This window comes from Anser cygnoides, chromosome 6 (genome assembly GCF_040182565.1).
Source record: "Anser cygnoides isolate HZ-2024a breed goose chromosome 6, Taihu_goose_T2T_genome, whole genome shotgun sequence".
Taxonomy (NCBI): Eukaryota; Metazoa; Chordata; class Aves; order Anseriformes; family Anatidae; genus Anser; species Anser cygnoides.
This window is the reverse complement of record NC_089878.1, coordinates 27,543-88,490: the sequence shown is the minus strand read 5'-3', so window position 1 is coordinate 88,490 and position 60,948 is coordinate 27,543. Positions and strand designations below refer to the sequence as shown.

Here is a 60,948-nt window from a genome sequence, read left to right as displayed (position 1 = left end):
GAAAAGCTATTTCCCTCTAACGTAGGAGCACATACTCTAAATGCAAGCTTCACTCAGCTGGTCATTTACTGCAGGACAAGATTTGAAAACTGTTGTGGAGATTCTGTTGGGTTTTCTGCTTACAGAAAAATTAAGTGCCAAATCGCCCTCTACTCTGCTTTGTAGTGCTGCATTTAATGGAGATTCAAAGAATTTCATTTGCTCCTCCGTTTATGGACAACGAGCTGAAGGAACAGGTACAGCACATTAGCCTGGAATGCCTTCCCTCCCAACCAAAGTAAACTGGAGCTGTAACTAACACAAGCAGAAACAAGGCTTCCACGTTTTCAGCTGAATAAAGTTCCAACAAAATCATCCTCTGGGATTTGAAGCTTACTTCAAATTACATGCCAACAGCTCTTTTCCCTGAAAGGTCTTGCCCAGTTCTTACGTCATAGTAAAGTGTATACCTATAAAATTTACAGTTAACGTCTTCTCTTAGTTTGTCCAATTTTTGCATTATCGCTCAGCTGTGTGCTCATTTATAAGCTGATGCATGTATACAAGCTGCTGCTCAAGTCCTACGTCTTGTTTGCAATTCTTCGTTTCCTTGTTGCCAGCATATTGTAAAGCGGATCCCTGCTGCTACTCGCTCTAGAAGAAAAGGAATCATCGGTTTGGTTACCAAATACCCGCTTCTGGAAACCAGAAGTGTTTTGGTCTCTCTTCCCTTCGAATGACTCCACACCTCTCATCAGATAATGGATTGCTGACCTAGAATCAGAGAACATCCCAAGGTGGAAAGGGCTCACAATAATGAGCGAGTCCAACTCCTGGCTCCACACAGGACCACCCCAAAAGCAGAGCCTATGTCTGAGAGCATTGTTCAAACACTTCTGGACCCCCGTCAGGCTCGGTGCCACGACCACTGCCCTGGGCAGCTGTCCCAGTGCCCGAGCGCCCTCTCAGGGCAGCACCTGAGGCGCACGGGGCTCGGCGGGGCGGCCCGGGAGGGGAGGAGGACGGCGGGGCGAAGCGGCCGCTCCCTCAGAGCCGTCTCCCCGCCGCCTCGCCCGCACGTCGGGGCTTTTTCGTGTCGGGGCTTTTTCGTGTCGCGCCCTCGGGCTCTCGCCGCGGGCGACATGCCGCTCCCCAGCGCGGACAGCTTGCGCGCGGGGCCTGCCCGCGGCGGCGGCGGGAGGGAAACCCCAACCGCAAAGCCCTCCCGGCAGGGAGAGCTCGGGGTGAGGGCCGGTCCGGCACCGACAGTAAAGACACGCCGGAGGAAACGCTCTGCTTTTAGCCGTGAGCACCGCGGCCAGGTTGAAAAGGCGTCACGCTGGAGCTCCGAGTTGGGCGGCGTTCCGAGGCCGTTGTGGCAGTTGTGGAGACGGCCTCGGCTGAGGTGGCGGCTGCTGTCGCTGCTGTCCCCTCTGTCTCCGCTGTTGCCGCTGTTCCCGGCGCCTGGAGACCCCCGGCAGCCCCCTGTGACAGGACCTGTGGCCCCGGGGAGCAGGACCTGTGGCCCCCTGTGCCCGCCGCCTCGTCGGCCATCCCGGCAGCAATCCTGCCAGCACAGAATAGCTCACCGGCTTTACGTGCGTTTCAGGGTAAAGTGACGATTAACTTCTATTTCCTGGCTTGGGTGCTGCTTTATTCTTTAACGGAGCTTCAGGTTTAAAGGTTAAACTCAGTTCTGTCAAGGTTAAACTCAGTTTCGTGAATGGCATCTTGGACAAAATCTTAAGCTGTGATTGACTCTCTGCTTAACAGAGGCCAAACGTGTACCTACTGAGAAGCAGGTCATAGGTGATAAGCCCTCACAAATTAACTTGCTATCACAAAGTGACGCCCAGAAAAAGTGTATTCAAAAGCTAGGCTCATTACAGAATCACAACCAAGCCATCATGACTGGTGCAGTAGACAGTGAGGTAGAGGGTGAGCCCTGGAAAGACAGAAGTAAAGTAGCAGCGAAATGCAGGTACCTTTGTGCACACGAAGCAGAAAAGCGCAGGCAGTAAAGTAATAGTGCTCCATTACTAGCGTGAGCAACAATTATATATAAATCGCAACCATTATCTATTAGATAATAGGTAATAATTAATAGATAATTGCAAAGCTCCAAAAATGCAATAAATAACTGATTCCCCTCAGAGAATGTCATTTGCATTTTTATATTAAAAAGACTCCAGAGTTGTAATGGATTAAAATCCTACGAAAGTGAAAGAAATGGCATCAGCCACTAGTTCTGCAGAAGCTAAAAGTAATACTGATAGAGTTTTGATGGAAATTTTTCCTTTGTGTGTTTAGTTTGGGGATTCCTTTTAAATCATTCATACCAGCAATTTAGTTCTTCAAGGCCGTTTCTTTGAGATTAAGTGACAGGACTTCTACTACTCTTTTCTTCTTGGAATGCTTCTTGGTATTCTTACGTCAGCCAGAACATTTGTCTCTGTCGCAGATGAGAACAATGACCATAGTTAACAAGCCCAAATCTTCAAAGTCTAAAAAGCCATCTTCAAGGCGGTCTGGCAAATCCAAGAAACCGAGTACTAAAAAACTGATGTCACGCACCGCAAACTGGGGCCGGATACCACCTGCAGAAGATTCAAGCCAAGTCTCTGTGGCCCAAGTGTTAGTAATAGAAGAAGAAATAATACAATATTGTTTAGTATGTTACATTTGCGATGTACTGTTCCGAGGCTGCGCTTGGAAGATACAAAATATATGTGCAAGGGTAACATGAGAATGCACCAATTCATGATGAGGAGTAAGGAGGATTAAAAGAATGCTCAATTTGCAAGACATCTAGATAACTGGGGCTTCTTGGACTCTGGGAACTGGGTCAAACCAACCTTGCGGTTTGGACTGAGACCAAGGGCTCAGAGAGCATGCGTGAAAAGGAAAGGTTAAAAAGTTCAACTCTGATGAAGACATCTTACTTCATCCCGACGACCACCCGGACGACCACCAGAGAGTGATACGCAAGCGCAGAAGGACTGATAAGATAATTAGCATACGAAGCGAGGCTAGGTGGAGCTAGGAAATGAATATGCATAGATGAGTTGTGAAACCTAATGCATATGTAGTATCTTAGGAGATAAAAGAGAACTAAGAGAACAAATCAGACGAAGTTAGATTTGGGCAGGCATGCCTCTAACTTCCGGCGCCTAATAAAGCACCTTCATATAATCACTTTGTGGATTATGTGTTTTCATGAACGCTAACATTTTGGCGACCCAGATGGGACCTCGTGGGCACTGCTGAGGCGGCTAGCGAACTGATCACGCTCCAGCCGGCACCGAGGAGTTTCTCGGGGAGCCATCGGCCGCGACCGACCCCCGCTGCTCACAACGTACCTCTGAAAGGGTAAGAAAAAGGTGCTTTCTGGTAATCGGTACCGATCTGGTCTGGGAGCCTGCCGGTCAGACGCGGCGAAAGCCACGCACGGTTGGGCTAGGGAATTCCCGTGGTAAGCCTAGGCGCCGTCCGTCAGACAGTCGCGAAAGCGCTGCAGGTTCGGCATCAGTGGTCTGGTTTTGCTGCAGGCTCAGCATCTGGTTCGGTTCGGTAAAAGCTATAGCTGATAATGGAAAAACTTAAAAGTATTCTGGGCGGTAATGCTTCGGTACCGCGATCCTCCCCTTTGGGCTGTTTATTAGCACACTGGAAGGAGGGGTGTTTCGGGCAGGAGTTACAAAAGGGTAAACTGGTTGATTACTGTAATGTTTGGTGGCCACAGTATGAACTAGAAGATCAAGAAAGTTGGCCAGAAAACGGAACCTTACAGTACAATACTATCTTACAATTAATGTTATTTTGTGAGCGAGAGTGCAAGGGGCCTCTCTGTGTGATTGCATGATTGTGTTGTGAGTGAGACGCAGCATCGCTACGAAGCGAGTGCGGAGTTCCGATCCGCGGTTCCGTATCCTCCGCGAGGGGAGCGGCCGGAGATGAACGAAGCGCATGACAGACCGAAAAGAAGTGCTGCTTTATCCAAATGTTGATTGGTGGTGCCCAATACACGGGCCCGGCGGTGCATCTTGCAATCCTATTTCGTTCTTAAATGTTTTGAGTGTGACAAGGAGGAAGGTGGGAACATTATCTAAGTAACAGTTTAAAAGATTCGGTATATTTGCGGTGGTGTTTGGTCGGTTTCCCAAGTATCGGGGGAGGGGGGCTGACTGATTATCAAAGCGGTAGAACGGAGAGCCACTTCTTTGGTGGTTCGGGCCTGAGCCCTGGGAATTTGGTAAGAAGGGGGAGAGTGAATTTATTTAGGCCTCAATACCTTTTAAACCCCCGTCTTGATGGATACACAGGAGTGATTCCTTGTTTTGTGTAGGCTTACTAACAAAGTGCATGAGAAAAATTAGCATTCGGCTTGAAATTCGGCCTTGTTGAAATGTAAATTTTGTGGAAAAGGTGGTATTGTTTGTCTAGAAGACGGAAGGCTGAGTGCTTCAGGTGTTTTTCCGAAGTCCTGTGGATTTACGATTGGAACGGGGCTCATTAATAATCTGAAATAGTGAAGTTTGTATGTGGAGTTTAATCCCAGAGAATTGGGACATTTGAGAAGACTAGGAAAACATAGTAAAAACCTGCAATAAAAAGGTTTGCGTGGAAATTGAAACAAGGGACAGTAATTAATATAAATAAATAAAAGGGAATGGGAAATCAAGGAAATGGGTAATATCCAAAACAAAGACGTTTTAAAGAAAGCCTCCTTGGGTGTATATTGGCACATTGCAAGGATATTGTCGGAAGGGGGAGTGGAGGGGGCGCGGAAAGCAAGAGGATTTCCACTAAGTATTGCAATCAATTGTGGCCACTATATAAACTAAATGGCCACTTTATGGATCAATCGACTATAACAGTGTCTTGCAATTAATGTTGTTTTTGAGGAGAGAAGGAAAATAGGATGAAATGTTGTATACTGATATGTTGTTTCAGCATCTTGGAGGGAAAAGGTATGGAATTAAGTTGGTCCCTGACTGAGCCTTTGGTGTTGGCATTAGAAAAGTACAGGCTGGAGGAAGATAAAGGAAGTGTTAAAAGGGTTGTTGAAGGTGTTAAAGGCTGTGTGGCATGTAGTATTTAACAGAGCTGTTTGAAGTTGAATGAGCAGGGAAAGAGGATGTAGGAATGTTAATAGTTCCGCCTCAACCCGAGGCTGAGATCTCAAAATCGCGGTGTGAGCCCTCTGGGGCAGAGGGACCATGATGGGTCCGGGAGAGAGTTGTCATGGAAACAGAAAAGCAGCTAACTCTTAAAACAACCTGAGTTCCTGTGTAAACTCAGATTGCCAATGGGACCGCTCAGGGAACTTTCAACCATTGCATTCCCCTGACCGACCCCTCCCCGCCCCCCCCCTCCGAGACCCTTACCACCCCGGAAGAAATTATGTAAATACCAAAATCTGGTTAAATTGGGAATTGAGAATCTGTTCCAACAAGGTCCAAAAGAAAACCCTATGGAATTTTTGAATTTTTGGACCAACTTTGAAATGCAATGGAAAAAAAAAAAAAAAAAAAAAAGACAGAAAATTTGGACCTGGCTTCAGAAAACAAACAGAGGCAATTGGCTAGCCTCTTCCTAGGGCAATCGGCCCCTGATATCAGAAAGAATTTGTCTTAGGCTGCAGGATAAACTTACAACAGTCAGAAATGACGGGGACCTGGGGCATCTACCCTAGCAGGTCCACTAGTTGAAATAAAGCTAGGAAACGAAGAGAGAGGCTTGAATTTTTTGTTGTTGGTGGTTACAGGAGCTTCTTTCTCTGTGTTAATTAGTCTGTAAATGTAATAGGAGCAACATATTCAGTGTTAAATAGTTTAAAAGGACGATTGGGAACTAAGACAACTACAATAATTGGAGCCACAGGGAAGGAGGAGGAACGGCCATTCTTACAACCCCTTGATTTGCGTTTTGGGGGTAAGGAACTAACCCATGAATTTTTGTATGTACCAGAATGCCCGATTCCACTCTTGGGACGGGATCTATTAGCTAAATTAGATGCAACAATAACCTTTGAGGATGGAGAATTAATAATGAAGGTACCTGAGTCCAAAGTAGGACAAATCCTAATGATCAAAGATAAACCCTTTGTTAATATTCCAAGAGAAGTAGAAAATGCAGTTATACCAACAGTATGGGAAACAGATATACCACGGAAGTCGAAACTGGCACAACCGGTAAAGGTGGAATTAAAGGAAGGAGCCAAACCTGTTCGAATCAAACAATATCCACTTAAGATAGAAGCTAGGCAGGGGACAGTGAAAATTATTGACAAATTTCTCAAACATCAGATTCTGGAAGAATGTAAATCGGAATACAATACTCCAATTTTTCCAGTAAGGAAGCCGAATGGTGAGTATAGATTGGTACAAGATCTTAGAGCAACAAATGAAATAACAAAGGACATTCACCCGGTAGTGGCTAATCCTTACACATTGTTAACATCTGTGAGAGAGATATATAAATGGTTTACTGTGATAGATTTAAAGGATGCCTTCTTTTGCATACCTCTTGATAAAGATAGTAGAAAATTATTTGCCTTCAAATGGGAAAACATATTGAAGTTTTTGTACCACATATGGTAACAACTGTTTTAGAACAAAAGGGGGGCCACTGGTTATCACCCAGCCGAATGATGAAATATCAGGCAATACTAACTGAACAAGATGACGTAACCATGAAAACAACTAACCTGTTAAATTCAGCAGTATTTCTAGGAACTGTTCCAGAAGAAGGACTGTTGGAACACAATTGTGTGGAAATAATCGAACATACCCATGCGAGCCGCGAGGATTTGAAGGATGTACCCCTTGAAAGGTATGACTGGGAACTTTTTACTGATGGTAGTAGTTTTGTGGAGAATGGAACACGATATGCAGGGTATGCAGTAACAACCCTGAAGACAGTAATCGAAGCAAAACCTTTACCACCTGAAACATCAGCACAGCGAGCAGAACTGATAGCCCTAACTCGAGCACTGGAACTGAGTAAAGGAAAGATGGTAAATATTTGGACAGATTCAAAGTATGCTTTTGGAGTAGTCCGTGTTCATGGAGCATTATGGAAAGAAAGAGGGCTGTTGTCCTCACAAGGAGCCAATATAAGCTATCAAGAGGAGGTGTTAAATTTGATAAATGCGGTACAAAAACCAAAACAAGTGGCTATTATGCACTGTAAAGCTCATCAAGGAGGAACCTTGAAAATATCAGAAGGGAGTCGGCTGGCAGATCGAGCAGCTCGACAAATTGCTCGGGAGGTGTGGAATGTAATGGCTTTGGTACCACTCAAGGTAGGCCCACTTGTCTTAATCTTCCCAAGGAACCAAGATATTCACCAGAGGATGAGAAATTAGTACATCTCCTAAAGGCCCGAAAGAACTCTGATGGACGGTATGTAACCGCTACGGGCCAGGTAGTAATACCCCCCTTGGTGATGCGAGAAATACTTCAGACAAGACATAATGAGTGTCACTGGGGTGCAGAGGCAATGGTAACATTTTAAAACGTAGCATCATCTCTACACATATATTAACAATGGCAAAATCAGTAATGTCAAAGTGTGAGATTTGTCTGAAAAATAATCCAGTAGCAAGAAAACATGCTGAAATGGGAAGAGTTAGAGTAGGAATAGAACCAGGAGATTACTGGCAAGTTGATTTTGTAGAGTTACCTAGGACTAGGGGATGTAGGTATTTGTTAGTAGGGGTTGACACCTTTTTCAGATGGCCAGAAGCCCTTCCCTGTCACACCAATCAAGCTAAAGAGACAGTAAAATGGTTACTGCGGGAAATCATTCCGAGGTTTGGGGTACCATTAGGAATATCCTCGGATAGGGGGCCGCACTTTGTTTCATCTGTGGTTAAAGACGTAAGTCGGCTATTAGGAATTTCTTGGAATTTACATACTGCATGGAGACCCCAATCTAGTGGACAGGTAGAAAGGATGAACCAAACTCTAAAGGGACAGATCAGTAAAATCTGCCAGGAAGCCAAAATACAATGGCCACAAGCTTTGCCTATAGCTTTACTGAGAATAAGGATAAAGCCAAGGAGTGGAATGTCAGTAAGCCCGTATGAGATTACGTATGGAAAGCCTTATGAATCCCCAGAACCAAATCCTAATATGCATATAACAGGGAGCCAGGATGTTTATAATTATATATTGTCTCTTGGTAAAACTTTAGCTCAACTTCAAAGTGTTCTGGTGTGGAACCGACCGTTGGCACTGGAAAATCCTGTCCACGACTTTCAGCCAGGTGATCGAGTGTACATTAAAAACTGGAATGAAGAACCCCTGAGAGAACGGTGGGCCGGACCTTATCAAGTATTATTGACTACTTTTACAGCTGTAAAGGTAGAAGGGGTGGATGCTTGGATTCATTATACTCGGGTGAAAAAGGTTCCCGAATTTTGGTCAGTGCGAGCAATCGGAGATACAAAACTACAGATGAGGCGCGTATAACCATACAATGTTGGGGTTCTTAACAACAGTAACGATAACAGTAATTGTTTTGTGTAAATACCTTGTAATTGGGTTCCTAGAAATACCAGGAAGATATAAGAAAGAGGAAATATTCAAAGGAGAAAATGTTACTTTGGAATGTGGAATGCACAACGATAAACCGATAACAATTAGCTCTCTACAGGTGGTCTGGGGAAAAATAAATGACTCCGGACAGAGCCAGGAAATATACGTAGACACCACCAGGGACAATACAGGATTGAAGGCTGGATGGAAGGGGAAGGCGTACGTAAGTATAACCATAGAATTGGGCCAACAACTGAGAGGAGCTACCACCTTAACCCTGTTTAGTGTTACTAAAGTCAACAAAGGAAATTGCCGGTGCGTGGTAACACATGAAAATAGCACAGATTACGGGATAAGAGAGATATTGGTATATCCAAAATTGGATAAAGGAATATTAGTAGCGCACTGAAAAGGATCTAGAAGAAAAAGAGAGGGCCAGGTACCATGGACACAAGTGGTACAGATCCCACACAGGCAACCATCAGAGAATTTACTGGTAGGATTGATTAAAGATTTTGCCATAATGAAAGGAACTGATAGAATTACTGCTTGTTTGCCCATTCCAAAAGCAACAGGGGACCCGCTTGAGTGGGGTATAACCACCTGCCACTGCCCCAAGTAAAAGGAAATGAAACAATTCAATGTAAAGAAGTGAAAGTTCTAGAGAGGATAAATGTTACACAATACTATAGGAAACTGAGCCCCCCAACATCAAGGTCTGAATGTGAAAAGAAGAAGAACTACCATTTCATAATGATAGGCAGATTTAAGAATGTGGGACAGTGTTATTACGACGAACTACGTGTAGTAGAAGGAGTTAGAGAAAAGATTGTTTGGGAATGTCAAGAGAAAAATGAGCCAAAAGGAATGAAAGGGTGGGATAGTGATTGGACAGTAAGTTTATTGCAGAAATTCCAGTATGGAGGGAATACATCATGGTGTATTAAATGGCAGGGAAAGCAGAATGGAACTGATCAGTTTTATACAGTAAGCCGGGTTGACAGTAGTGGTAGACAAGAGTCAACAAAGGTAGCTTGGTGGACTTGTGAGAAGAAATATACTTGCGACAATAATAATGAAGACATCGAGCACTTACTTCCGGTATTGATAGCTCTTAGGGCAGGATGTGCTTGCCGAGGAATTAAGTACAATTTGGAAAGAAATAGCCAGGCTAGTCAAGTCGCAGTGGATTGTAGCTATAGTACCATACAAAGTCCAGGACAATTTGTATGGGCAGCCAGTAATGGAACTTGGACTACACACCCACCGATAGATGGGGAAGTAAAAGAAATAACTCTAGGACTCCCTCCCCACACTGCGTCCAATATGGAAAAAGTCTCCTTTTAAGGGAAAGTTGGAAACCCTACAAATTAGTAGGGCAAAAAGAAGTTTAGAAGAAGGGGCAGATGAAGATACATGGCATGAACCCTCGGATGGAGTAAAATTCAGTTGGGCGTTAGAATCTCTATTTGCACAGGTAGCTACTTATCGAAATAGGGAAATGATTTATAAACTTACAGGACAAGTGAGTAGGCTTGCGAGAGCCACAAAAGAAGGCTTTAGAGACCTTAATATCCAACTACAATCTACAACTAAAATGGTGCTACAAAATCGATTGGCATTAGATACACTGTTATTAAAGGAACATAGAGTATGTGGATTTCTAAAAGATCGTATTGATCATTGCTGCATCCACATTCCAAATGTGACTATTGATGTAGAACATGACATAGAACAACTGGCTCGAGTGGAACAAGATGCAGAACAGGAAGAGAAAGATATGACAACAAGCTGGTTGGATAAAATTTTTAGTGGATGGAATATTAGTAATTGGGTTAAGTCCTTACTGGAGACAATAATTATATTGGTGATTGTAGGGGTACTAATTTGGTTAACATTTATAATGCTGAAAAGTCTGATTCTAAGGAAGACAACCTGGAACCGGACAGTGATGCAAACTATTGCTCGGTAAATGGAACCACATCCTCAATATCCTCCACCGGCATCTAACAACTTTGGATTTCAGAGAAAGAATCTGAGGAACCCAGGAGGTGAAATGGAATGAAAACCGAATAGACAAGATCAGTTTCAGATCAAGTGAACCCAACCAGAAGGGTGAACGTAACATAAAGCAGAAGTGGTGGACTTATGAAATGTTGTGACAATCCTAATCTTTGTAATTTCCTTGATTCTTAATGATGTAATTTTCCGTGGTTATATTATTGGTGAGCACTGAGTGTAAAATATTTTAGTTAGTTAGTGAAAGCATTTGCCCTCCTCGAAAGGAGTGAAATGCTTTCAAAGGGCGGAAATATTAGTAATAGAAGAAGAAATAATACAATATTGTTTAGTATGTTACATTTGCGATGTACTGTTCCGAGGCTGCGCTTGGAAGATACAAAATATATGTGCAAGGGTAACATGAGAATGCACCAATTCATGATGAGGAGTAAGGAGGATTAAAAGAATGCTCAATTTGCAAGACATCTAGATAACTGGGGCTTCTTGGACTCTGGGAACTGGGTCAAACCAACCTTGCGGTTTGGACTGAGACCAAGGGCTCAGAGAGCATGTGTGAAAAGGAAAGGTTAAAAAGTTCAACTCTGATGAAGACATCTTACTTCATCCCGACGACCACCCGGACGACCACCAGAGAGTGATACGCAAGCGCAGAAGGACTGATAAGATAATTAGCATACGAAGCGAGGCTAGGTGGAGCTAGGAAATGAATATGCATAGATGAGTTGTGAAACCTAATGCATATGTAGTATCTTAGGAGATAAAAGAGAACTAAGAGAACAAATCAGACGAAGTTAGATTTGGGCAGGCATGCCCCTAACTTCCGGCGCCTAATAAAGCACCTTCATATAATCACTTTGTGGATTATGTGTTTTCATGAACGCTAAGAACAGGAATGTGAACTCCACAGGTTGCAAAATGTATGAGGAAAGAATATTTCACGTTGATGATACAGCATTAAGAGAACGTGGGTTATTTTCAGCACAGTGCTGTCAGGTGAGCTTCATGATACAGAGCTACGAGTCCTTTGGGAGAAAGGAAAAATTACAGTAATGTATGTAATAGTACTTCTGCCCTCCTTTTTTCAACAGGATTCTTAACTGAAACGATTTCTATATACAGGAAGAAAACAGTTAAATTTCTAGGTATCGATACAAAGATACCAGCCTAAAAAGCATACAGGTTTAGTACAACATTTACTTTATAGTACAACATTTTATTTAGGACAAAATCAGTCTAGATTTTAATACAGTCCCACAAAAAAAATCTAGTCGTGTTCATAACAGCTCATATTGCTTTCTAGGTTTTTTTTTTTTTTTTTTTTTTAATTGGTTCAACAACGAACAGACCATTTATTGTAGTGCGTTATGGAACCTCGGCTGTGCAGACTAAAGACCTATGATGCCAACATCCTAAATTTTATTGCCTTTCTAGCAGCAGGAAGCCCAAATAGCCCAAATGCCAAATGTTCATTAAATGCATTACTGTCCAATGCACTTCATTATTCCCATGAAGCAAGAAAAGATCCTTTTAAAAAAACAAACAAACAAACAAACAAAAAAAACACATGGTGCATTAAACGCACTCCATATGCTATTCCGAGCCCACTGCTAATACAATGCTCAAAGCCAGCTTCTACAGGTAAAATCAGACAAGTAAGTTTGTCTCACAGAATCACTGCTGTTCTTTCACCTTCACAGCTATCCAACAGATTTAAAATACTGTTAGAAAGTACTCACATGACTGGCTGTGCTCAAGAGAAAGCATGTAATTGGCAAGTGGGGGGGTGTAGGTCAAACACTGTAGAGTAGCATTAAGAAAACACGTGTTGCCAAGATTGTACAGGCCAACTCCAACACTTTGTGTTTCTTGCCAATCCATACGTATCTTCTCAGGTGGAAAAAGAATCCTTTGTGGCGGAGCAATTCCATCATTAACAACTGCAAGAAAGTTATATTTAAAAAGAGATTTTGTTTGTTTGTTTCTAAGAAAGGTATTAAGTATATATAGGTATAGTGAATATATAAAGTATGTATAGGCATAGTAAAAATACTATTCTGCGGGAGCACCTAGAGGAACTAGCTACAATCCAAAACAGAAAAACTTATTGCAGACACCTTTAATACCGCCATCTTCAAATTGGCTGGTCAACACAACGTTTTGGGAAAAAAAAGTTTAGTCGACCATTTTAATTTTTCTAAGGCAAGGCTAACTGCCATCCTGTTTTTAGTATCTAACGCCAAGTTCCTCTCCAGCTATAATCTTTAACCTGATTACCTCAACTACTGCTTTTTTCCTTATTATAACTTCAACCACAAACTTAGACTTGAAATTATATGGTAATAAATGCAAGGACAATGTAAAAACAAATAACTAGGAATGACGGTACCCCTACAAATATCAGATCTTTTCCTGAGCAATCTTAGCATTCAAAAACCTGTGAATAATGGAACCTGTGAATAGCAACAATCGAACACTTTTCTTTGCAAAACAGAAAAGATATGGATGAATCAGTGCATTACAAAATGCTCCCCATATTTCTCTGTCGACTGTAAATATATCAAAATTAATTTCTGTAACGTCAGTCACTTCAGTTGCCTTAGGAGAATCGCTTTGGAAGTCTTTATTCACAGTAGTCCCGTTCTCTATCAGTGCAACAAGTAAGAACTGCACTTTCTACTTTTGTTTTGAAGAAAACGGAGGCAGGATAAAGCGCACACTTACTTAGATCTCTTTGGGCAAAAGGCTTAGATTTTTCAGAGGATCTACAATAAATAGCACCTCCACATCCCTGGGCCACAGAGACTTGGCTTGAATCTTCTGCAGGTGGTATCCGGCCCCAGTTTGCGGTGCGTGACATCGGTTTTTTAGTACTCGGTTTCTTGGATTTGCCAGACCGCCTTGAAGATGGCTTTTTAGACTTTGAAGATTTGGGCTTGTTAACTATGGTCATTGTTCTCATCTGCGACAGAGACAAATGTTCTGGCTGACGTAAGAATACCAAGAAGCATTCCAAGAAGAAAAGAGTAGTAGAAGTCCTGTCACTTAATCTCAAAGAAACGGCCTTGAAGAACTAAATTGCTGGTATGAATGATTTAAAAGGAATCCCCAAGCTAAACACACAAAGGAAAAATTTCCATCAAAACTCTATCAGTATTACTTTTAGCTTCTGCAGAACTAGTGGCTGATGCCATTTCTTTCACTTTCGTAGGATTTTAATCCATTACAACTCTGGAGTCTTTTTAATATAAAAATGCAAATGACATTCTCTGAGGGGAATCAGTTATTTATTGCATTTTTGGAGCTTTGCAATTATCTATTAATTATTACCTATTATCTAATAGATAATGGTTGCGATTTATATATAATTGTTGCTCACGCTAGTAATGGAGCACTATTACTTTACTGCCTGCGCTTTTCTGCTTCGTGTGCACAAAGGTACCTGCATTTCGCTGCTACTTTACTTCTGTCTTTCCAGGGCTCACCCTCTACCTCACTGTCTACTGCACCAGTCATGATGGCTTGGTTGTGATTCTGTAATGAGCCTAGCTTTTGAATACACTTTTTCTGGGCGTCACTTTGTGATAGCAAGTTAATTTGTGAGGGCTTATCACCTATGACCTGCTTCTCAGTAGGTACACGTTTGGCCTCTGTTAAGCAGAGAGTCAATCACAGCTTAAGATTTTGTCCAAGATGCCATTCACGAAACTGAGTTTAACCTTGACAGAACTGAGTTTAACCTTTAAACCTGAAGCTCCGTTAAAGAATAAAGCAGCACCCAAGCCAGGAAATAGAAGTTAATCGTCACTTTACCCTGAAACGCACGTAAAGCCGGTGAGCTATTCTGTGCTGGCAGGATTGCTGCCGGGATGGCCGACGAGGCGGCGGGCACAGGGGGCCACAGGTCCTGCTCCCCGGGGCCACAGGTCCTGTCACAGGGGGCTGCCGGGGGTCTCCAGGCGCCGGGAACAGCGGCAACAGCGGAGACAGAGGGGACAGCAGCGACAGCAGCCGCCACCTCAGCCGAGGCCGTCTCCACAACTGCCACAACGGCCTCGGAACGCCGCCCAACTCGGAGCTCCAGCGTGACGCCTTTTCAACCTGGCCGCGGTGCTCACGGCTAAAAGCAGAGCGTTTCCTCCGGCGTGTCTTTACTGTCGGTGCCGGACCGGCCCTCACCCCGAGCTCTCCCTGCCGGGAGGGCTTTGCGGTTGGGGTTTCCCTCCCGCCGCCGCCGCGGGCAGGCCCCGCGCGCAAGCTGTCCGCGCTGGGGAGCGGCATGTCGCCCGCGGCGAGAGCCCGAGGGCGCAACACGAAAAAGCCCCGACACGAAAAAGCCCCGACGTGCAGGCGAGGCGGCGGGGAGACGGCTCTGAGGGAGCGGCCGCTTCGCCCCGCCGTCCTCCTCCCCTCCCGGGCCGCCCCGCCGAGCCCCGTGCGCCTCAGGTGCTGCCCTGAGAGGGCGCTCGGGCACTGGGACAGCTGCCCAGGGCAGTGGTCGTGGCACCGAGCCTGACGGGGGTCCAGAAGTGTTTGAACAATGCTCTCAGACATAGGCTCTGCTTTTGGGGTGGTCCTGTGTGGAGCCAGGAGTTGGACTCGCTCATTATTGTGAGCCCTTTCCACCTTGGGATGTTCTCTGATTCTAGGTCAGCAATCCATTATCTGATGAGAGGTGTGGAGTCATTCGAAGGGAAGAGAGACCAAAACACTTCTGGTTTCCAGAAGCGGGTATTTGGTAACCAAACCGATGATTCCTTTTCTTCTAGAGCGAGTAGCAGCAGGGATCCGCTTTACAATATGCTGGCAACAAGGAAACGAAGAATTGCAAACAAGACGTAGGACTTGAGCAGCAGCTTGTATACATGCATCAGCTTATAAATGAGCACACAGCTGAGCGATAATGCAAAAATTGGACAAACTAAGAGAAGACGTTAACTGTAAATTTTATAGGTATACACTTTACTATGACGTAAGAACTGGGCAAGACCTTTCAGGGAAAAGAGCTGTTGGCATGTAATTTGAAGTAAGCTTCAAATCCCAGAGGATGATTTTGTTGGAACTTTATTCAGCTGAAAACGTGGAAGCCTTGTTTCTGCTTGTGTTAGTTACAGCTCCAGTTTACTTTGGTTGGGAGGGAAGGCATTCCAGGCTAATGTGCTGTACCTGTTCCTTCAGCTCGTTGTCCATAAACGGAGGAGCAAATGAAATTCTTTGAATCTCCATTAAATGCAGCACTACAAAGCGGAGTAGAGGGCGATTTGGCACTTAATTTTTCTGTAAGCAGAAAACCCAACAGAATCTCCACAACAGTTTTCAAATCTTGTCCTGCAGTAAATGACCAGCTGAGTGAAGCTTGCATTTAGAGTATGTGCTCCTACGTTAGAGGGAAATAGCTTTTCCTCTTCAGAAGTGCAACTGAGTGGTGAACTGGCAGCTACGTAGGGAACTAGTTGTACCAAAGGGTTTGTGTTGAAGGCACAGAAAAATATGCAGGTCCCAACAGTAAAGGATTGTCTGTAGGCATCACACTGAGTACAGATGTTGTCCGCGAGTTCGTGCCCAGTGCACCGCGCCAATAAGCACCCAGAGTCGGAATGCACACCAAGGTCTTTTAATTACATAATTAATTACAGAACTCTGCAGAGTCAGGTACTTGGCTATCTTTCGCAAAGCAAGCACACCTCTGACTCGAATCACCGTCATTCATACACAGGAAACTTGTGAAAACTCTCTCTTTGGCTCCTTTTGATTGGTTATTACAGCTCACCTAACTTTTCTCTACTGAGCTTGCGCATTACAGAGGAACACCGGGGGGGGGGGGGGGGGGGGGGTGGTGGTACAGGAGGAGGGGGACACACACCGAATCCCACATTAGCAAGGATTATCATTTTGACAGGTGTGATTTCTAATGTGTTAATGACCCTTAATGAGCAAAAGGTTACTACAGGCCAGTCTGGAGCTGGTTTTCTCCTTCTTGTTTTTTCCCTTTTATCCCTTCTCTTCCTTGCTTCTGCTAGCTCAAGGCTACCTGTCTCTCTCCTTCCTTATTTTCTCAGCTAAAAGACTACACAAGCTACAGGCCTCCCTATTTTCTTCAAGGTTTCCTTGCTTTTCTCCCAGCTTTGGGACTACACAGGTGTGCTGTGATATTTGCCAGTATAGCTAAAACTCATGCCAGTCTGCTCACGCACAATAAGCAGTAAGAGTTAAGGACTGGTTTCATCTGCTTTTTACATAGTAACATCCTCCTTATGTTTTAGATATGCTGTAGTTAAAGCTTAAAGTAGTTCAAGTAGTTAAGTTAAAGGAGTAAAGTTACTCCTTGTGGAGTAATTGCCTTAAGTGACTAGGCATTATAAGCACCCCTCCATCCCAAAAGCTACCCGCCTCCAAGGGGCAACCACCCCTCACTGAGCACATCCTCTGAATTTCTCGGAGCCTGTACCTTTAAACGCAAGCGAGGTAATTTCTACCAATCACAACCAAGATACGCATGACTGGAGTCACTCAAGCTCCACCTAAAAGATAGAAAATAATATAAATTGGCTTAAGAGAAAGGGAATGTTGGGGAAGATACTGTCACGAAGGATACCTTCTGACATCAGTCGACAGGCTGAGCCTCTCACCCCTCCCCCCCCCCGCCCACTGGGATGCTGCGAGGTAAGATCTGAACGCTTGGTTATACCAGGCGTCTCCACGGAAACTTAGAAATCTCTAGCGTCTTTATGCTTTTTAACATCTTAATACCTAGGCCGTGTACCTGTGCATTTCATGCATGCTAGCTTGCTTTTGCAGACAGTGAATTTATCACTGGCAATCCAAAGGACCTGTGTATCTGTTGCCGTAATAAACTGCACTTAATTGCATTGTTCCTGGCCGTGACAGTTCTCCTTGAACGCGACTAGAGCGAGGGCGTGCTGCGTTGGTGGTGGATCCGTGGCCGTGATAGTTCAGTACCCTGAAGCCGACCGCACCCGTAACGGTCAATCGGCTACACCCCTTAATGCGACACTACTAAAGGAAGAAGATGACAGGGCTTGCATTAGGCACGAGTTGCATTAGGCTTTGCATGTGAAAACATCCCCAAATAATTTCACATGGATTTAACGTTTTTAAAGGGAAAAAAACAGGAAGGTGTAGTCTTTCTGTAAGCTACAGCCCTAGATAGTTAAGGCATCAGCATTCATTCCTTTGCTTGACAACAAACTATGAACATACAGAAGAGTTAAATATTTTCATTGCATTCTTAAAGGCGATTTTTCAGACTTGTGCTTCAGTTGTTGGAGTTGAAGAAATTGGTAGACGCCCTTACTTTTACGTTAAGACCAAAATCTTTATCTAAGATTGTGTTATCTAACACAACTAAATTCCCACCCCCACATGTCTTTTTGGAACTTCTGAAAGATCTTTCTGCAGTCCCACTCTGATGGTCTTTCAGTTGTTGAACCTGAGCTGTGCCTACCGCACCAACGAATGCTTTCATGACACAGTATTTTGTCAAAGCAGTTTTGCTTCTTGGAGCTACAGAAGCAGCTCTGGCTACATGATAGGGAACTGTGCTGCACTGGCAAAAACAGACTTACTTACAGACTTAACACCACTTGCTAACTTGATCTATTTCAAATCTCATTTTAACTTTAAAGAGCAATCAGTTTTGCGGTTCCTGTCTTACTAAGTTGCCTTGTTTTGCATGGAAGGTCAGCCTGTGAATGTTTTGCTTTATTGCATGCTTCAAAAAAAGGCTGAGAGGAAGAGACTGGAGGAACCTTTTCTATTCTATAGACTTTCCCCCACGAATGTGGAATTGCAGGCTACTTGGATGAATGTTCGAATGTAAGGGAGCAAGCCTCAGCCAAAGGAGGTAGAATCCTTGCTTAAGAGGAAGTAGCAGTGTGGGGACATCTTTGCTTAATGGGAGCCGTTTAAACTCTTCATAGAAACTCAATAAGCTCTACATCTTATGTTTGGAAAGCAGTATGGTTACGCAGCTGCTAACCTAATGACTTGAGTCTTCTGCTCTGCAACCACGTTTTGTTTTCAAGCAGTGCATACATCAGTTTAGGCTTTGGACAAGGAGATTTGTAATGCAAATAGTGATAAACCAGAATCAGTGCTACTGACGAGTGTAATGGTGAAATGCAGCAAATCAAGTGTTCCTGGAGAACTGTGAGATTACAAAACCAATAAGCCATGAAGCACTTTTTTTTTTTTTTTTTTAATCAATTCTTATATGCTGAAATAACACCTTCAAGAAAATCTGTTTATCCAGCCAGGCGACGGTGTCTACCTGTAAGCACAAAGGAAACGCCTTGAGAGTTCGTTTGCTGTATTTGAAGTTCTTATACCCTGCAGAAATAATTATTTAGAGTAACATGTAACTGAGGAGATCGTAGCAGGAAGTATATTATTTCTAGCATTAAATTGCTGCCCCGTTGCCAGTGCAATCTAGGGAGAGAACTGTATATAATAGTTAAACTCCCCTGGACTGACTTAAATTTTAAAATATTCTGACAAAGTAAGCTCTAAATCACTTGACATTTTGAACAGTTTTAAACGGGTACAAAACCGAAGCTTTATAAACCAAGCAGCATTTATAATGCTTCATATATAAAAACAATGCCTACTTTTAAGATTTGTTACATATCTATGTAGATACGCTTGCTGGAAAAGCCAGGTCTGTTGTAGACCAAATGCTGCAGATTAAGACTTGTGGCTTACCAGTTTCATTTCTGTATTTTCTTGGAAAATGTTTCGAGTTAGAGTTTAAATATAAAATGTAAATACTGTACAGATATATATTGAAATAAGTATTCCTTGGTGTACACAGGTGATTTGCATGACAAATACTCTGTATCGATCATTGTTAAAAACGCAATGTTCTGTGTAAATCCACTGCGTATTAATCTTTTCATTTATCATCAAGAGCTGTTACTTAAGCCTGGACATTCTCAAAAACAAAGTGTGAAACTATATACCATTGTGTAGCTCCTCCTTTATCAAGAGTACATGCAAGATAATTGCTCCTTTTTTTTTCTTTCTAGAGGATGATCATAGAATCATAGAATCATAGAATATCCTGAGTTGGAAGGGACCCTTAAGGATCATCAAGTCCAACTCTTGATACCGCACAGGTCTACCCAAAAGTTCAGACCATGTGACTAAGTGCACAGTCCAATCTCTTCTTAAATTCAGACAGGCTCGGTGCAGTGACCACTTCCCTGGGGAGCCTGTTCCAGTGTGCAACCACCCTCTCTGTGAAGAACCCCCTCCTGATGTCGAGCCTAAATTTCCCCTGCCTCAGCTTAACCCCGTTCCCGCGGGTCCTGTCACTGGTGTTAATGGAGAAAAGGTCTCCTGCCTCTCGACACCCCCTTACGAGGAAGTTGTAGACTGTGATGAGGTCTCCCCTCAGCCTCCTCTTCTCCAGGCTGAACAGGCCCAGTGACCTCAGCCGTTCCTCGTACGTCTTCCCCTCCAGGCCTTTCACCATCTTCGTAGCCCTCCTCTGTACACTCTCCAACAAGTTTCATGTCCTTTTTATACTGTGGTGCCCAGAACTGCACACAGTACTCGAGGTGAGGCCGCACCAGCGCAGAGTAGAGCGGGACAATCACCTCCCTTGACCTACTAGCGATGCCGTGCCTGATGCACCCCAGGACACGGTTGGCCCTCCTGGCCGCCAGGGCACACTGCTGGCTCATATTCAACTTGCTGTCTACCACGACCCCCAGATCCCTCTCTTCTAGGCTGCTCCCCAGCGTCTCATCGCCCAGTCTGTACGTGCAGCCAGGATTTCCCCGTCCCAGGTGCAGGACCCGGCACCTGCTCTTATTGAACTTCATGCGGTTGGTGATCGCCCAGCTTCGATTTTATTTTGATTCGATTTTATTATTATTATTATTATTATTATTATTATTATTATTATTATTATTATTATTTTTTATTATATTTTTGATTGATTTTATTATGATTCGATTTTATAGCATGGATTATAACCGCTCTTGCAAGTGACCTTCTTTTAAGCACAACAGTTTAAATGATCAGGTTACAGAGAAAACCCTTTCACTGCAAAATAGATTCAATAAAGACTTGTGGCTTACCAGTTTCATTTCAAAACCCAAGGTGTTGGGTTTGATGGAAAAATGGTTGGTTTGGATGGTAAAAAGGTCGTCTGTTTTGATGGTAGGTTTAGTCTGAGTATTGAAGGCTTCCATCAGTAAGCTCTGCATCTGAAAGACAAAGGGAAGAAATGTCATTCCCTGTTGTGATACTCAACATGGAACTGTCTGGCTCAGTGGTTTTCTTTCTAAAGAGAGAAGTCACAACCCTGCACACGGCTTGATCTGCTCTCTAACTACAGGGCTGAACGGACTGTTGAAGGCAGCTTCCAAAGCCCTCCCATTAAACTGACTGCATTTCAGTTCCGTGCTAAAATTGGTCAACTGTACAGAATATTAGGACAAAGCTACCTGCTTTGATAGCAAACGGTAGATCTTAGGTAAGTTACATTCATTTGAAGGTTTGACTGGACGGCATCCTTGTTTTACTAGTGATCTTGTGGTCAAGCTGACCAAATCCTAGCCACAGAACAGAAGCGTTCAGAAACTGGCTAGAGAGAGCACTTATTAGAGAGAGCAGGAATTTAACTGCTTTAACGCTGCTCTTTCTCTCACGTATCTGGAATTTCCTTAAATCACAAATTATCACTAGCTATCCTTGTTAATTTATTCAAAGTAACATGAGTCCAGGTGAAAAGGCACACTCTAACAAGTCCTCAGTTGTTCCTAGTCTGCTCCTAGCTTACTTGAGAGGTTCAATACAGTAAAAAATAAATGAATAAATAAATAAATACCCTGCTGAAGTGGCCTTTTTTCAGATTAGATTCCACCATTCAGAAAATCCTGCTTAAGAGATGTTTTTTCTTTTCTTTGAAAGACTGACCTTCCCCCACATGAAACTAATTAGTATCTTTAGGCTTGATGAAATACATGAATTCCTCAATTTACCAAAATTGCTTTGCACAGCCCTCCCATCCTGCTTATGTTGCAAGCAGCGTATCTAAGTGGGGTACTGTTGGGGTACATCTCTTTCACTCATGTAGCCCAGTGATCCCAATGCCCTGGACTTGTGTAATGTGTGCAAGACATTTACTTTCTCCCTATACTTTTGACTGGTTTAGAATAAGCGAGTTCGCCATCTGCTGGCCAGAGAATTCACCGAAGCCCAAAGAGCATTAGAGCAGACGCATTTTCTTCTGTGCTATTCCTGATTTATCAGCTAGAAGAGACACAGTTTAGTACAATCAGGATTCTTTTGACATTAGTAGCATAAAAAGTCTATTTTTGCAACACTGGTATTTGAAAGACCTCCGTTCAGTCCCTAATTTTGTTCTTGATAATGGGACAGATTGTATTAATGTTTGCAAGAATGTGTGAACAACCAGCCTCCCCTCCATGTCGTATTTTAAGATTAAAACTTGTGGTCGTCCCTGTCTCAAAACACAGTCATGCTTTGCAACAATCGCACTCCCTCTTTAGCTTGAAGGAACTTGTCAGTGCCAGAATCTACTGACTATGGCAATTTACTTCATCATCCAAACCGGGGCAGAATTTTTGAAAACCTCTAGCAAGATTTCACTTCTCCAAACATTATGTAGAAGACATTCAGCTGTAAAGCAAGAAGATGAAGTCCTTTGTTTCCTATGCCAGAATGACATTTTCAACACTGAACAGGATTGTCACCGACCGTTAACTGGTTGTTAAGTTGTGGCTAGGTATAAAATGTAGAAAATGTTTAAAAATAAAACTTGCCTTTGGATAGTGAACTGTCTTCTTCGGGGATTACTTCAGTTACCTGTAAGAGGAAAACAGATGATTTGGGGGGGTTGTTTGTTTTTAAGAACGGGTGCAGTCTTGCCAGTAATTTAGCTGGTATTTTTCAAAGTGACCTCTTAGAAACTTTACAGCACTGTTGAATCAACATGTCTCTAACCCTACAATTAAATAATGCTAAAAGATGCAGCAATTTATCTTCCTGCAAGTGCTTATTAAGATATCTGAGTAACTGCGACCGTGGCTTCATCACAGATATATATATATATATATTTAATACTACACACTTCTGCTCAGAAAGAAAATCACGGAAAATGTAAAATTTCATTTGAGATGCTGAATTTGTTGCAGTGTGAGATCTTCTTCATCACATGATTCTATTCGTAATTAAACCATATTATCTACTGAGAGACCAAGATTACGACAAGAACAGCACAGAGTTCAGCATGAAGCCGATCAGGAGCTCAAGTTTGTACTTATTTTTTTGTAAGGAGATGTACCAAGCTGGCTTTTTTATTGTTTCATCAGCACATTTCTAAGCCTATACGAGCAGGGGAAAAAAAAAAAAACAAAAAAAACCCAAGTAGAACAATTGCAGGGCTCCTCAGTTTACAGCATGAGGTCGCTTTTTCCAGGTGAAAAGCGGAGCCATAAGTGGCAGTACACTAAAGCCCTGGCACGTGGAGATCCGAGAGGAGAGCTGTTTGGCCCTCCTTTTCACTCCTGGGAACCACATACCTCAAAACCCACAGACTATGGGATATATCTCAGAGAAATCTTGGGAAAGGAGAGCATGAAGAGCATGTTTGTAAATTTATTTCTCCCTGGGCTTCTTCTGCTTCTCCAAGAAATACTTGTTTGAATATAACTTTGGCAGCAGTACTTATGCTGTTTTGCACCTACCACATTTAAAACTCCTACAAAAAACTGAAAAGTTAGACTGAAAAGCATCTCTTTCCGTTCTACTTTGTAAAGCTGCATGTTTTCCTCATGCAAAACAACAGGGGAATGGAAGCTAGAAAAGGAAATGCTGAATGTAAAACAAAACAAAACAAACCTCAGCCCTCCAGGACAAAAGCCGATAACTAAGTGCTTTCTAACATGCTGATTAGGTTTCAAGAGGATACCGCTTTAAATAAGTGTAATTGTCTGTCCATAGGCAGAAGCTGAATAATGGCAGGATGAATATCTATACTTAATTTTTTGTTACTGTCTTCCTGTAGCACACAGGGACTTGTTACGTTTAGGGAAAATGCTAACCTAATGGAGGGTTTAAACCATAAGCTAGTTTGTTATACCAAAATGACTGAGAGAACAAAGCATAAAGTGTTTTCAGATTTCTAGTACACCTTGATTGCTATCCATTAAACTTAAGACAGGTTAAACAAAGCACAGGAAATAAGAGAACTCCTAGTCCCACAACTGGCAAATTGTGCGCACACTTTCCATTCCTGAGAAAATAATACACAAACCTGAAAAATGCATTTAACTGAGAAACGAAGACATCCTTGTCCTATTGGAAGACTAAGGTGACAGCTCTTGGGCTCAGTGATTTTCAGATAAGCTCCAGTCTTCAACTTGCAGACACCAGTGACAGCTCCTTTTTTTGCATTGAAAGGGAAAATGTTTCAACAACACATTGAAAACATACTTAAGGGACAAGAAACAAAATCAAGACTGCAGTGAGAAGGAAAACAGAAAAACAATACTGGGAAAAAAAAAAAAAAAGAGAAAAGAGAAAAGACCTTGGTCTTTGTATCGACCAACGAGATAAGCCTTACACATTTTTAAGTTTATTTTTGACGACTGATTGATGCGTTACCAGATATTAAGTACTAATCAAGAGCAAATATTAACACTAGTAAGAATAAATCCGATCCACCAGCCCTTATTCAAAATACATCAATTTCTAATTTGGAGACAACGTCTCTCTGACAAGGAAGTAGAAAAGCTGTAAATACCGATATAGTTTCCTCTCCCGATGTTCCATATACATACCGACGCTGTTCCTACACCTACACTCTGAGCATAAATTTATGTTGACATGAGTATCGGGTGTTATTTCTCTCTCTGTTTGCCTTGAGAGACTCTCCTCCTGTCCACTGAAAAGTAAACTCAAGATTCCAGATCAGTTAAGACAGTTGCTAGCCCCCCATTCAGAGTTCTGCAGCAGCACTGTTCAGATTTTTCAGCAGTCTCTTTACAAAATGACCACTTATAAGTGTACAAAAACACTTATCACCTAGCTTCTCAGTAGGTACACGTTTGGCCTCTCTTAAGCAGAGAGTCAATCACAGCTTAAGATTTTATACAAGATCCCATTTTCAAGTTTGGGGTTATTTCAGAAAATCTTTTTGCCTAGAAACAGTACTACTAGTAACACTTGAACTGGTTTGCCAGCACAACCTTTTACCCTGTTAGAAATGATGTTGACTTCTACCTTCATGTAGCATACATAGTGTCCTGTGCGACAGTTGATTCCATGATGCACCAGCACCGCATATAAGGCGTAGAGGAGTGGTTCTCCACTTGACTGAGACATGTAGGCTCGGAGGTCCAAATACTCAGGATATTTTACCTCCTAAAGAGAGACCAAGAAGATAGAAAAATTATATCAGAGTACTTCGCGGACTAGCCAGAGAAAAACACTTCCAAAAAACAGAGACTGGAATTATATGAATATATTTCTTGATTCACTAAAAATAAGTCTTCCCATAAGCAATGTTTAATACTAGAAGTTGCAGACAACTGTTTCCTGATGAATTAGCCTTCTCAGAGGAAAGTATATGCTTCTTGTCAAGCAGGAACTTTACTGATATTAAGAGAAAAATGAAAAAAAGAGAAAATGAAAATAAAAGCAGACCATTTCTCTATATTCTTAAGGTATATTCTTAATATACCTTGTTGATCTTTCCACCTGTGAAATCTGCAAATCTTTTCAGTGATATTGTGAGAACGTTGGAAGAACGGTGTATGGTAAATCTCTTGGATGCAGGAACCATCTTTTTACACCTTAAAAACAAGCAGAGACAAGTGTTTGAAAGCATCTTCTTTTTCGCCCCCAAAACAAACTCCTTTTAATGTCTCACGCATGCTTATGCTATTTGAATGATATTTACTTGCATCATGTGTTTGGTTTTTTCTTTTCATAAACCCATGCACTGCATGTCACGTTTGTTAATACAGAGAAGAAGGTAAGTTTTACCAACAACTCAGAGCACAGCGGGAACAGGAATCTCTCACGAAAGCATATTACCAGGGAGTTATAAAATATAAACAAAAAATAGTAAAAATGAGTTATATATAAGACTAATAACAGTTATCAGCAATGGAAAAAGTACCGTACATGTGCAAGGCCTTTCCTTTTAAGCTCACAAAAAGACAGAAAATTCTGGCTTTAAGTGTGACTGAACCGATCACACCTCAAAGAGCACGTTAAGGAAGGACCATGCAATTCAGATGTGAGGTGCTATTACAGTTCTTTCTCTTCCTCAGACATCACTTATGAGAATCCTGAATACGCTGCATGTTGCTTTCTAGGATCCGCAGGCCAAGACGAACCTGGGATTAAATTGCTTTAATAACCTATTGGACGCTCTTGATTCGACACCCTAATTTCCTTAGTATCCAACAACAAGAAGTGGATACTGCATTTTTCATTTAGAGGGGTCAGGCATGAATCCTACAGAACTGAGCCGGGCACTCTGTGCTTTTCTGAGGGGATGTTTGACTAACAGCTTGTTTTGCCAAACCATCTTATGCAAATGTTCAATTGTTTCTCACATACGTAGAAACATCTTACATATTGATCAGCACAGAGAGCGCCTGAACTCAATAGGCTTTCCCTGTGCACGGGTTAGGCTTAAGGGAGCTCATTTCAGACATTAGTCCACATCGACAGGTTTCATGGTTCAAGAGCTGTGCAAGACGCTGTTTAGAGAGCCAGCACAGGCTGCTAACATTCATTACCACAGAGCCAGCTCACATTCCCTGACACTCAATCTAACTTTGTTTCACAGTGAACGCTAGGACCTGCAGCAACCTGCTGCTGCCTTCCACGCCAAATCATTCTCCATAGCTCCTTCCTTCAGCTCACCACTACTTACTGGGCATGTCTTTTCACTTCTGCCAATATGAATATTTCAGCACGCAGCTACACGCCTAGGAAGCTTGACAAGCCATGGTGCAGACAATGCTACGAGAAAAGTCCAATATCAGCTAATAGCCACTCTTCTTAGATTTCCAAAACAGATGTAACGTTTTCAAGTTTGGGATTATTTCCGTGCACCAGTTGTTTAAACAAAATGAAGCAACAACAACAACAACGAAGCTGCGTCTCCTTATTTCTAAATGAAGTTAAAAGATAACTTATGCTCTAAGTCATGCAATACATAAAACTAATATCTAGCATTAAGGCATAATTAGTTAATAATCTCACTCGCTACATTTGTAGCAATTCTCTCCATCCAGCTCTTCAGGTTTCACAAATAGTTCTAGAGCTCTGGTAACAGATGAAACCGCCTAGAGGAGCGAGAAAGAAGAGCGTAAAGTCACTGTAAATTCAAAATTCCAGAGACGCACTAGGAGTTTATAAGAGAACCTGACTAATACATACTTAAGCGATCTACTATGAGCACTGTCAAGAAGGAGGCAGAAAGAGCATGCTCAGCGTTTACCTCACCTGGAAGTCATTCTACTTTGAAACAAATCATTTTCCAGTAACGCAGACAGCATCTATAGTGTGCTTTGTCATCAATACTGGCAACAAATCCAGCAGTCTAACAATTAGATGTATATTGAGGTAGAACAACAAAGAAGTATGACAGTATCATAATTTGTGCAGACATAAAATTCTTTCAGCTTAAACCCAATGCAAATTTGGAGACTCTTTACATGGCTTCCATCAGCGCATTCCTCTATATTCTTAAACCTATAATAGCAGGGAAAAAAAGAAAAAGAGAAAAAAAAAAAAAAAAAAAACAAAAAGGAGAAAAAAAGCAGGATTTTTACATATTACATATTTTTACATATTACATAGTTTACATATCCCTCCACATGCTGTTCTGAATAATAGCCAAAATATTCATAGCCACTGTATTTGTTCTCCCCACACCGCTGAAAAAACAACATTTGAAACATATTTTTCAAAACATATTTTGATATCCAGCAGACTGTTCAGTCATCAAGCATTTAAAGACTGTTTTAGATAATCTCTAGATTAATCTAAAAGGAATCCCATAAACATGCTGCAGCCGCTTACCTTTAATATACTCGCTGGATGCGATGTTTCTTCCTTTCACCTGCACTGGAAGGCTTCCCTTCCTTGTGAGGTTGTTTACTGCCCTCACTTCTGCATTGCTCTCATAAAGAGCCATCTGGAGGATGGGATTCTTCCTTCTTCTCCCGGGTTTTCTTCTGGAAACGAGGATCTAAGTGTTCCAAGAAGCCTTTCACTTTCCTGATGTTTCTCCTTTTTCTTCTTTTTGTTACGCTTGCGATTGGCATTGTCAAAGTGGAGCGCAGAGAAATACAAATCATAAAGTCTGAAAGAAACATGCAAGTTAAAAAGAGAAAAAAAGATGTGGCACTCGTTGCATACAGGAAACTTTATTTATTTTACCACAGGCGATGATTTGCTGCATGTCAGCTATTTTGTGGTACTTTGTGCACATGTAACTTCCTTTAGATGCAGCAAACTTAAGCCCTCAGATTGAAGGACCATGGGTCCTGGTTGGTACACAGATCATAAACAATGGTTAGCTCTGGAATATGTGCAAGTAAAAAAAAAAAAAATATTTTAACCTAATCCAGAATGGTGTGCAGATGTGATTCGAACTACGTGGTCCAAAGCTAGTGCTCTGACACAATTCAGCAATACCTTTCCTGTCTTCACTGATCAACCTAATGATCCCCAGTCATGATCCCCAGCCAGATTATGCTATCTAAATAACTCAGAAACTATGAAAAAAAAAACAAAACATGAGAAGCACCCAGAAAAGAATTAGGAAAAAAAATGCTGATTAGGCTGGAATCCCTGCTTACTTGGAATCCTTCTCTCCCTGTTTATCTTCAGACTTCTTTTTCTTCTAGAACTTCTTATATTTTTTCATGTTTTCACCACCTAAAAGCTCCTTTTCTACCTTTCTGCGTTGCCTTTCTATTTCACTTTCACTACCTTCTGCACGAGTATATTGTCTTTTTCTGTTTCCTTCTTTTGCCTTTTTCTGGCGACAGTTCTCCAAATGAGCTGACACAGGTGGAAGTGCATGTCTCTCACGCGAATGTTTTCCAGAATGTTGCTGAGCTACTGAGCAACGATGTGAGTCTGCTCCGGGTGTGCTAAAGTGATGTACATCTTCCTCTCTCAAGAGGGAACCGTGAGGCCATCTGCTTTTGTAATGATAACGCTTATGTGACCTGCTGGAGTAAGTCTGAGTCAATTTGTCAAAGTCTTTATCACCGTGAGAGAACTTTCTCTCTCTACTGTCTCCTGCTGCATGAGGTGAATAGTAATCCTTGTAATAGCTACATTTTTCCCATTTCCGTGGTTCATCTTGATAGTATCTTTCTCTGCTCCAACTTCTTTCCCCTTTGGAATGGTAATATCTAGCGCTATCTTGTTCTGATCTTCCTCTGCTTCGAGATCTGTACTTTGAATATTTTACTGGTCTTCTGCCATTATCAGGGCTGTTCCTTTCACTATGGGAAGATCTGTACCTGCTTCCCTCACAATACTCCTGCTTGCGACGCTTTTGCTTAACAACTTCCACACTCCCAGAGCACCTTCTCTTGCTGGAATGACCATCTTTTTGACTCTCCTTCTCTTCAGCAGGAGAATGTTCCCTCTTTCTCTGGTAACGCTCTTTGTCAGTATTTTTAGTCTCGTCCTTTGTATCTTGGCATCTATCTGTAATAGCTAAGGAGGAAAGGTTTTTAGAACTACATTCACTGTCAGACTTTAGAGGGGAAGTTTGCCGCAATTTCTCACCAGTCTCAGAAGACTCTTTGATGTAGAAAACATTTTCTTCTGAAATCAGTTCATGTTCTTTTGATCTTCTTGGTTTCTCCTTGTCTCCACGGTCATCACATTGGTACTGTTCAAGGTATTTCATCATTCTCAGTAGATTTCGGAGGTCCCGGGACACTGCACAAAATAAAAACACGTTTCCGTCTCCCTCCACCTGCTGCTCTGAGAAAAAAGGGGTGGGGGCGACGGGGGAACAGCCAATGTTTCTCCAGATAATGGAGAAAAATGGAAAAACATTCTATGAAGAAACACAAGTTCTCCGCGAGGCACCAGCCTGCATCAGAGTGCTATGCACAGTGTCGATCATTAGATCTGTTCGTAACACTGGCCATACAGTACGGAATTCTACTGATTTAAATCCTTCCATTAAATAGCATTAGTAGACAGATAAAACCGCAATGAACTTCCATAAAATCTTGTCTTAATCAGACTGTGCTCATTTTACCTTATTTCCTCTGACAAGCTGTTCAGCTGGCTGGCTGTGAGGGATTCCACGATGACTTCTCGAGGGACTGGAGGCATAGCTCCAGGCATCTGCAATTAAAACGCACAAGTCAGCAGACAGAAAAAATACCATTTGTGCTGAGGACTAGTCTTCTCAGAATTTCTACATTAAATGCTAAGCAAGACCGCTTTGGGTTGTACGCATTATCTACACTTCAAAGATAACCCCAACTCACCTCCCAAAATCTACTTTATGAAACTTAAGAATTTTTATCTCAGCTCAGCTTAAGCTGACAAGTTCTAATGTCAGCTCAGCTCTGCAAATTCTAATGGCATAATATCACAAAGGGTTACGATCAAATTTGTGCTGTGTTTTCTCAGCATTTCGCCTGAATTAGGAACATGATAAACACTCCCGAATACATCGTGGGTGAGAAATTCTCGATGGAGCAAACTACTATGTTTCAAGCAATCCATTTGTTTTAGAAAAGAACATCTCACAAGGTTTAACAGGTTCAACTTGGCAAGTGGAATCATCAAGTTTCAGTCCGTTTTCTTTAGATTCATGAACTAAACTAATAGCAGCATTCAGTGAATCAGTTTTTGGCAGCTCATGCTGGGATCTTCCTTCATCAGCATTCTGACAGGAAGAATGGGAATTCTGCAATGTACGGACTACCTTTCCAACCAAAATTCCACATTGCATTGCAATTCCTTTTAAATAAGCCCTTTGACTCCTCCTCAGATTTTCCTGAAGATTCTGCACCGTAAGGGACTGTGTTATCAGAGCTGAGTTTAGGATTTCCATTCACCTTTGGCTCCACAAAAATTTCAGCAGAAACTCTTTTTTTTTTTTTTTTGTATTTGTATTTGCTTCATTTGCTTTACCGAATTTGTGATTGTGGATGAAGGAACAGCCTTGTAGAGATCTTCATCCTCCACAGCACTGCTAAGACAGTCAGGCTGTGACACAGTCTGACGAGCAGGCAATTTATTGTGAATACTGATGGTGATCTTCTGGTTTTTTGACGTATCAGTAATTGAAGGCCTGGTAATCGCCTGTTCTTGAACACAGGCCATTGGTGGTGCTGAAGATGGCCTTTTTCGGGTGACACCAGTGGTATTTGCATCCTCTTTTATGGATCCATTTCCATTTAAACGACTTGAATTCTGTATTTAAAAAGAAGAAATTGCAAGACGGGTTAATGCAAACACTCCATTTAACATTTTTAAACATGTCATTCTCCTACTAAGTATTTCTACAAATGGTCTTAACACCTAAAAAGCAAAAAACACTGCCCTTAAAAGATAAATGCAAGTCCCATAAGTGCATTTAATTCCTGCTTTTGGTTTACTGCATATTGATATCAAATTAACATCATTTTTGAAAACCATCCAAACAACTTAACATTACCTAAAGCTATTCCCAAATATATTTAGTTTCCCCTTTAAACATACCCCAAAAAGCCTGGAATAATTGTTCTGGTGCTCAGGAATAAGACAATTTGGTTTCCCTGTCTTAGCTAAAGTGATAGGAAAAACAAGTCCTCTTTTAAATGATTCGAGGATTAGTACACTCTACTTAAATTGTCAAAGAGCGTAGCTCTCTGTGCTTTACAAAGCTGTCTAGGAGGTATAAACAATGGAGTCGCATGGCTGCGCAATTCAGCAGTAACCACTGTTTGAATGACTCTGGCTGTAGCATGAGGGCTGTGAAGAAAGCTGCAGCGTGGGAAGGAAAACAAAACAAAGATGCCAAAAACCAAACAAAAAACCCCACACCAAACCCCAAACCCACTGTCCGTTTGGTGCCATTATCTGCCCTCCCGCTTCCCTAAATTACCTTAATCATATGAGGAGGAAGTCGTGGTCCCAGAAATCCAGCCTGCTTACTGTTAGCCCCCCAGGGGGCTAATGAACCAGGGGGGAATGAACAGGGATAAGATGGTGCTGCTAAGTAAAAAGCACGTTCTCCGAGCGTCAAATCATAGCGCCTTCAGAAAAGAGCAGTGATCTCAGTTTAGTTTTTCTTTCGGCCTACTCTTGGATTAAATCCCATCCTATAATTTTATAGGAACAGTTCATACGATATGGAAGCCTTCTCTACAGAAGACTTAGCCAAGACTACAAACTGAAAAGTAGGTAACAGTCTTCCTACTATGACTATCACTTTCAGAGCAATAATTCATTCTTACACCACAGATGACCTTCATTTCTCTCCTTCTCTAAATTAGCCAGCTACAGATAACACATATACAGCAATTTACACAAGTGCTGCAGTTTAAGGCCAAGCAACAAAAGATAATAAATGACAGAGAATTTCAGGTTAGACAGAACTGAATTAGAGAAATAATCATCTTTTCCTGGGAGAGAAAGAAAAACACTTGCAAAAAGAAAAGTATCAATAACAGGAGAGTAAATCTCTTCTGAACACATTTGAATACTTGTTATTACCTGATATAAAAAAGTAAGTAAGCTTGCTGACCAAGAACTCTTTTAATGTCAGTACGGACTACTTTTGCATCATTCATCTGATACCAAAGTCCATTACCAGCCTGCAAATAAAGACAACGATATCTTTAGATGAATTGCATGTTTTCCAAATGAAATCACAGATAGCAATAAAATACACACGTGTCAAATAAACATATAATGAAATCTTTTTCCCTAGAAACAGTACTACTAGTAACACTTGAACTGGTTTGCCAGCACAACCTTTACCCTGTTAGAAATGATGCTGACTTCTACCTTTATGTAGCATACATAGTGTCCTGAGCGACAGTTGATACCATGATGCACCAGCACCGCATATAAGGCATAGAGGAGTGGTTCTCCACTTGATTGAGACATGTAGGCTCGGAGGTCCAAATACTCAGGATATTTTACTTCCTAAAGAGAGACCAAGAAGATAGAAAAATTATATCAGAGTACTTCGCGGACTAGCCAGAGAAAAACACTTCCAAAAAACAGAGACTGGAATTATATGAATATATCTCTTGATTCACTAAAAATAAGTCTTCCCATAAGCAACGTTTAATACTAGAAGTTGCAGACAACTGTTTTCTGACGAATTAGCCTTCTCAGAGGAAAGTATATGCTTCTTGTCAAGCAGGAACTTTACTGATATTAAGAGAAAGAATAAGCCACAGTCGTTAGTCTACAATTATTGTCTGAAAATATTAACAACTTTCAGCTTTGGGGGATGTCCCATTACATGATGACAAAGCTGCATTACAGCGGGAAATATACCTTGTTGATCTTTCCACCTGTGAAATCTGCAAATCTTTTCAGTGATATTGTGAGAACGTTGGAAGAACGGTGTATGGTAAATCTCTTGGATGCAGGAACCATCTTTTTACACCTTAAAAACAAGCAGAAACAAGCGTTTGAAAGCATCTTCTTTTTCGCCCCCAAAACAAACTCCTTTTAATGTCTCACGCATGCTTATGCTATTTGAATGATATTTACTTGCATCATATGTTTGGTTTTTTCTTTTCATAAACCCATGCACTGCATGTCACGTTTGTTAATACAGAGAAGAAGGTAAGTTTTCCCAACAACTCAGAGCACAGCGGGAACAGGAATCTCTCACGAAAGCGTATTACCAGGGAGTTATAAAATATTAAAAAAAATATATTAAAAACGAGTTATATATAAGACTAATAACAGTTATCAGCAATGGAAAAAGTACTGTACATGTGCAAGGCCTTTCCTTTTAAACTCACAAAAAGACGGAAAATTCTGGCTTTAAGTGTGACTGAACCGATCACACCTCAAAGAGCACATTAAGGAAGGACCATGCAATTCAGATGTGAGGTGCTATTACAGTTCTTTCTCTTCCTCAGACATCACTTATGAGAATCCTGAATACGCTGCATGTTGCTTTCTAGGATCCGCAGGCCAAGACGAACCTGGGATTAAATTGCTTTAATAACCTATTGGACGCTCTTGATTTGACACCCTAATTTCCTTAGAATCCAACAACAAGAAGTGGATACTGCATTTTTCATTTAGAGGGGTCAGGCATGAATCCTACAGAACTGAGCCGGGCACTCTGTGCTTTTCTGAGGGGATGTTTGACTAACAACTTGTTTTGCCAAACCATCTTATACAAATGTTCCAATTGTTTCTCACATACGTAGAAACATCTTACATATTGATCAGCACAGAGAGCGCCTGAACTCAACAGGCTTTCCCTGTGCACGGGTTAGGCTTAAGGGAGCTCATTTCGGACATTAGTCCACATCGACAGGTTTCACAGTTCAAGAGCTGTGCAAGACGCTGTTTAGTGAGCCAGCACAGGCTGCTAACATTCATTACCACAGAGCCAGCTCACATTCCCTGACACTCAATCTAACTTTGTTTCACAGTGAACGCTGGGACCTGCAGGAACCTGCTGCTGCCTTCCACTCCAAATCATTCTCCATAGCTCCTTGCTTCAGCTCACCACTACTACAAATGAAGCAACAACAACAACAACAAGAAAGCTGCGTCTCCTTATTTCTAAATGAAGTTAAAAGATAACTTACGCTCTAAGTCATGTAATATATAAAACTAATATCTAGTATTAAGACATAATTAGTAATAATCTTACCTGCTACATTTATAGCAATTCTCTCCATCCAGCTCTTCAGGTTTCACAAATAGTTCTAGAGCTCTGGTAACTGATGAAACCGCCTAGAGGAGTGAGAAAGAAGAGCGTAAAGTCACTGTAAATTCAAAATTCCAGAGACGCGCTAGGAGTTTATAAGAGAACCTGACTAATACATACTTAAGCGATCTACTATGAGCACTGTGAAGAAGGAGGCAGAAAGAGCATGCTCAGCGTTTACCTCACCTGGAAGTCATTTTACTTTGAAACAAATCATTTTCCAGTAACGCAGACAGCATCTATAGTGTGCTTTGTCATCAATACTGGCAACAAATCCAGCAGTCTAACAATTAGATGTATATTGAGGTAGAACAACAAAGAAGTATGACAGTATCATAATTTGTGCAGACATAAAATTCTTTCCCCTTAAACCCAATGCAAACGTGGAGACTATTTACAGGGGTTCCACAGAAGGACAAAGTCCAATCCACTTTCTAACCACCACCAAGCTCTTATATTTTAACATTGTATGTGGTTTGGTTTTTTAAGTTAAACAAGTTTAATTTAGAAAGTTATACGTGTACTTAAACATAAAGAATTATATTTACAAAACCTCCTACCTTTATATCCAAAGTGATATCAAGAAATGCCTCATACGTATCCGAAACTGCTTTGCAATTCAAGCACTTCACTGGAAGCAAAATATAAATGCTTAACAACACGTGAAGGAGACTAACTGTCCACATTCAAGTTGTCGATAGATACTACTTCAGACAAACTACAGACTGCTTTACTACCGACAAAAGACACAGATCAGTTCTAAGGACAGGAATATTTTTAAAAGTACCTCTTGATCTTAGAAATCCTCCAAATATTTGATGAATGATGGTGGTAGCTTGAGAAGATCTGTCCAATCTGGAAATAAATTATAATCAGACCTCAGAAGATTTAAGGCACACAGTTAACTCTTCAAAGAGTTTTATGAAAACCAAGGATGACCTAGACTTTCAGTTTTGATAGTAAATAAAGGCCTAAAAGGTGCTAGAGAACGTATAAAAGTGAATTTGTTTATGCTTACTTGGTGCTTCCATTCAAGCACGCTTCCTGCATAGCATCAACAGTATAGCGCAAGAACTCGTGTGCGTCTTCTTGACTGCCAAAACGGAAATGTTGTCCTATTCCTAAATAAGAAGATGATAGTATTCACCTCATTTAAAAATGAAGTAATTCTCCTGTTTCTAAAATCTCTCTTCTTTACAGTGTTAAAACCATTTATACACATCAAATAATTATTTGAAGATTACAAGATGCTGAAAAAGAAACACATCTGAAGCCACTTACGACTGAGATTATTGATAACACGCGTAGGCTCGATGGCATCAACAGTGCAACGCAGGGCCTGGTTAATGTGAGTCTCCATCGTGCACATCATGCAAAAATCTTGTTCACGACCTGAAGAGTGAAAGAAGAAAGCATCCCAGTCTAGCGAAACAGACATAACTACAAACAAACATATAAGTAACATTTAAACTATAGATACAATATCCACTCTCCTTGTCCCAACAGTCTCCTAACATTTCATTTCACACAACTTTATAGAATAAAAATATCCATTAAGCCTGTATTCAAGTGCATTTTGTGATGAGAAATCTAAAAGACTACTGCAACGTCACGTTTGTAAAGGCTGACAGGAATGTGAACTCCACAGGTTGCAAAATGTATGAGGAAAGAATATTTGACCTTGATGATACAGCATTAAGAGAACGTGGGTTATTTTCAGCACAGTGCTGTCAGGTGAGCTTCATGATACAGAGCTACGAGTCCTTTGGGAGAAAGGAAAAATTACAGTAATGTATGTAATAGTACTTCTGCCCTCCTTTTTTCAACAGGATTCTTAACTGAAACGATTTCTATATACAGGAAGAAAACAGTTAAATTTCTAGGTATCGATACAAAGATACCAGCCTAAAAAGCATACAGGTTTAGTACAACATTTACTTTATAGTACAACATTTTATTTAGGACAAAATCAGTCTAGATTTTAATACAGTCCCACAAAAAAATCTGGTCGTGTTCATAACAGCTCATATTGCTTTCTAGGTTTTTTTTGTTTTTTTTTTTTTTTTTAATTGGTTCAACAACGAACAGACCATTTATTGTAGTGCATTATGGAACCTCGGCTGTGCAGACTAAAGACCTATGATGCCAACATCCTAAATTTTATTGCCTTTCTAGCAGCAGGAAGCCCAAATAGCCCAAATGCCAAATGTTCATTAAATGCATTACTGTCCAATGCACTTCATTATTCCCATGAAGCAAGAAAAGATCCTTTTAAAAAAACAAACAAACAAACAAGCAAACAAAACACATGGTGCATTAAACGCACTCCATATGCTATTCCGAGCCCACTGCTAATACAATGCTCAAAGCCAGCTTCTACAGGTAAAATCAGGCAAGTAAGTTTGTCTCACAGAATCACTGCTGTTCTTTCACCTTCACAGCTATCCAACAGATTTAAAATACTGTTAGAAAGTACTCACATGACTGGCTGTGCTCAAGAGAAAGCATGTAATTGGCAAGTGGGGGGGTGTAGGTCAAACACTGTAGAGTAGCATTAAGAAAACACGTGTTGCCAAGATTGTACAGGCCAACTCCAACACTTTGTGTTTCTTGCCAATCCATACGTATCTTCTCAGGTGGAAAAAGAATCCTTTGTGGCGGAGCAATTCCATCATTAACAACTGCAAGAAAGTTATATTTAAAAAGAGATTTTGTTTGTTTGTTTCTAAGAAAGGTATTAGGTATATATAGGTATAGTAAAAATATAAAGTATATATAGGTATGGTAAAAATACTATTCTGCGGGAGCACCTAGAGGAACTAGCTACAATCCAAAACAGAAAAACTTATTGCAGACAGCTTTAATACCGCCAAATTCAAATTGGCTGGTCAACACAACGTGTTGGGAAAAAAAAGTTTAGTCGACCATTTTAATTTTTCTAAGGCAAGGCTAACTGCCATCCTGTTTTTAGTATCTAACGCCAAGTTCCTCTCCAGCTATAATCTTTAACCTGATTACCTCAACTACTGCTTTTTTCCTTATTATAACTTCAACCACAAACTTAGACTTGAAATTATATGGTAATAAATGCAAGGACAATGTAAAAACAAATAACTAGGAATGACGGTACCCCTACAAATATCAGATCTTTTCCTGAGCAATCTTAGCATTCAAAAACCTGTGAATAATGGAACCTGTGAATAGCAACAATCAAACACTTTTCTTTGCAAAACAGAAAAGATATGGATGAATCTGTGCATTACAAAATGCTCCCCATATTTCTCTGTCGACTGTAAATATATCAAAATTAATTTCTGTAACGTCAGTCACTTCAGTTGCCTTAGGAGAATCGCTTTTGAAGTCTTTATTCACAGTAGTCCCGTTCTCTATCAGTGCAACAAGTTAAGAACTGCACTTTCTACTTTTGTTTTGAAGAAAACGGAGGCAGGATAAAGCGCACACTTACTTAGATCTCTTTGGGCAAAAGGCTTAGATTTTTCAGAGGATCTACAATAAATAGCACCTCCACATCCTTGGGCCATAGAGACTTGGCTTGAATCTTCTGCAGGTGGTATCCGGCCCCAGTTTGCGGTGCGTGACATCAGTTTTTTAGTACTCGGTTTCTTGGATTTGCCAGACCGCCTTGAAGATGGCTTTTTAGACTTTGAAGATTTGGGCTTGTTAACTATGGTCATTGTTCTCATCTGCGACAGAGACAAATGTTCTGGCTGACGTAAGAATACCAAGAAGCATTCCAAGAAGAAAAGAGTAGTAGAAGTCCTGTCACTTAATCTCAAAGAAACGGCCTTGAAGAACTAAATTGCTGGTATGAATGATTTAAAAGGAATCCCCAAACTAAACACACAAAGGAAAAATTTCCATCAAAACTCTATCAGTATTACTTTTAGCTTCTGCAGAACTAGTGGCTGATGCCATTTCTTTCACTTTCGTAGGATTTTAATCCATTACAACTCTGGAGTCTTTTTAATAAAAAAATGCAAATGACGTTCTCTGAGGGGAATCAGTTATTTATTGCATTTTTGGAGCTTTGCAATTATCTATTAATTATTACCTATTATCTAATAGATAATGGTTGCGATTTATATATAATTGTTGCTCACGCTAGTAATGGAGCACTATTACTTTACTGCCTGCGCTTTTCTGCTTCGTGTGCACAAAGGTACCTGCATTTCGCTGCTACTTTACTTCTGTCTTTCCAGGGCTCACCCTCTACCTCACTGTCTACTGCACCAGTCATGATGGCTTGGTTGTGATTCTATAATGAGCCTAGCTTTTGAATACACTTTTTCTGGGCGTCACTTTGTGATAGCAAGTTAATTTGTGAGGGCTTATCACCTATGACCTGCTTCTCAGTAGGTACACGTTTGGCCTCTGTTAAGCAGAGAGTCAATCACAGCTTAAGATTTTGTCCAAGATGCCATTCACGAAACTGAGTTTAACCTTGACAGAACTGAGTTTAACCTTTAAACCTGAAGCTCCGTTAAAGAATAAAGCAGCACCCAAGCCAGGAAATAGAAGTTAATCGTCACTTTACCCTGAAACGCACGTAAAGCCGGTGAGCTATTCTGTGCTGGCAGGATTGCTGCCGGGATGGCCGACGAGGCGGCGGGCACAGGGGGCCACAGGTCCTGCTCCCCGGGGCCACAGGTCCTGTCACAGGGGGCTGCCGGGGGTCTCCAGGCGCCGGGAACAGCGGCAACAGCGGGGACAGAGGGGACAGCAGCGACAGCAGCCGCCACCTCAGCCGAGGCCGTCTCCACAACTGCCACAACGGCCTCGGAACGCCGCCCAACTCGGAGCTCCAGCGTGACGCCTTTTCAACCTGGCCGCGGTGCTCACGGCTAAAAGCAGAGCGTTTCCTCCGGCGTGTCTTTACTGTCGGTGCCGGACCGGCCCTCACCCCGAGCTCTCCCTGCCGGGAGGGCTTTGCGGTTGGGGTTTCCCTCCCGCCGCCGCCGCGGGCAGGCCCCGCGCGCAAGCTGTCCGCGCTGGGGAGCGGCATGTCGCCCGCGGCGAGAGCCCGAGGGCGCGACACGAAAAAGCCCCGACACGAAAAAGCCCCGACGTGCGGGCGAGGCGGCGGGGAGGCGGCTCTGAGGGAGCGGCCGCTTCGCCCCGCCGTCCTCCTCCCCTCCCGGGCCGCCCCGCCGAGCCCCGTGCGCCTCAGGTGCTGCCCTGAGAGGGCGCTCGGGCACTGGGACAGCTGCCCAGGGCAGTGGTCATGGCACCGAGCCTGACGGGGGTCCAGAAGTGTTTGAACAATGCTCTCAGACATAGGCTCTGCTTTTGGGGTGGTCCTGTGTGGAGCCAGGAGTTAGACTCGCTGATTATTGTGAGCCCTTTCCACCTTGGGATGTTCTCTGATTCTAGGTCAGCAATCCATTATCTGATGAGAGGTGTGGAGTCATTCGAAGGGAAGAGAGACCAAAACACTTCTGGTTTCCAGAGGCGGGTATTTGGTAACCAAACCGATGATTCCTTTTCTTCTAGAGCGAGTAGCAGCAGGGATCCGCTTTACAATATGCTGGCAACAAGGAAACGAAGAATTGCAAACAAGACGTAGGACTTGAGCAGCAGCTTGTATACATGCATCAGCTTATAAATGAGCACACAGCTGAGCGATAATGCAAAAATTGGACAAACTAAGTGAAGACGTTAACTGTAAATTTTATAGGTATACACTTTACTATGACGTAAGAACTGGGCAAGACCTTTCAGGGAAAAGAGTTGTTGGCATGTAATTTGAAGTAAGCTTCAAATCCCAGAGGATGATTTTGTTGGAACTTTATTCAGCTGAAAACGTGGAAGCCTTGTTTCTGCTTGTGTTAGTTACAGCTCCAGTTTACTTTGGTTGGGAGGGAAGGCATTCCAGGCTAACGTGCTGTACCTGTTCCAATCACAACCAAGATATGCGTGACAGGAGTCACTCAAGCTCCACCTAAAAGATAGAAAATAATATAAATTGGCTTAAGAGAAAGGGAATGTTGGGGGAGATACTGTCACGAAGGATACCTTCTGACATCAGTCGACAGGCTGAGCCTCTCACCCTCCCCACTCCCGCCCACTGGGATGCTGCGAGGTAAGATCTGAACGCTTGGTTATACCAGGCGTCTCCACGGAAACTTAGAAATCTCTAGCGTCTTTATGCTTTTTAACATCTTAATACCTAGGCCGTGTACCTGTGCATTTCATGCATGCTAGCTTGCTTTTGCAGACAGTGAATTTATCACTGGCAATCCAAAGGACCTGCGCATCTGTTGCCGTAATAAACTGCACTTAATTGCATTGTTCCTGGCTGTGACAGTTCTCCTTGAACGCGACTAGAGCGAGGGCGTGCTGCATTGTTGGTGGATCCGTGGCCGTGATAGTTCAGTACCCTGAAGCCGACCGGACCCGTAACGGTCAATCGGCTACACCCCTTAATGCGACACTACTAAAGGAAGAAGATGACAGGGCTTGCACGCATTGCATTAGGCTTTGCATGTGAAAACACCCCCAAATAATTTCACATGGATTTAACGTTTTTAAAGGGAAAAAACCAGGAAGGCGTAGTCCTTCTGTAAGCTACAGCTCTTGATAGTTAAGGCATCAGCATTCATTCCTTTGCTTGACAACAAACTATGAACATACAGAAGAGTTAAATATTTTCATTGCATTCTTAAAGGCGATTTTTCAGACTTGTGCTTCAGTTGTTGGAGTTGAAGAAATCAGTAGCCGCCCTTACTTTTACGTTAAGACCAAAATCTTTATCTAAGATTGTGTTATCTAACACAACTAAACTCCCACCCCCACATGTCTTTTTGGAACTTCTGAAAGATCTTTCTGCAGTCCCACTCTGATGGTCTTTCAGTAACATACAAACTGCCGTGTCAGATTCTGTTACGGTGCTTTTCTATTGACAGTGTGCAGAACACTCAAGGTAAAGCCCCTCATTTTGCAGTGGGGACATAAAGTGTTTCTTTGGACGCTGCTGCTTCTGTTAGTACTCATTTTTTCAGAAACTTGTTGAACCTGAACTGTGCCTACTGCGCCAACTAATGCTTTCATGACACAGTATTTTGTCAACGCAGTTTTGCTTCTTGGGGCTACAGAAACAGCTCTGGCTACATGATAGGGAACTGTGCTGCACTGGCAAAAACAGACTTACTTACAGACTTAACACCACTTGCTAACTTGATCTATTTAAGATCTCATTTTAACTTTAAAGAGCAATCAGTTTTGCGGTTCCTGTCTTACTAAGTTGCCTTGTTTTGCATGGAAGGTCAGCCTGTGAATGTTTTGCTTTATTGCATGCTTCAAAAAAAGGCTGAGAGGAAGAGACTGGAGGAACCTTTTCTATTCTATAGACTTTCCCCCACGAATGTGGAATTGCAGGCTACTTGGATGAATGTTCGAATGTGAGTAAGGGAGCAAGCCTCAGCCAAAGGAGGTAGAATCCTTGCTTAAGAGGAAGTAGCAGTGTGGGGACATCTTTGCTTAATGGGAGCCATTTAAACTCTTCATAGAAACTCAATAAGCTCTACATCTCATGTTTGGAAAGCAGTATGGTTATGCAGCTGCTAACCTAATGACTTGAGTCTTCTGCTCTGCAACTTCAAATTTTGTTTTCAAGCAGTGCATACATCAGTTTAGGCTTTGGACAAGGAGATTTGTAATGCAAATAGTGATAAACCAGAATCAGTGCTACTGACGAGTGTAATGGTGAAATGCAGCAAATCAAGTGTTCCTGGAGAACTGTGAGATTACAAAACCAATAAGCCATGAAGCACTTTTTTTTTTTTTTTTTAATCAATTCTTATATGCTGAAATAACACCTTCAAGAAAATCTGTTTATCCAGCCAGGCGACGGTGTCTACCTGTAAGCACAAAGGAAACGCCTTGAGAGTTCGTTTGCTGTATTTGAAGTTCTTATACCCTGCAGAAATAATTATTTAGAGTAACATGTAACTGAGGAGATCGTAGCAGGAAGTATATTATTTCTAGCATTAAATTGCTGCCCCGTTGCCAGTGCAATCTAGGGAGAGAACTGTATATAATAGTTAAACTCCCCTGGACTGACTTAAATTTTAAAATATTCTGACAAAGTAAGCTCTAAATCACTTGACATTTTGAACAGTTTTAAACGGGTACAAAACCGAAGCTTTATAAACCAAGCAGCATTTATAATGCTTCATATATAAAAACAATGCCTATTTTTAAGATTTGTTACATATCTATGTAGATACGCTTGCTGGAAAAGCCAGGTCTGTTGTAGACCAAATGCTGCAGATTAAGACTTGTGGCTTACCAGTTTCATTTCTGTATTTTCTTGGAAAATGTTTCGAGTTAGAGTTTAAATATAAAATGTAAATACTGTACAGATATATATTGAAATAAGTATTTCTTGGTGTACACAGGTGATTTGCATGACAAATACTCTGTATCGATCGTTGTTAAAAACGTAATGTTCTGTGTAAATCCACTGCGTATTAATCTTTTCATTTATCATCAAGAGCTGTTACTTAAGCCTGGACATTCTCAAAAATAAAGTGTGAAACTATATACCATTGTGTAGCTCCTCCTTTATCAAGAGTACATGCAAGATAATTGCTCCTTTTTTTTTCTTTCTAGAGGATGATTCGATTTTATAGCATGGATTATAACCGCTCTTGCAAGTGACCTTCTTTTAAGCACAACAGTTTAAATGATCAGGTTACAGAGAAAACCCTTTCACTGCAAAATAGATTCAATAAAGACTTGTGGCTTACCAGTTACATTTCAAAACCCAAGTTGTTGGGTTTGATGGAAAAATGGTTGGTTTGGATGGTAAAAAGGTCGTCCGTTTTGATGGTAGGTTTAGTCTGAGTATTGAAGGTTTCCATCAGTAAGCTCTGCATCTGAAAGACAAAGGGAAGAAATGTCATTCCCTGTTGTGATACTCAACATGGAACTGTCTGGCTCAGTGGTTTTTTTTCTAAAGAGAGAAGTCACAAGCCTGCACACGGCTTGATCTGCTCTCTGACTACAGGGCTGAACTGACTGGAGAAGGCAGCTTCCAAAGCCCTCCCATTAAACTGACTGCATTTCAGTTCCATGCTAAAATTGGTCAACTGTACAGAATATTAGGACAAAGCTACCTGCTTTGATAGCAAACGGTAGACCTTAGGTAAGTTGCATTCATTTGAAGGTTTGACTGGACAGCATCCTTGTTTTACTAGTGATCTTGTGGTCAAGCTGACCAAATCCTAGCCACAGAACAGAAGCGTTCAGAAACTGGCTAGAGAGAGCACTTATTAGAGAGAGCAGGAATTTAACTGCTTTAACGCTGCTCTTTCTCTCACGTATCTGGAATTTCCTTAAATCACAAATTATCACTAGCTATCCTTGTTAATTTATTCAAAGTAACATGAGTCCAGGTGAAAAGGCACACTCTAACAAGTCCTCAGTTGTTCCTAGTCTGCTCCTAGCTTACTTGAGAGGTTCAATACAGTTAAAAATAAATAAATAAATAAATAACCTGCTGAAGTGGCCTTTTTTCAGATTAGATTCCACCATTCAGAAAATCCTGCTTAAGAGACGTTTTTTCTTTTCTTTGAAAGACTGACCTTCCCCCACATGAAACTAATTAGTATCTTTAGGCTTGATGAAATACATGAATTCCTCAATTTACCAAAATTGCTTTGCACAGCCCTCCTATCCTGCTTATGTTGCAAGCAGCGTATCTAAGTGGGGTACTGTTGGGGTACATCTCTTTCACTCATGTAGCCCAGTGATCCCAATGCCCTGGACTTGTGTAATGTGTGCAAGACATTTACTTTCTCCCTCTACTTTTGACTGGTTTAGAAAAAACGAGTTCGCCATCTGCTGGCCAGAGAATTCACCGAAGCCCAAAGAGCATTAGAGCAGACGCATTTTCTTCTGTGCTGTTCCTGATTTACCAGCTAGAAGAGACACTTACAGTTTAGTACAATCAGGATTCTTTTGACATTAGTAGCATAAAAAGTCTATTTTTGCAACACTGGTATTTGAAAGACCTCCGTTCAGTCCCTAATTTTGTTCTTGATAATGGGACAGATTGTATTAATGTTTGCAAGAATGTGTGAACAAGCAGCCTCCCCTCCATGTCGTATTTTAAGATTAAAACTTGTGGTCGTCCCTGTCTCAAAACACAGACATGCTTTGCAAGAATCGCACTCTTAGCTTGAAGGAACTTGTCAGTGCCAGAATCTACCGACTATGGCAATTTACTTCATCATCCAAACCGGGCAGAATTTTTGAAAACCTCTTGCAAGATTTCACTTCTCCAAACATTATGTAAAAGACATTCAGCTGTAAAGCAAGAAGATGAAGTCCTTTGTTTCCTATGCCAGAATGACATTTTCAACACTGAACAGGATTGTCACCGACCGTTAACTGGTTGTTAAGTTGTGGCTAGGTATAAAATGTAGAAAATGTTTAAAAATAAAACTTGCCTTTGGATAGTGAACTGTCTTCTTCGGGGATTACTTCAGTTACCTGTAAGAGGAAAACAGATGATTTGGGGGGGTTGTTTGTTTTCAACATGTCTCTAACCCTACAATTAAATAATGCTAAAAGATGCAGCAATTTATCTTCCTGCAAGTGCTTATTAAGATATCTGAGTAACTGCGACCGTGGCTTCATCACAGATATATATATATATATATTTAATACTACACACTTCTGCTCAGAAAGAAAATCACGGAAAATGTAAAATTTCATTTGAGATGTTGAATTTGTTGCAGTGTGAGATCTTCTTGATCACATGATTCTATTCGTAATTAAACCATATTATCTACTGAGAGACCAAGATTATGACAAGAACAGCACAGAGTTCAGCATGAAGCCGATCAGGAGCTCAAGTTTGTATTTATTTTTTTGTAAGGAGATGTACCAAGCTGGCTTTTTTATTGTTTCATCAGCACATTTCTAAGCCTATACGAGCAGGGGAAAAAAAAAAAAAACAACAAAAAACAAGTAGAACAACAGCAGGGCTCCTCAGTTTACAGCATGAGGTCGCTTTTTCCAGGTGAAAAGCGGAGCCATAAGTGGCAGTACACTAAAGCCCTGGCACGTTGAGATCCGAGAGGAGAGCTGTTTGGCCCTCCTTTTCACTCCTGGGAACCACATACCTCAAAACCCACAGACTATGGGATATATCTCAGAGAAATCTTGGGAAAGGAGAGCATGAAGAGCATGTTTGTAAATTTATTTCTCCCTGGGCTTCTTCTGCTTCTCCACGAAATACTTGTTTGAATATAACTTTGGCAGCAGTACTTATGCTGTTTTGCACCCACCACATTTAAAACTCCTACAAAAAACTGAAAAGTTAGACTGAAAAGCATCTCTTTCCGTTCTACTTTGTAAAGCTGCATGTTTTCCTCATGCAAAACAACAGGGGAATGGAAGCTAGAAAAGGAAATGCTGAATGTAAAACAAAACAGACCAAACCTCAGCCCTCCAGGACAAAAGCCGATAACTAAGTCCTTTCTAACATGCTGATTAGGTTTCAAGAGGATACCGCTTTAAATAAGTGTAATTGTCTGTCCATAGGCAGAAGCTGAATAATGACAGGATGAATATCTATACTTAATTTTTTGTTACTGTCTTCCTGTAGCACACAGGGACTTGTTACGTTTAGGGAAAAGGCTAACCTAATGGAGGGTTTAAACCATAAGCTAGTTTGTTATACCAAAATGACTGAGAGAACAAAGCATAAAGTGTTTTCAGATTTCTAGTACACCTTGATTGCTATCCATTAAACTTAAGACAGGTTAAACAAAGCACAGGAAATAAGAGAACTCCTAGTCCCACAACTGGCAAATTGTGCGCACACTTTCCGTTCCTGAGAAAATAATACACAAACCTGAAAAATGCATTTAACTGAGAAACGAAGACATCCCTGTCCTATTGGAAGACTAAGGTGACAGCTCTTGGGCTCAGTGATTTTCAGATAAGCTCCAGTCTTCAACTTGCAGACACCAGTGACAGCTCCTTTTTTCGGATTGAAAGGGAAAATGTTTCAACAACACATTGAAAACATACTTAAGGGACAAGAAACAAAATCAAGACTGCAGTGAGAAGGAAAACAGAAAAACAATACTGGGAAAAAAAAAAAGAGAAAAGAGAAAAGTCCTTGGTCTTTGTATCGACCAACGAGATAAGCCTTACACATTTTTAAGTTTATTTTTGACGACTGATTGATGCGTTACCAGATATTAAGTACTATTCAAGAGGAAATATTATCACTAGTAAGAATTAATCCGATGCACCAGCCCTTATTCAAAATACATCAATTTCTAATTTGGAGATAACGTCTCTCTGACAAGGAAGTAGAAAAGCTGTAAATACCGATATAGTTTCCTCTCCCGATGTTCCATATACATACCGATGCTGTTCCTACACCTACACTCTGTTTCCTTATGCTGATGTTCACGATGAAAGTGCAGAAGGGATGCTTACTGTTGCCCGGGTCAGTCCTGTTGCCAGGATGGGAATGTATAGCCTACCGGCCCTCTGGTGCTGTTAGGCTGCACTCGGAGTGTGAGCTCTAGGCCTTATTTGGAAAAGACTGCGTTATTTGAGTGTACAAACCCGAGATATTCTGCGGATAGGTGATTCTCAAACCATGTCAGAACCACCGCTGTGGCGTGTGCTGGAGTCGGACGCGCGTTTGACTGATCAGGCGGAGCAGGTGAATTGAATTTGTTGCTGGATGGCGAGGTGTTCTGGGGGAAGAGCTAGTCTAAGGAAAACTTCCTCTTACTGCCCCTTCCCATCTCAAATGGCCACTGCCTGGGGAAATTGCTTCTTTATGACATTAACTACAACGTTACAGTGAGGATGAGGAATCATCATTACTCCCATAGTTATTTGCTGCCAGGCCGCAGCGTTGATTTCAGAGATTTAAAAAAAAAAAAAAGGAAAAAGAAAGGAAGTATGTATTCTTTCACATACTCTCTTTTCCCTGAGAGTAAATGTTGTAGCTTCAGCAGTACCCTTCCTCTGGAAACGATTCCCAGTGCCTGCTCAGACACTGGGGAGGAAAATGACAGAGAGAACAATGGAGGAGAGCCACCTGATACAAAGAAAGGAAAATAGGGGTTATGGATGAAGGGAAAGCCACTACATAAAAAATTGGTGCTATCTAAAAATTGGTTAAGGGTTTGGGACCTGCAGGTGCTGCCTACACGTGCGTGTGTTGCAGTCGTGCCTGTTGCCACTGCGCAAAATGGAGAGAGCTTCTTTGTCGAATGCAGCATGTTAAAGCATGCGCCATTGCCTGGAAGAAAAGCACGGCCTTCCCTCGTGTGGGACTTCTTCCACATTGATCTGTGGTTTACCTGAAGGTTTACAATAACCTGCATAAGTTTCAAAAGCAAGCAAACAACCAACCAAAAAACAACACCAACATTAAAGAGTGGCAAGGCAGATGCTCATCTGGGGACTCTGACTCATCGGTGACATCACCAAGCAAAGCACTGTGAGCGCTTCGGGTCGGGGCTGCTGCGGCGAGCCTCGCAGCCGGGAGGGAGAGCGGGTACGGTTCGCCTCTGTCGGGTCTGTGTCAGCCCTCTGCCCTGGTGGCTTCGTTAGCAGTGAGAGTTTGACTGCTGTGTTCCCAGCTTTCGCTTCTGCACCAACCGTGTGGCAGAGCCCGCAAGCTGCTTCCTCAGCTGGAAGAGGAAGAGGAGTGACCTCAACTGTGCCGAGGTAAAGCAGAACTGTTGAAAAGATTTGTCAAAGATGCGGGTTGTACCAGCGCAGCCGCTGCAGCTGCAGCAGGTCCTGGAGCATTGGAGAAGATAGAGAGGGATTCCTTCGTGAAAAGAACGCTGTGAAAGTGTTTTCACGCCGGAAATTAGGAGAAGCGCCTCTGTTGTTTGGATATCCTCTATTGACCTGGCACACGGGCATTACAGCGTACCTGGCACACTCTTTGTATTGTTTGTTAAAGAAAAAAAAAAAAAAAAAGTGTTTTAGGGCAGGCCAAAAACCTGCCTTGGCACTTCCACATCGCAGCAGTGCTTGCTGGATGCCGTGCATCCTGGATGCCAGGCCAGGATCTAAATCCGATGGTGCTGTTGGTAACGTGAAGTTCAGGAAGCACTTCTGGGTTTTTCTGCTCTTCCATGTGAATTTTTGCCCTGTGAAGGTGGTGTACTGAGCTCTTTTCTTACCAACAAATAGGTTTAAAAGCAGTTACAGCAAGGATGAGCTGTGCTAGCAGGAGGCTGTTCTGTGCTTCGACCGTGGGAAGATGAATGGTTTACCTATGCACCGTTAAATATAATTTGACACCTAGCACACAACACTTGCAGCCTGTGGGGTGCTTTAACAAGCAGGTAAATCAGCGGAGACTGTTTTGCAGCCAGGCTGATGCTGGGTGATTAAAAAGCAGGGTCACAACAAGGAGTTTATGCTGTTCTTTCTTGCTTGTCATCCGACTGTCCGCTTACACTGTTCTAAAAATAAAAAACCACCAAAACGGGGTAAGCATCTTTAATACCTTTATTATAAATGGAAGGCACAAAACAGGCCAGCAACAGAGACTGTCCAAGAGAAAGACTTTGTGCTTTATAAACAAACAAGAAATTACCCTTAGGTAGGTGTGATAATCCTTCCCTAATGCATTTTTTGGAGTGCAAAAATATTTTGTTCCCTTCTTGCTCTTCTCTCCAGGACAAAGGCAGAATAGCCAACTGGAAAGTTAGACCACGGAGGTCAGTTTGTTCCATACTGAGAAAGACAAGCCTGTAAAACAAACTAGACAGGTTTTCTTTGGACTAGTTATCTTCCTTCAGCAACGGCAAAGTTTATGACACTTGTTGGCATGTATTTCCAGACCCCCAGCTACCGTGACTGTAGTGCATCTGTAATTCTTTTGTACAAAAAGAGTTCAAAATCTCGTAACGCAAAAACTTTACTAGCACCCTGGAGAAAAAAGAAATCTAAAAATCTTGCCAACTTCTATTACAGACCTGCTGAGTGCACCAGAGTTACTCATTTTTATTCAGGCTTTCAGGGGCTAGTTCAATTGGTTTCTGTTCAGCACTTGGATCGCCATATTGGCAGATGTCAGTTAAAGAAAAAAAAAAAAAAGCTTTGGAGATCTTTTTTAAAATGAGACTGCTTTTTATGGCATTTAGGGCTGTGAGGTATCCTTGGTTTTTGCTTTCTTCCCATTCCTTAGACCAGATCCATTCATATCCTGAACAGCGTTCTGGGTCTGTTCAGGAAAATGGAAGGCAACAAGCAAAATGATGAGCTCCTTGGGCATTCAAAAGAGCTCAGTCTGGGAAAGATTTCAAGTCCAACATCCATGCTAAGGAGCAACCAACAAAAACCAACAAAACCAACAACTAATACGAGAACCCAACTTTTCCCCTCTTTACTTTAGATTTGGGAAAATTCCCTGCCAAAATAATACTTCCTGGAAAATTCACTAGTGTTTGTGTGAGTAAAAGGTTCCAAACTTTTATTATTAATTCGTAAGAACTATTTCATCCGCTTTTGTCCAGAAGAGTCAGAAATAATTTGCACAGAAATGTGCAGCATTTTAATGAAAGGATTCAGAATCACTCTAATTTGAACTTTATCTGGTCTGGTTGCAGGTTTTATGACGTTTAGTGTCTTAAAAAAAAAAATCAAAATATCTGACTTCACATCAGAAAAAAAAACCTGCTTGTGGCTAAATAAAATCTGTTGCAGCTCTGGTCATTGAAAAATCATTGGCTGTTAAATTGGACCTAAGTCATCTTTTCTAACCTTTCATGATCTTGCAGCAATGGATGATGATGGATATATGGATTAGGGAACAGCACGTGATGGCAAACCTGTGGTATTTGCTACAGCGCAGAAAGAAAACAAATTGCTTCCAAAAAATCAAACTAATTCAAAATTCTTGGTATCATGCAGCCATGCCACTGGCAAAGTGAGCATTGCCCTGCCTCTCAAAGCTTGCTGTATCCTTGATCTGCTGTCTTCCTGCTGTTAATTGATTGCAACTCTACGTGTCTGATCAGGGCTACGAGTTGTTCTCCATATGGATACCATACAACATATACTGTGCACGCTTGTGTGTATAGATATGTTTATCCTGTATGCATGTACATATGTATGCATATTTGTGTGCTGGCCCCCAGATCACTCATGGTATAAAGCATTGGCCTCGAAGGCATACTCATCAAAATATTTGGTAGATCCTCCATTTTTTTCTAGTTCCCTCAAAATGAGAGAGTTTTTACGCGCGCTCTGTGTCAAAAAGGCAAAACTTCTGATTTCCACTGTCGCTCTCGCTAACTTTCTATCACTCACTCCTCGTGTGTGTGTCTAAACACATATGTGGGTATGCGTATGCACATTTGTGTATTTCTATGCACTGGTGTGTTTTTTGCTGTACAGGTAATAAAGATGGGGAAAGGTTTTAGTGTTTTCTTAATAGGTGAAGAAATCTTGAAGACCAGAGATTGGAACATACTGAATTTTGAATTAAAAAAAAAAAAAAAAGTTAAATTGACTGGCTGTGGAAGATGGATCCTCATTTTTGCAGCCACTTTGAATCACGAGTTCATCTCTAAATGCACTGGGTTTTTTTGTTTTTGTTTTGTTTTGTGTTTTTTTTTTTTTTTGGTTTTTATTTTTTGAAGAGCTAACTAACCCTGGCTGTCTCCAGTCTGAGAGAGTGTTCAGATGGACTTGCTTCCTCCATTAGTTACAAGCTGTTTAAAAGCACATCCTATGTTTGAATTGTGGATGAGAGGCTCCCTTGGCAAAGTGAGGAGGCAAATTCTTCCTACCCCTTTATCATTAATTCACGGATTCAGTGTTGGTTCGGCCTCTAGGAGAAGTTAACTGGAAGTCTTTGAAGATCGATAACTTTGCTGAGGTTGTCCAGGTAGGTGAACTCGAAGACCCACAGTGACTGGAACATGCTATTTAATGCGTCATACTGCGTTCTGTAGAAGTTACTCGTAGCCATAGTTGATCATTGCCTTGCATGTATGATCAGGTGGTTTTTGAAGAAGTGACTCCATTTTCTTCCGGATGTGCTCCAAGGCATATTATTGAGGACGTGGAAGAGAACACTTGCTGACAAAGCTCCTGGCAGCTTTACAGAACTTTAGTTTAATATTGTGTTAGTTCCCGTAACAGCTGATTTCAAGGCATTGCTCTCCTCAAGAGACTAATTTGATGAACAGAAGAAAGCTGGAAAAATGCTTGTTACTCATTATTTTTCACTTGTTGGTACTTTGTTTAGGGTTACTTTTAAAAAGAAGATTTCACTGATCACAAGCCAGTGGAAGACTTTCAGCCCAAGCAAGGGTGAAGACAGCTCTCTCCAAGAGAAGAGGAAGTCCCTGTGGAGAGAACCCGAGCTTGTTATCAGAACTTGTCGTCATGTCTAAACAAGGAGACGATTGCTACTTCTATTTCTATTCTACCTGTACCAAGGTATGGCTGGGTTTCTTTTGCTTTGCTTTGCTTTGGTTTTTTTTTTTTTTTTTTTTTCATTTTTTTCAGGAAGGGGTAGAGTAGGAGGAGGAGGCACACTGGTCTTTGGTTAACGTGATAACCAGATAGATTCTGAATTCAATCGTAGCAACCTGAGGCAGTAGCATGGACGTTTTTGAGGCTGTACTATATTTTCCTTGTTGGTTTCCTTTTGGTTACAGGGAGACAACTGTTCCTTCCGCCACTGCGAAGCTGCTCTGGGGAACGAGGCAGTCTGCACGCTGTGGCAGGAGGGTCGTTGTTTCAGGAATGTCTGCCGATTCAGACACATGGAAATTGACGTGAGTGCCTAAAGATGTGTTCTCAAAATAAATCAACAAAAGCATTTTTCAGTGCTGTAGGTGTGCTGATTGTGCTTTTGCAGGATAGAGTCATTTGCTTTGGAATTACACTGGTTTCTGTTAGCAGGGGAGGGGGTGGGAGGAAGGAGAGGGAAATAAAATCAATGCCTTAAGTATGTCTTAGCAAGATTTTCTTTTATTAGACGCCGACAGTATTTTCTCAACAGATGCAGAATAACCGCTAACTAGACTGCTAAAACCTGCTGGAGCAGGGGGGTAATAAACAGGCTGTACTAGCCTCCTGAGAGCAGGCTTGATAATGATCTATCAGGTCTCTTGTGTCCCGGAGTCCTTCAGATAATGCTGTTCTAGCTGCCTGGGCTAGGAAGCAGTGGGGAAAGTTAAAGGTGCAGAAGAACGAAGTCTCCAAGAAGTAGTTCTGGATAGAGTTAACGTAGGCAATTTAAGATGTTCTTTTTCCCTCTGAATAATCCTAGTATAATCCTAGGTGTATCAGTTTAACCCATCCTAAACTGATGTCTGAGAGTGCCTGTCTTCTCAAACTGAATGATGACAGGGCTAAACGTGCATAGTGGTTACAGCTTCTGCAAACTTTGTGAATATGCCCGGAAATACTATACTTCCGTGATAAACTGACCTTTGGAATGATGTTTCAGCACTGTATTGTGACAGCCCTATCGCTGTCGTGACCTGGAACTGTGCATCTCTTTGCAAACCTTAGGTGCATGTTATCACGAGCTTGTCTTTCTTTCTGTCTTCAGAAAAAGCGCGGTGAGATTCCCTGCTACTGGGAGAAGCAGCCAGTAGGCTGTCAGAAAGCCAACTGTGCTTTTCATCACGCAAAGGGACGTTACATCGATGGAGTCTTCTTACCACCAAGCAAGAGTGAGTTTAGGTCCTTTTTCTTTAAGTATTGAAGAATTAATTTTGCATATTACTTAGTGGGTGCCAATAGTGTAGGAGACATCAGGTAACCGTCCATTTGTGAGTGCAGGAAAAGGTCTGCAGTCCTAGGTGGTCAGCTAAACCGAGTGTACTGCTGCTGTACTGCTGGTATTTGTTTTCTGCTTTCATGCTCAGCTTCTCTCTGCTTTGTGTGATATTTGCCTTGCAGTTTGCTTTCTGTTGTTTCGTCTTCTGCTGGGTGGTAGGGAGATGTGTTGTTGTTTGAAGGCAAGTCATTGTTCACGGTGTAAACAGTGGCGGGATGGGCAAAAGGAGATGCTGAATTCATTGTCTGTGCAGGTTATCTGCCTTAGCTACCATCTTCGTGCATTGTGGTCAAAGTTTTAAACTGCCATATTACTGATGATCCTCCTCTTCCTCTAGCTACACTGCCAAGTCCGCCTGAGTCTGCGGACGATGATTTGAAAGTGGCTCAGATGTCACTGCAGCAAAACAAACTTTCTGTCCAGTCCAATCCCTCTCCATAGCTAAGGCGGGTGATGAAAGTGGAAAACTCGGAAAATGAAATGTCCCAAGCCCTACACACCCTCCAGTTGTAATCAATGCTGCAGATGATGATGAAGATGATGATGGTGAGCATGGTTTGGTTCTTGGAAGGAATTTGTGCTGTAAATGATTGTGTAAGTCTTTGGTTCTTGGAAGGAATTTGTGCTGTAAATGAATGTATAAATCACAGATGACCTGAGGTCTGACTAGCGATAGGGCAGGCAGTCTGGTCAGGTCACTGGTGGCTTTGTCTGGCAGTCAGTGGACAGAACCTGAAATGTTGGAGGAAAGCTTAGAACCACTCTTGGCTTTAGCTGGTCTGTTGTGTAAAGCTCTATGTGAAACTAGGAAGGAAATTCCTTTTTTTTTTTTGTCTGAAGAGTAATATGTTGTGTAGTAGTTAAAGCTGCAGAGAGAATCTAGAGTCCGAGATGTTTTGTCCTAGGGTAGTCTACTTACGAGTTCATCAGGTCAGTGTAGCTGTATAATAATAAAAAAAAAAAAAAGCTTTTTTATAGGAACCATGGACTGAAGTGTCATTGCATGAGCTACATAATCACGAAGAATCTGGCCTATGCATAACTGAATAGATTTTTCCCCTTCAGACCAGCTTTCTGCGGAAGGAGAAGAAACTAAAACTCCCGTCCAGCAACCAGCTGAGGAAGGCCAAAATGGATTACGGATGATTTCCACTCGGAAAGCCAGTGCTACTACTGCTAAACAAGGTATTCCAGCACCTGTAGTAGGATAAATCGGAAGGAGAACTTGACAATTAACTCAAAAGCAATGTGGCGTAAAAACACAACAGAATGTAGGGGTGCTGAATGGACTCGGTTATTTCCATGATCTCATTTCTCCCTGATACCATCATGTGCCCATTGGGTCAGAAAGTTGAACTCCTTTTCTTTCCTTTTGGAGAACAAAACAGGGTCACAGCGTGGAGTTTAAATGGCTGCACGTGCAGCCTGGCAACCACTGTTGAAAGCCATATCTAACGATAGAGGGATCTAATATCACGTAAATGGATTAAAATTAAAACTACAGTTTTTACCCTGAAGGGTGAAAGGAGGGGCAAAATGCCATTGATTCTATGGTTGTTTGACTTGTGAGGAGTGTTGACAGGGTTTATTCTAAATACTTCTGAAAGTTCCTGAGCACTAAGAAGCCTGAGGATCTGTGGTCCTCAGTGAGTGCCTCTAAGCCTTAGTCTCATTAACTGTTTTCTGTTTTCAGAGGACGGTCTGAATTTTGGAATAAAAACACTTGAAGAAATCAAATTGCAGAAAATGAAGGAAAAAACTAAGAGACACGGTGGTGAGTTAATATTCCCTACTTTCTTACCCTGTTCACCTTCATCCTGTGTGATGATTTTTCTTTCAAAAAAAAACTCTTCCAGTAATACCGGGTAGCTGGCTATGCTTTGGTGAATCCAACTATTTGCCAAAGAAGTGAAATTTGATTGGCTTCAGAATGGCAGGTGATGGTGGCTGGGAGCTGCTTGAGGGATAGACTTCCATGTTTAGCTGGGGGCATCGAGCAACCTGATTCTCAGCCAGCTGGTATTCTAGATGGGAATTCCAAGGGCAACCAGAGGCAAATTAGTCACCTCTCTTATTTGCATGCTCTGGTCACTGTATGTTTGACAGTAATGAATAATTAAAGTTTTTTGTTCTTCGTGATAGTTTTTTCTGTTTGGTAAACTTCCTTATGTTTTGCTTGCTCTGAGCAGAAGGTCCTTCAAGATCTTCTCTTCCTCCCGTCGATTCTATGATTTTTCCTGCTCCGGAAAAGGAAAATGTCCGGACAGTGGTGAGAACTGTGACACTGTCTACAGAGGAAGGTAATAATTCATGCTTTTGTTTTGATTTCATTACTCCTAAACTGGAAGGTTAAGCAAGAAGGAAGGCAATTCACCCCTGTTAGCCTCCTGGTGCTGCCGCCTTCTGTTCAAAACATGCTTTTATGCTGAAAGTCCCTGGTTGTACTGGAAAGCTTTGGTGCTCAGGTTAAGTGCAGTAGCAGGAGAAAGAAAAAAATGTGTCAGTATGCAAATAGGGGGATAACTGAAAAACAGGAGAGTAACGAGAAGAAAGAGCTCTAGAGGACAGTGCTATGTAAGAAGCAATTTCTGAAGCTTTAAAGAGGCTGACAGTGGCACGTGTGGACAGTAGTGCGATAGGAGTCTGTGTATAAATTATATTGTTTAGAGTTGTGCAAATTCCTTTGAAAGGGAAAGAAGTGAAGAAGTACTTTTACTCATAGACATTCACCTTAGAAAGGAATATTTCTCAGCATTTGTACCTAATAATATTCTGCTTGCTTATGCAGCTCTGTTCTGCACAAAGTATAGCTGTCAAGCAGACTCAGATTCATTCTCGACTACATTCAGCTGGAATTTGAGGCAAACACTGAGACTATGGATACTTTTTCTAAGTTCATTATAGTTGTAATATGAGTTTGTGTGGTTTAGCTGTCAAAACAGTGTCTTGCTGGTTTTTTTTGGACATGGGCTAACAGTATACTATTTCTATTGGCTACTGGTTTCTATGAAATAGAAAAATTTTACTTTTGTTTTAGGGGAGGAACCTGTGGTTCGACTAGATCTTGCTGAGAAACAAGGAAAACGGAAAGCCTCCGTGGGTAAGAACTTTTTATGAGCTGTTATTTAGGTGCCGCCTTCTCTATATGACTGCATTGAAGAGTATTTTTGACGTGTGAGAGGAAAATGCGTTGCAGTGGAGATCTGTGTTGACTGCAGAAATGGCAAAAAAACCATTTAGCAGCTGAAAGGCAATTTTATGAAAATATGCTTGAAAAATAGAAGCTTGTGGTTGACTGTTCTCAAATCTTCCTGCAAAGAAATGTTCTTAAAATATTCCTTGTTTTCTCCGTCTGAAGCTGATGTAAGCGCCCTTCCGGTGAAGCGCAGCCTTGCTGAAAGGCTGGGGAAGAAGGTGGAGGTTCTGGGAAATGCTGACAAAACACCAAAGAGAGGTACAGCTACTAAACAGGCATCTGGATGTGATTCACGGGTTTTGTATTTAGGCTTTCTGTTTGTCCTTTTCCTGCGATGTTTATTTTTGCATGTTGGCTGAGGTCTTAATCGCCGGGATTCAAAGTTACCTTTTCTGCCTTGTTTTCGAATGTGAACACAAAGTTGACGTTTATGCAGCCTCCCTAATTTGGTCTTTTTCTGTTTTGCAGTTCAAGTTCCCAAGTCTGTGAAGGAGAGACTAGGATTACCTTCTCAACGGACTAGTACTGCGAAAGGTAACAACTGGCTATTAAATATACTTTCTCCTTCTTCCTTTCCGTGAACTTAGACCGTTTTCATACAGCCCTAAAAAGGAATTCAAATGAAAACAAAGAACTGGTTCCTCTTGCTCGAGTGCTGAAGCTCTTCCGACAGCCACTATCAGAAATCTGGCTCTAGGTGTGTGTTTATTTTCCGCTTGTGCCTTGTCAAGGTTTTAAGCTGCTTCTGTGAACCATCGTATACAATTAGAATAGAGCCACTGCCGGGAGCAGGAATTTGAAATGCAGTCTGAAAAAGTAATCAAGTAAACTAGCATTTCTGTGTAGCAACTCTCTCTGGATAGGGCTGGTCTTCGAAATACAACAAGTGGCTCAGAGGAGGAGGAGAATGTTAGGCTATTGTCCTAAGATGGGTTATTGGGAACGCTCAGGCTTAGTTTTCCTTAGTACTGTGACAAATTTTGGAGACTTAAACTATTGTTGGACTCTCTTTAAATGCTGGTGCTTCTCATTTCTTGATGATGACAGGGAAGGCTGCTAAGCCAAAGGGAGAGATCCATGTGAAAACACTGGAGGAAATCCGTCGTGAGAGAGCTCTTCGAGAAAGTCAAGCCAAAGCCCAGGCTGAATGGCATGGTAAAACCAAAGATCCCAGCGCAGGGGCAAAAATTGAGGGTGAGCCCAAGAAGCAGAGTGTGCTCACTCTTTCCGGGCCCAGCAAAGTGCAGTCGAAGGAGCCGGCAGGTAAAGCCAAGCCAGAAGGAGAAGTGCGTGTTAAAACCTTGGAAGAAATAAAGCGCGAGAAAGCTCTGCGGATGCAGCAGAGTGGAGGAAATGTGCCAGCTCCCCCAGCACAACCTGGACCTGCCCCAGCTGGGCAGAAATCGTTATGGAACACAAAGCTATCAGGTAATAAGATGCTTTAATACCTGCCCTGGTGAGGTGCTTCCCATATTGAGCAAGTTCCGTTTGCTCAGGATCTGCTTTGCTTTTTCCTTCAATGCGGAGGATAAAAGAGTTTAAGGCTACAAAGTTCAAAGGCAAAGAAGGGCCAGAACGTGCAACCATGTCTGTTTTCATTAATTACGTGATGGTATTCTGTATTTCCCACTAGAAAATTAACACATTGAGGGGCTTTTTAGTCTAATTTTGGTATTCTGTTTTTTTCTGCCATCTGTTTATGGTATGAAGTCCTCCCTGTGTTGAGTTCAAGTTCACCTTCCTCTTTGGCATGTGTTGCTTAGCTTGACACGTGTATGTGTTTGTAAAGCATGCGTCAGCGTCTTAATGTGGGGGGCCAGTTTCTGTCAAAAATGACAGAGGATCAAAGGCCTCGTTGTTAAGATTATATCAACTTTGTAAAATGAGATTGTGTGAGGGAGATAAGGAGGGCTTCAAGGCTGCATGCACTGCACATTGTAGCCTTTCTCTCTGTCTCACGGGACACGAGGAAATAAACACACAAAGAAAACAAGTACCCAGCTTTCTTTCGTTTCTTCTCCTGCCAGCCAGACGTTAGGTCAGGAATGGGAGACTAGAATATGACTCTACACATTTGGATTTTGTAGAACAACTTAATAGATTTTGTGGGACATCACTGCAGGGGAGAGGAAGCTGGTACAACAGTTGCATACACTCTCTTGTCTTACTATACCTGCTGCTTTTCCTTTCCTAGAGGGAGCAAGACTTTAAATACAAAAGCTGTCAACATTTGTGAATCTTACTAGACTTCATACAACGTCTTAGAGTATTGCTTGCACTTGGGATCGCTCTGTGTCTGAGTTTCCCTCGTCCTGGATTATGATTTACTGTAGCTATTCACTTTCTTTGTTCCTTTGTATGGATTGTTGGTAGACGGAGTTTACTATGTGGAAGATATTGCTGAGAATCCAGGCAATGGCAGTGTACTTCTGCTGGCCAAATACAGTTAACTGTGTAGACGGGCCGTGGAAATGAGGAAGAGAACGTGGATTTTTCATGAGGCAGAGCAAGACTGTATCAGTTCTCTCTTCCTTTTACTCTAGCCAACTTTAACATGTTTGCGAAGCCTTGGGATGGGAAAGTCGCTTCCCCCAAGAAGAAGGCACTGAAACGTAAGGCACCTGGCAGTTTTCCCTCTGCTGTAGCAGCTGCGAAACCACGGACTGCCTCTGACGCTGACACAATGGGACCTCCAGCCAAAAAAGCAGCTATGGTAAGGACAGGGGCTAATGCAGAAATGGATCCCTTGTAAAATTTATACCCTCCTCTAGGAGAAAAGATGGAAAACTCAAATGTTCTACAGGCCTTCTGTTTCCTTTTAAATCCAGTAGCTGCCTACAGAATTCTTGTAGTACCCTTCCATATTTATTAGATTAATGGCACTATTTACTTAGTCCTCTGTGATTCTGTGATTTCTCTGGTGTGGAGGATTTTGTCCATTAATGCTGTGTTCTTAAAAGACACAAGATCATTCGTAACCTCCAAGTGAATATTAACTTTCTTCAGGAGCACCTTGGTTTTGTATTTTGGCTAAGGCTCCGCAGTGCCAGAGGAGAAGCAGCATGGAGGAAAAAGCTAGTAAGGAATCTTTTACCCATGAGTCCTAAATACTGTTTTGCTGCTTTCTAGGCTGTTCCAGCCACGCTGGAGCACGTCCCAGCCACCAGACTTGAAGAAAATCCCCAAAACAGGTGATGACCACAACTTGTTCTTTTTCTCAATCGGTGTATATCCCCAGTGAAACATAAGTTCTGTCACAGGTGGGGAAAAAAGGAGGGTTCTGAGATAATTAAAGCCCAAATCCATCAGAGGAATAAGTCACGTGAAATGACTTTCTAGCAGCTAGCAGGAATGCTTAATTAGACTTACTTTCTTTAAATGCTGCAAGCCGGTACAGCTTTCCAGTGACTTCTTGCTCTGTCTGAATACCTAAATGAGGATGAGGTGAAGTTCTTCTACTTCCTCGTGAGGTGATAAATGATGAGTAGTGTCCTCTGCCTTTTGGTCCTCAAGAATGCCACCCGAACAAACATACAAGGTGACAAGAGTGCAGGGAGAGCAGAGGGAAGTGATGGCTGCAGATCAGCTTCCTGTAGTGGGGAGCAAACTCTGCTGAGTGTGCCGTGGGAAAAATGACTAACTTAGTAAACAGATATTTGCAGATGGAGACTTCTTAACATTTTTACAGGAAAATTAAGCAAGGTGGCAAAGTGCCTCTTGCTACAAAAATTGAACCATCTTTGCTAGACTCCGGGTGCTCTGGCTTCACAGAGAAACCCCCAAACTGAAAAATGTACCTGCTAATATATTGGGCTCTAAATGTAGCCCTGGGTTAATTGAATAACAATCCCTGGGTAAGATTGAAGTGCAGGAGGGGTTGGCTACGGTTTTAAGAGCCGGTTTGCAGAAAAGGGATTTCCCGTTAAGAAATGGCATATACTGATTGTTCTCTTCCTTGCTCTGCCAAGACCTGAAGCACATCTTGGAAGCCAGGCAGAATCCATGGAGCCAATGGAGTTCTCAAGCTCGACTTCAGCTTCTTCCCAGCTAGAAGAAGCAAGGACACGCCGGCTGAGTTCCACAGGCAACGCGCCCGTATCTGTAGACGAGGATTTAGAGATGCTACTTTGGGAACTCTCAGACGGCATACTGGAAGACGAGCTCGACTTGGACCCAGGGAAGGATGAGGATGACCTCCTCCTTGAGCTTTCCAAGATGATTGATGATTGAACTGCATAGTCCTATGGTATATTAAAAAAAAAAAACAAAAAAAAAAACAAAAAAAAACTCTTCTTCTTGTTGGATACCCCGAGGTGATCCTTTTTCTAACTGAGGCTTTGCAATGAGACTTAAAGCACAGTTGGAACTGGTAGAAATTGGCAGGATCTGCACTCAGTTGTCCTAAGTTTCCCTGCTGGTCAGAGTTAAG

General features: G+C 41.9%; 3 protein-coding genes, 2 long non-coding RNA genes and 1 pseudogene across 7 annotated transcripts; 2 read left to right on the top strand and 4 right to left on the bottom strand.

Annotated features, from left to right (window-relative positions):
- Positions 1–616: 616 nt before the first annotated feature.
- LOC136791084 (uncharacterized) lies at positions 617–4,078 on the top strand. Of its 2 annotated transcripts, none has more exons than XM_066999383.1 (2): positions 617–1,589; positions 2,417–4,078. In XM_066999383.1, exons 1-2 carry the CDS (start codon positions 849–851, stop codon positions 2,723–2,725), a joined length of 1,050 nt encoding a protein of 349 aa, XP_066855484.1. In that variant the 5' UTR covers positions 617–848; the 3' UTR covers positions 2,726–4,078. The 2 variants fall into 2 exon arrangements, with proteins under 2 accessions (XP_066855484.1, XP_066855485.1); XM_066999384.1 differs by having other exon boundaries at positions 620–1,589; positions 2,441–4,078.
- A 7,027-nt stretch (positions 4,079–11,105) lies between these two features.
- Positions 11,106–15,327, bottom strand: LOC136791083 (uncharacterized). Of its 2 annotated transcripts, none has more exons than XM_066999381.1 (3): positions 14,355–15,327; positions 13,266–13,527; positions 11,106–12,481 (listed from the first exon to the last, which is right to left on the bottom strand). In XM_066999381.1, the coding sequence occupies exons 1-3, from the start codon at positions 15,093–15,095 to the stop codon at positions 12,255–12,257; spliced, it is 1,230 nt and encodes a 409-aa protein (XP_066855482.1). In that variant the 5' UTR covers positions 15,096–15,327; the 3' UTR covers positions 11,106–12,254. The 2 variants fall into 2 exon arrangements, with proteins under 2 accessions (XP_066855482.1, XP_066855483.1); XM_066999382.1 differs by having other exon boundaries at positions 11,886–12,481; positions 13,266–13,503.
- A 2,573-nt stretch (positions 15,328–17,900) lies between these two features.
- Positions 17,901–26,784, bottom strand: LOC136791090 (uncharacterized). Its single transcript, XR_010832331.1, has 6 exons — positions 26,482–26,784; positions 25,276–25,387; positions 23,848–24,956; positions 22,355–22,397; positions 20,645–20,773; positions 17,901–18,831 (listed from the first exon to the last, which is right to left on the bottom strand). It is a non-coding gene; the product is annotated as an uncharacterized lncRNA (long non-coding RNA).
- A 29-nt stretch (positions 26,785–26,813) lies between these two features.
- On the bottom strand, positions 26,814–39,659 carry LOC136791064 (ubiquitin carboxyl-terminal hydrolase 42-like; annotated as a pseudogene).
- Positions 39,660–42,285: 2,626 nt separating this feature from the next.
- Positions 42,286–47,514, bottom strand: LOC136791116 (uncharacterized). Its single transcript, XR_010832412.1, has 4 exons — positions 46,382–47,514; positions 44,970–45,012; positions 43,266–43,394; positions 42,286–42,374 (listed from the first exon to the last, which is right to left on the bottom strand). It is a non-coding gene; the product is annotated as an uncharacterized lncRNA (long non-coding RNA).
- Positions 47,515–52,018: 4,504 nt separating this feature from the next.
- Positions 52,019–57,116, top strand: LOC136791115 (zinc finger CCCH domain-containing protein 11A-like). Its single transcript, XM_066999607.1, has 3 exons — positions 52,019–52,310; positions 53,093–53,216; positions 54,389–57,116. The coding sequence occupies exons 1-3, from the start codon at positions 52,299–52,301 to the stop codon at positions 54,532–54,534; spliced, it is 282 nt and encodes a 93-aa protein (XP_066855708.1). The 5' UTR covers positions 52,019–52,298; the 3' UTR covers positions 54,535–57,116.
- Positions 57,117–60,948: the final 3,832 nt, after the last annotated feature.

Coding starts and splice junctions, on each gene's coding strand:
- LOC136791084 (XM_066999383.1), top strand. CDS start 849: ATGTCTGAGAGCATTGTTCAAACACTTCTGGACCCCCGTCAGGCTCGG. Junction 1,590..2,416: donor GGCTTTACGTGCGTTTCAGG/GTAAAGTGACGA, acceptor TTCTTACGTCAG/CCAGAACATTTGTCTCTGTC.
- LOC136791083 (XM_066999381.1), bottom strand. CDS start 15,095: ATGTCTGAGAGCATTGTTCAAACACTTCTGGACCCCCGTCAGGCTCGG. Junction 13,528..14,354: donor GGCTTTACGTGCGTTTCAGG/GTAAAGTGACGA, acceptor TTCTTACGTCAG/CCAGAACATTTGTCTCTGTC. Junction 12,482..13,265: donor TTTTGCCCAAAGAGATCTAA/GTAAGTGTGCGC, acceptor ACTTTCTTGCAG/TTGTTAATGATGGAATTGCT.
- LOC136791115 (XM_066999607.1), top strand. Junction 53,217..54,388: donor CTTCTTACCACCAAGCAAGA/GTGAGTTTAGGT, acceptor TTTCCCCTTCAG/ACCAGCTTTCTGCGGAAGGA.